This window comes from Monodelphis domestica, chromosome 2, assembly GCF_027887165.1.
Source record: "Monodelphis domestica isolate mMonDom1 chromosome 2, mMonDom1.pri, whole genome shotgun sequence".
NCBI lineage: Eukaryota > Metazoa > Chordata > Mammalia > Didelphimorphia > Didelphidae > Monodelphis > Monodelphis domestica.
The window spans coordinates 533,670,496-533,742,584 of NC_077228.1; the positions used below are offsets into that span (position 1 = coordinate 533,670,496).

Below are 72,089 nucleotides of genomic sequence, written 5' to 3' on the forward strand. Positions count from 1 at the left end.
ATTTTTCAGGCTCACAAATTTTTCCTCCAATTTTTATTGTCCTATCTCCCCAAGATATTTATTTTAACATTTCTGTGAAACCTACATTAAATCAGATTTAAAAATTGAACTTGCACACTCAAAAGCAATCTCAAGCTATCAGTTTTGGTTGAAACGTCCCAAAGTTTACAGGGTTCTGTCGACACTCATCAAAAATACTTCATGAAAGGGGCAGTTGATTCCCCCTCCCACCTTCTTTTTTGCATATCATTTTATAGCCTTTAATTCCCAAATCTTTTTTTTATGATTCTTTTATTTACTATAATAATGAAAACAATTTTGAGTTACGAATATCATTTCCCCCATATATTAATATATAATTTGATCTAATTGTAGCCCTTCAAGGAGAGATTTTGAATAAAAAAACCATTTTTCTCCTTTTTCCTCTCTTTCATATTTACCTTTTCCTGTTTCTCTTGAAGAAGGAAACTATAAGTAAATTAGGTGAACACAGAACACTATACATGTCAGACCTTTGGGATGGGAAAGATTTTAAAACCAAGCAAGACTTACAAAGAGTCACAAAATGTAACATAAATAATTGTGACTACATCAAATTAAAAAGTCTTTGTACAAACAAAACCAATGTAACTAGAATCAGAAGGGAAGCAACAAATTGGGAAACAATCTTCATTACAAAAACCTCTGACATCTCAGCAGCAAGAATTGGAAAGAGAAATCCCATTCAAAATCACTTAAGACAAAGTAAAATACTTAGGAATCTATCTGCCGAGACAAACACAGGAACTATATGAACACAACTACAAAACACTTTCCAGACAGTTAAAACTAGATCTAAACAATTGGAAAAACATTGATTGCTCATGGGTAGGATGAGCTAACATAATAAAAATGACAATCCTGCCCAAATTAATTTACTTATTTACTGCCATACCCATTGAACTACCAAAAAACTTCTTTACTGAATTAGAAAAAACCATAACTAAGTTCATTTGGAAGAACAAAAGATCAAGGATATCCAGGGAAATCATGAAAAAAAATGCAAAGGAAGGAGGATTTGTAGTCACAGATCTCAAACTATACTATAAAAAAGTGGTTTTCAAAACAATTTGGTACTGGCTAAGAGACAGAAAGGAGGATCAGTGGAATAGACTTGGCGTAAATGATCTCAGCAAGTCAGTTTATGACAAAACCAAAGACACCAGCTTTTGGGACAAAAATCCATTATTTGACAAAAACTGCTGGGAACATTAGGAGATAGTGAGGGAGAGATTAGGTTTGGATCAACACCTCACACCCTACACCAAGATAAATTCAGAATGCGTGAATGACTTGAACTTAAAGAAGGAAACTATAAGAAAATTAGGTAAACACAGAATAGTATACATGTCAGACCTTTGGGAAGGGAAAGACTTTAAAACCAAGCAAGAATAAGAAAGAGTCACAAAATGCAAAATAAATAATTTGGAATACATCAAATTAAAAAATTTTGTACAAACAAAACCAATGTAACTAAAACCAGAAGGAAAGCAACAAATTGGGAAACAATCTTCATAAAAAAACTTCTGACAAAGGTTTAATTACTCAAATTTACAAAAAGCTAAATCAATTGTACAAAAAATCAAGCCATTCTCCAATTGACAAATGGGCAAGGGACATGAACAGGCAGTTCTCAGCCAAAGAAATCAAAACTATTAATAAGCACATGAAAAAGTGCTCTACATCTCTTATAATCAGAGAGATGCAAATCAAAGTAACTCTGAGGTATCACCTCACACCTAGCAGATTGGCTAACATGACAGTGTAGGAAAGTAATGCATGCTGGAGGGGATATGGTAAAGTAGGGACACTAATTCATTGCTGGTGGAGTTGTGAATTGATTCAACCATTCTAAAAGGGTGCTAAAAGACTCTCTGCCCTTTAATCCAGCCATAGCACTCCTGGGTTTGTACCCCAAAGACATAATAAGGAAAAAGACTTGTACAAGAATCTTCATAGCTGCGCTCTTTGTGGTGGCCAAAAATTGGAAAATGAGGGGATGCCCTTCAATTGGGAAATGGCTGAACAAATTGTGGTATATGTTGGTGATGGAATACTATTGTGCTAAAAGGAATAATAAAGTGGAGGAATTCCATGGAGACTGGAACAACCTCCAGGAAGTGATGCAGAGAGAAAGGAGCAGAACCAGGAAAACATTGTACACAGAGACGGATACACTGTGGTACAATCAAACGTAATGGACTTCTCCATTAGTGTCAATGCAATATCCCTGAACAATCTGCACTATCCACAAGCAGAGGATAAACTGTGGGAGTAAAAACACAAATGAAAAGCAACTGCTTGACAATAGGGGTTGAGGGCATATGACTGAGGAGAGACTCTCAGTGAACACTCTAATGCAAATACCAACAACATGGAAATGAGTTCGAATCAAGGACACATGTGATACCCAATGGAATCGCGCATTGGCTGTGGGAGAGGTGGGAGGGGTTGGGGGAGAAGAAAAGAAAATCATTTTTGTTTCCAATAAATAATGTTTGGAAATGACGAAATAAAATAATGTTTAAAAAAAAAAACCCTCTGACAAACGTTTAATTACCCAAATTTACAAAGAATTAAATCAATTGTACAAAAAATCAAGCCATTCTCCAATTGATACATGGGCAAGGGCCATGAACAGGCAATTTTCAGTGAAAGAAATCAAACCATTAATAAGTACATGAAAAAGTGTTCCAAATCTCTGATAATCAGAGAGATACAAATCAAAACAACTCTGAGGTATCACCTCACAACTAGCAGGTTGGCTAACATGACAGCAAATGAAAGTAATGAATGCTGGAGGGACCATTAATGCACTGCTGGTGGAGTTGTGAATGGATCCAACCATTCTGGGAGGCAATTTGGAAATATGCTCAAAGGGCAATAAAAGACTGTTTGCCCTTTGATCCAGTCATAGCATTGCTGGGTTTGTACCCTAAAGAGATAATAAGAAAAAAAGACATGTACAAAAATATTCATAGCTGTGCTCATTGTGGTGGCAAAAAACTGGAAAATCAGGGGATGTTCTTCAATTGGGGAATTGTGAATCTTAAAATTTCTCAGACTCTGGAGGCACTTGATCAGGAATGTATTGGGAATTTTACATTGCTCCACCCATTCTTAGGCATATTTTAGGGGAAGATAACATTGTATGAGGCCTTACTAAACAATGAAAAAATATTTAACTCATACTTATAGTGAAGGTAGAACCTTAAGCTAGGTCTATTTTTAGATCTAATACAAAAAGGGTGCTAAGTACCTATGAATGTCAAATTAATCACTAAAAGGTCAAGCAACTTACAAGGGGCAAGCTTAGCAAAGAGATGTGAAGTACTCAGAAGATATAATCTACCCAGAGGAGAGAACTAAAGAGTGGTGAAAAATAAGAATGGGCAGTCCTAGGAAAAGCTTCATCTGTGATTGGTAGACGTCAAAATTTAGGGGAGGTAACACAAGAGAAAATTTTCTTTAAAAGGAAGGAGCTTGAGGACTCTGAAGGCAAGTTCAGCTTTGAAAGCTGAATTGGAGGTCAGGAGTCAGAGCTGGGTCTCTGAACTCAGTTCAGGAGTTGAGGATTTCAGTGAAGAATTGGAATTTTGCTTGGGAAAAAAATCTTGTGGTGAGTGATTAAAGACTGCTTAGTTTATCTCTTAAAAAGAAAGGCCTAGGCCATTGGCCTAGGCCCTAGCCTTTTCCTGCTATTTTCTCTTACTCTGTCTCTTTACTTTCCCTTAATTCCTTCATTCGTATTAATTAAAATCTCCATAAAACCCAGCTGACTTGGGTGTTTCATATTTGGGAATGTTTCCCATGGCGACCACTTATTTTTAATATGAAATCAAGACACTAAAAATTATTTTTAAAGTTTTGGCAACTCACAATTTTGAAACCATATTTTTGCGGTCACAGAATGGCTGAACAAATTGTGGTATATGTTGGTGATGGAATCCTATTGTGCTCAAAGGAATAATAAAGTGGAGGTATTCCATGGGGACTGGAACACTCCAGGAAGTGATGCAGAGTGAGAGGAGCAGAAGCAGGAGAACATTGTACACAGAGACTGATACACTGTGGTACAATTGAATGTAATGGATTTCTCCATTAGTGTCAATGCAATTTCCTTGAACAATCTGCAGGGATCCATTAGAAAAAAAAAACAAAAAACAATCCACAAGGAGAGGACAAACTGTGGGAGTAAAAACACTGAGGAAAGGCAACTGCCTGACTACAGGGACTGAGGGGATATGATTGGGGATGTAGACTCTAAATAAACACTCTAGTGCAAATACCAACAACATGGAAATGGGTTCAGAGCAAGGACACATGTGATACCCAGTGGAATCGCCTGTTGGCTATAGGAGGGGTGGTGGGAGGGGAGTAAAGGAAAACGATTTTTGTATTCAATGAATAATGTTTGAAATTGACCAAATAAAAATGTTTAAAAAAGGTTTGCTTTATTTAATCATTTCTCTCCAGGTAATCAGACCAAAGCGAAAAAGCACAGACTGAAAACAAATGCTTGGAAGCACCTGCTAACTTGGATTACCCCAAAGAATAGAATGCCTCAGGTAAGGCCAAATTTTACTTATGCAGGTGTTTTAGGGAGCTGTAGGCTGTTCTCATTCTTCTGCCTTGCTCATCTTATAGGCCTGGGGATAACAGGGCAAGAAGGTTGGAAGCCAATAAAAGCCAATCATTTTCCAAGGATAGAATAGTAACAAAGTTCAAATTGTAGCCAAAACAATTTCTCTGAATCCTTTAACATATGATCCTAACACCCTCCATCCTGTGGACATCACTACCTAGGAGAGGGCAACTTCAGAAGTTTTTCTGAGACAACTGGATTCCCAAAGGCTATGATTCTGAGTACTAAATGTCTTAGAGGTTCCACTTTTGAAGTTTGTACCCCTATCTTATTACCCGTCTCTAACTAGAAGGATGGTGCACTAATCCTGGAGGTACTGAGTGCATCAGTATGGTTTATAATGAATACTCTTAGGATTCAGGGAACTATTTTAGAAAGTTCTCCAATTTCAAATTCCTGAAATGGGCCACTGGGGGGGCTCAGATGAGCCACACATAGGTCTTCAGTATCTGAAGTAGAAACCCTAATATAACTGAAAATGACTTTATTCATATTATAATCAATAAAATGTATATATTCTTTTTTTTTAATTTTATAGTATTTTATTTGATCATTTCCATGCATTTTTGATTAAAGACAAAGATCATTTTCTTTTCCTCCCTCCCACCCCCCGTGGCCGACGCGTGATTCCACTGGTATCATATGTGTTCTTGACTTGAACCCATTGCCATTTTGTTAGTAAAATGTATATATTCTTTAAAAAAAAAAAAACTTTCATTCCTGACCACTACCAAGTAAAAAATCTGTTTGAAACTTGAAATATTTTTTTGTTTGTTAATTTTCCTGGTTGGAGGCTGAAAAAGTGGCAGTAGCAGTGATTCCGTTATACCTCCTAAGCTCTGATAAGAAAAAAGGAGGGAAAAAAATCAACCTAGGCTTTAACAGCAGAAAATATGGCCAAATAATTCAAGCAATTTACGTAAGTGCTGGTTAATTCAAATAATTTAGTCATAAACCCAAATAGTCACTTTCAGTACAATTTGGACCTCCTTTTACCCCTTTAAATTTGTGGGGTGTTGTAGGGGAGTGATTTCAGGTAAATTCACCAATCCGTAGCCTTGGGGAGACATCTTAAGCTTGGAGAATTTGGGTAGGAACAATACAGAGTCCCACCAACCCAAGTCTTTGTTGGTGGATGAGCCAATGGTGAAAATTTATCAGGGTACTAGCTTCCTATTTTTTAAAGGAGGAGGAGTACCTTGAGTGGGATGGAGCATTTAGAGAAGGTCCACAACTCATCATCCTATCTGGGGTAACCATAATATAATACCAGAAATGATCTAACCTATAAAGTCACTGAGGCAGAGCTCTGAGTCAATTACTATTTATTAAATGGACCTGGCCACTATCTGAGACCACTTCATGTTCAGAGTCAAGGTTTATAATCTTTAAATCCCAGAGAGTTCAGATGGGATAGTACTAAGTACAGAATCTCCCTGGGGGTCCCACTGTCACTTTGAGGTTCACAGAGTAAAGGTCTAGTAGATCTCCACCTCTATTGTTGAGTAATAGACTTACAAATGTATGTACAGAGAAGGCAGAATCCCACCTAAATGTTGGCCAACAGACTGGTAACAAGGGGACATTTTACATTTTGCAGGGACCTTCCAACCCATTAGAACATTTCTATTCTCCAGTACTCAGACCGTCCAGGCTGGAGGTCTGGGGGTCTTCCTTGCCCACTTAGTCATCAGGCCACATCGATGGAGGTCCTCTAGTTAGGACACTCTTGTGCTCAGTGAAGTACATGGTAATGACAAGTTGAAAATCTACTATAAGATAGGATCTATTTAACCTACTCTAATTATTCTTAATTCTGTTACATATTCGGATTAGTTGATTATCCTTAAATGACTCATTGTATAATAATGTCTTTTAATACACAAGAAATAATCAGTCCCCTTATGGAATGTCTTTAAACAGGATAATACTGATTAGCAATGTCTAGGGGTAAAATCATTGATTTAGGAAGGGCAGAGGGCTATTCAAATAGGGTGGAGGTCCAATTTTTGCTCATTGTACCCATCTAGCAAGAAATCGATGGAGCCAGTAGAACCACATACAGTCTATATTACTCAGTGATTCCAGTAGTGTCAATAGGAAGACTGACACAAGTAGATCTCTGAGCAATTGTATCAAACAGTGGTTGTCACAGGCCTCCCTCTTCCCTAGAGAATCAGAAGACTTGACTCCCAGGGTAGGTTACCTCCACTGGCAGATGTGCCCATGAGATTGCATTCACTGTCTCTGATTTGGTTTCCTTGTTTGTCAGTCACCAAAAGGATTCAGTCTGGAAGGAGAAAGTTGTTTATCTCCTTTTGGCATAAAGGAGATGGAAAGGCCTAGAGCACAAGGTTACATGAGATCATTTGTAGTAGTCTTCCCAATAATTGATGGGGAAACGGTAGAGCCAACATTCCCTTTGCTTTTTACCAGAAAACAAGTCTTGCTGGAGAAAAGTCTTGTAAATGCTATCACTGTCAGAAGATTGAAGCTTGCATCTGTTTCTGATACCTTTAGAAAGCCCCTTAGACTTGCCTCATTTCTGAGATATCATATGGAAAACTCAACCTGTGAAATTCAGGAGGGAGCTCTGGAGCCAGCATGACTCTATGATGATGCTGTTGAGGTTTGGCATGCCTTTGTGGACATCTTCTCCTTGAAGCATATTTAGAACCTGTGGGAAAACCAGATTGCTTTGTTGGAAACTCTCTTGTCCTGTGTAGCTTCGAGACTGGAATTGTTTATGACTCTGGGTCCAGATTTGTTGCTTAATCAGCACCTACAACTCATGTTGACCCCAGAAGCCTTTCAGGAGCGCCACAGATTGAAGTAAGGAAATTTCTGAGCTAGACCTTTTAGCAGGCTATGAGCTGTATCTGGGAAGTGCCTCAGCCATTGTTTTCTCATTCCTATGTTTCAAATTTATAGAAGTAAAACTTCTAGAGGCTCCTCGACAGGCCCCCTATTTTGGCCCTCACTTCTGCTGCAGGACTTAATCAGCCTTTCTGAGACCTAAGACCTTAATAGTAGAAATGGAAATGCACATGTGGGCATGCTGGGATTTGAGGGAATTTAGTATTTGCAAGTTGTTTCCGGTTTTTGTTTTTAATCAATGCCTGGTATCTCCAGAGCCTAGTATTTCTTGGGGTCCCAGATGTTTAATAAATGCTTGTTGACTTAAACCATTAGAATGCAAGCTCCTCCAGGGTATAATCATTTCATCTGTTTTTTTTTTTTTAATCCTTAGCACTTAGTCTATTGTCCCTTAGTAGGTGTTTTATAAATGAGAACTGATTGAGAAATGCTTCTTGAAGTAACATGATTTGAATCTCCACTTCAAGAGAATTTGAGCCATTCTTTTGCCCCCTGCATTCCAAGACCTGACAAAAGCAAATCTAATCAAGGTAGACTTTGATCTGCATTCAGACTCCTTCAGTTTTCTTTGGAAGTAGCATTTTTTATCGAGGGTCCTTCAGAATTGTCTTGGATCATTGTATTACTGAGAATAGTTAATTCATCCACACTTCATCACTGAATAAAATTGCAACTACTGTGTACAATGTTCTCCATATTCTGCTCACTTTACTTTGAATTAGATAATGAAAGGCTTTTCAGGTTGTTTTTTTTTCTGAAATTATCCTCATCATTTCTTATAGCAGAATAGTATTGTCATAATCATTATACCAAAACTTCATTTATTCCTCAATTAATGGGAATCCCCTCAATTTCCAATTCTTTACCATCACAAAATGAACTGCTAGAAAGTTTTGTACAAATAGGCCTTTTTTTTCCCCAAAAAAGATATCTTTGGGATACAGACCTGGTCATGATATTGCAGTTTTAGAACCTTTTGAGCAAGCTTCTAAATTGTTCTTCGGAATGTTTCAATCAGTTCACTTCTACCAACAATACATAAGCATCTCAATTTCTCCCCATTTCCCCAATTTGTCATTTTTCTTTTCTCTATTAGCCAATCACATAGGTGTAACGTAAGTACCTGAGGTAGTTTAACTTTCATTTCCTTAAATATACATATATATTCTTCATATTTAGAGAAACTTGCTGTGATTTTTTTTTAAACCCTTACCTTCCATCTTGGAGTCAATACTGTGTATTGGCTCCAAGGCAGAAGAGTGGTAAGGGCTAGGCAATGGTGGTCAAGTGACTTGCCCAGGGTCACACAGCTGGGAAGTGTCTGAGGCCAGATTTGAAACAAGGACCTCCCGTCTCTAGGGCTAGCTTTCAATCCACTGAGCTACCCAGCTGCCCTCTGTGATTTTTTTGACATTAGGATTAACTGGGTATTTTCCTCCATCCTATATTCCCCAGTTCATCTTACTTGCTTTTCTTTCATTCTCAAGTGTTTTGCTTCTGACTACTGCCTCTTCCAATTAACCAATTCTCTTTTCTTATCCCTTCCCTATTCTCTTAGAAGGCAAAGTGTATTTCTATACTCAATTGTGTATATTGTTTGCCCTTTGAGCAAATTTCAATAAAATTTAAGTGCTTCTCCCCAACTCCATCTAACCCTCCACTTCAAAAGCTCTTTCTTTTTTTGTGAGATAAAGGACCCCATTCTACTTCTCCCTTCCTCCTTCCAATGCATCCTTCTCACCCCTTCACTTTTTATGCATTCATCTCATTATAAATTCATATCCATGCCCTTCTAATGATAAGGTTCCTAGGAATTATAAATATCATCTTTTCATGTAGGAACATAAGCAGCTTAAATTTACTGATTGATCTAGGATTTCTTTTCCTTTATGCATCTCTTGAGATTTATATTTGAAAATCAGATTTTCTTTTCAGCTCTGTCCCTTTGACAAAGAGTGCTTGAGGAGACCTCTATTTCACTGAACATTCATTTTTTTCCTCATGAATGTTTGTACTCAGTTTTACTGGGTGGATGATACTTGCTTGTAATCCTAGTTCTTTTACACTCTGGAATATCATATTCCAAATTCACCAATCATTTAATATCAAAGCTGCTAAAACTTGTGGTATAATGACTGTGGCTACACAATATCTGTATTTTGTTTCAATTCAGGGGATTGTTTGCTGTATTTCCTGCTTAATATGAGAGCCCTGGAATTTAGCTTTTTTTTTTTTTCTTAATCTTAGCTTTTAGCTTGTACAGTCATTCAATTATCTCTCTTGCATCGATTCTAGGTCAGTTATTTTTCCAATGAGATATTTCACTTTTTTTTTTATTTATTCTTTTGATTTAAAATTTTTTTTCCCTTAACATCTCATGGAGGCATTAGCTTCCACTTGCCCAATTCTAATTTCTAAGGATTTATTTTCTTCATTTAACTTTTGTAGCTCCACTTTCCATTTGACTAGCTCTACTTTTTTTTTTAACTTTTAAACATTATTTTATTTGTTCTTTTTCAAGCATTATTCCTTGGAAACAAATATCATTATCTTTTCCTCCCCACCTCCTCCCACAGCCAACGCATGATTCCACTGGGGATCACATGTGTCCTTGATTCAAACCCATTTCTATGTTGTTGATATTCTCATTACAGTGTTCATTTAGAGTCTCTTCCATTTGGCTAGTTCTACTTTTTAAGAAGTTCTCTTCAATATATTTTTGTATATATCATATCTTTTGGCCAATTTTGATTTTAAAGAAGTTCCTTTTTTCAATGGATTTTGGTGCCCTTTTCATCACTTGGTTTATTGTTTTTTAACATCTTTTTATTCAGTATTTTAGTGCCTACTTTACCAAACTACAGACCATTTTAAAAAATTGATTTTATTTAAAACTCAATTATTTTCTCAATTTCCCTCTAATTTCTCTTATTTGAGTTGTAAAATACTTTTTTGAGCTCTTCTAGGATTTTTTTTGTTCCTGAAATCAATTCACATTTTTCATTGAAACTTTGTCATTTTCAGTTTGTTTTGATCTTCTTGTCACCACAGTAACTTTTTATGGTGAAGTGCTTTTTCAAAGTTGTTTGCTCATTTCCGTAGCTTATTTCTTGACTTTTATGCTAAATTTGAAGTCTGCTCCTGGGGTAGATGAGGCATTGTTTGAAGCTTGGTGTTTTGTTTTTAAATGTAAGTGCTTTCAGAGGTGGTGCTGGAATGGGGTGGAGTGTTTCTATACATTTTCACTTCTTCCAAGGTGATGTGATATACAAAGAAATATGTTCACTACTCTCTTGCCCTATACTCTGGACTGTGAATAACCAGCCTTTTATTTTACATTTTGGAACTGTGATCAACATCCCAAATCCCTCATGGGTGCAAATTCTACTACTTCTAGAGCTTGTCACTAATGGAGGTTCTTACATTGGGACTGCCACCAGGCCTGAAACTAGAATCCACATATGAGCTACAAAACAGACTCCTGCACACAATGCTACAAAAAGGACCTCTGATCTTCTGTTAAGTTGTCTGACTGCCCCCTGCCCTTTCTGTCTGTGGACTAAGAGCTCCACAAGTTGTTGCTGCCAGTTCAGTTCCCTTAAGGGCCTGCTGCTGATGGGTCAGGGCACATGGCTTTGCTGCTAACAGAGTAAGGCATGGCCTTGCTATTATTCTGTTAGCCTGTGCTAGACTTTGCTCCACTTTCACCATGGTGGGAGTGACCTTTCCTGCTGACCTTCTAAAGTCTCTAGGCAGAAAAATTCTTTAACCTCATCCTTTTTGGAGTTCTTCTGTTACAGAATGTTTTGAGACATTATATTAAAGTCATATCGAGGAGAATTTGAGAAACCTGAGGTAAATCCCTGATTTCTGTCTGCTATCTTGGCCATGGTGATCCAGCATTTTTTTAAATTTGGAGTTTCAAATTCTGTACCTTCCTACTTTCTCACCCGACTCCTTGAGATGGCAAGCATTCTGATATAGATTATATATGTGCAGTCATCTAAAACTGATTTCCATATTGCTCATGTTGCAAAAGACAAGATGACTTGCAATACCCCCAGATACGGTGAATTATCTTGGAGTCGTTGATGTCTGATCAAACTCTAAATGCTTCCATAGTGTTTGCTTCAGCTACATTCATGGTACTGAAACAATGGCTACTGCTTGTATCAACCGATTCCAATTGCGCAGTTAAGTGGCACAAGGGAGAAAGTAAGAAGAATTTTAAATGTTAAATTGCCATTCAGCTTGCTGACTGGCTAAGGAGCTAAAAACAAACAAAAAAAAGGCATGTTCATCCCTCAGCAAGAAAGTTTGTGAACTTCTCTCATTTTCAACCTCACTCATATATGAGCATTTTTACTTTTTTGGTACACTGGATAGAAGCATACCAATCCCAGACATTCGCTAGTACTATGACCCTAGGCGAGTCATAAGTCCTCTGCTCATTCCATTTGCTTCACTTGTAAAATGAGAATAATTATTACACTAAACCCTTATGGTTCTTATGAGAACCAAAAGAGCTAATATTGATGAAATGCACTGCACACAGTAGGTGCTATTTAACTGCTAGATATTACTTTTTTCCTTATGATTTTGATTTTTACGATCTGTTCCCCAATTCTGCCCTTCTTAAACTGTAATTGTTCTCATATTTCTATTCACTTATTTCCCTGTTTAACTAAATGGATTTCCATTCATAAAACACCTTCTTTTCCCTGGATCATTTAAAATTCAGGTTCATGATCTTTTACTTCTTCTTGAACTATCACTATGTTTGTATACTAGATTCTGAGCTCTGACAACAGGGACTGTCTTTTGTTACACTTTGTGTCCTCAGAGGCTAGAACATAGTAGGTGCTTCATTAACGTTTACTGACTAACAGACTAGGCCAGGGCTGACACCTGGCCCAATCTCAATCGCCATTCTGCATTCGGATGTCTTTCCTAGTAGTCAATGCACGCTCTGGCTTCAGTATGTTACACTTTTTCTTGTACCTAATCACCTTTAAATGACTAGATCTAACACTGAAGATCATGGAGGCTCCTTTCTAGGCCCCTGAAGTCTCATGCTATGAGACACCAAGCAGTCTCTATTTCTCATCTTCCTAAATTGAAGTAGTAATCATATTCATGATTCCATCGGGAAAAGGAAAGGGATTCAGCTTGAATTATGCAAATCTTAGCCTTGGATTACTTCCAAGAGAGACAAAACCATTGCTCTTACTTGTGCGCTCCTCCATCATTAGGCACAGCCTGGGACCATGTCTGATCAATGTGCTGACGCCCCACGTCCAGGGCCAGTGGAGGGTCCTGCAATCTTCCTTTAGTTAGCAGGCGACCCCAGGGTCATCAGTAGAGCAAAAGTTCCCAAAGGTATGGCTGGGGTGCACACAGCTGCCGCCAAGGACTATTGTTTACTGACTTGGCAGTGGTTGAGAGAAAATACGGGTTGACTTTTGACTGAGGACTTTACTAAGCCAGTATAAGATTTCTCTCTAGTGTGGATTTTCTGATGTACAGTAAGACCAGCCTTCTGGGTAAAAGCTTTTCCACACTGATTACATTCAAAAGGTTTCTCTCCAGTGTGGATTCTCTGATGTACAGTAAGACCAGATTTGTGTGTAAAAGACTTTCCACACTGATTACATTCATAAGGTTTCTCTCCAGTGTGGATTCTCTGATGTACAGTAAGACCATACTTCTGTGAAAAAGCCTTTCCACACTGATTACAATCAAAAGGTTTCTGTCCAGTATGGATTCTCTGATGTAGTTTGAGACCATCCCTACCTCTGAAAGCCTTTCCACATTGATTACATTCAAAAGGTTTCTCTCCAGTGTGGATTCTCTGATGTACAGTAAGAGCAGCTCTCTTTGCAAATGTTTTACCACATTGATTACATTCATAAGATTTCTCTCCAGTGTGGATTCTCTGATGTACAGTAAGTTTGGTCCTTTGTATAAAAGCCTTTCCACATTGATTACATTCATAAGATTTCTCTCCAGTGTGGATTCTCTGATGTACAGTGAGACTGGACCTCTGTGTGAATGTTTTACCACATTGATTACATTCGTAAGGCTTCCCTCCAGTGTGGATTCTCTGATGTTCAGTAAAACTGTTCCTCCATATAAAAGCCTTTCCACACAGATTACATTCAAAAGGTTTCTGTCCAGTGTGGATTCTCTCATGTAGAGTAAGATAAGCTCTCTTTTCAAATGTTCTACCACATTGATTACATTCGTAAGGTTTCTCTCCAGAGTGGATTCTCTGATGTACAGTAAGAGAAGCTCTCTTTTCAAATGTTTTACCACATTGATTACATTCGTAAGGCTTCCCTCCAGTGTGGATTCTCTGATGTGCAACCAGCCTCTTTCTACATCTGAATGCTTTTCCACACTGATTACACTCATAAGGTTTCTCTCCAGTGTGGATTCTCTGATGTCCAGTAAGAGTGGACCTATGTGTGAAAGCCTTTCCACATTGATTACATTCGTAAGGTTTCCCTCCAGTGTGGATTCTCTGATGTGCAACCAGCCTCTTTCTACATCTGAATGCTTTTCCACACTGATTACATTCATGAGGTTTCTCTCCAGTGTGGATTCTCTGATGTACAGTAAGACTGGCTCTCCGTATAAAAGCCTTTCCACACAGATTACATTCAAAAGGTTTCTCTCCAGTGTGGATTCTCTGATGTAGTATGAGACCGTCCCTACCTCTGAAAGTCTTTCCACATTGATTACATTCAAAAGGTTTCTCTCCAGTGTGGATTCTCTGATGTACAGTAAGCCTGGCTCTCCGTATAAAAGCCTTTCCACACTGATTACATTCAAAAGGTTTCTCTCCAGTGTGGATTCTCTGATGTAGTATGAGACCGTCCCTACCTCTGAAAGTCTTTCCACATTGATTACATTCAAAAGGTTTCTCTCTAGTGTGGATTCTCTGATGTACAGTAAGACTGGCTCTCCGTATAAAAGCCTTTCCACACAGATTACATTCAAAAGGTTTCTGTCCAGTGTGGATTCTCTGATGTACAGTAAGATAAGCTCTCTTTTCAAATGTTTTACCACATTGATTACATTCATAAGGTTTCCCTCCAGTGTGGATTCTCTGATGTGCAACCAGCCTCTTTCTACATCTGAATGCTTTTCCACACTGATTACATTCATGAGGTTTCTCTCCAGTGTGGATTCTCTGATGTACAGTAAGCCTGGCTCTCCGTATAAAAGCCTTTCCACACAGATTACATTCAAAAGGTTTCTCTCCAGTGTGGATTCTCTGATGTAGTATGAGACCGTCCCTACCTCTGAAAGTCTTTCCACATTGATTACATTCAAAAGGTTTCTCTCCAGTGTGGATTCTCTGATGTACACTAAGCCTGGCTCTCCGTATAAAAGCCTTTCCACACTGATTACATTCAAAAGGTTTCTCTCCAGTGTGGATTCTCTGATGTAGTATGAGACCGTCCCTACCTCTGAAAGTCTTTCCACATTGATTACATTCAAAAGGTTTCTCTCCAGTGTGGATTCTCTGATGTTTGATAAGACTAGCCTTCTGGGTAAAAGCCTTTCCACACTGATTACATTCGTAAGGTTTCCCTCCAGTGTCGATTTTCTGATGTACATCCAAGTTTTCTCTCCAAGTGGAATCACAGGCACCATCACCAATGCATCTTTGCCTCTGAGTTTCGTCCCCAGAAAGGCTTAACTCTGCAGTCATCTCTTTCATTTCAAGTCTGATCTTTCCTTCTGAAAGAAACAAACAACACACACCCATAGTCACCTCAACACATATACATCCCTTTTCCTCCACTGGCAGAATAAAAACTGACTTTCATTCTATTTTCCCAGGCAAAGAGAAAAGTCTAAAAACACAAATGGTCAGAATCAATCATTTCAATGTGCCATTAGCTCACAACTAAAGGAATACTTCACTGATGAAGACTTTTACTCATATTCATGTTAGATCCTCACAAGAAACTTGGAGCACAGGCAGGGGAAGCACTCTCATTGCATTCACAGCTCAGGCCATGAGCTCAGAGTGACTGAATGACTTGAACAAAATCCTAAAAGCTGAGACTAGAACTCAAACTCCATAACGTTGTCTCTACATTCAGTCTTTCTTTTTCACTTTGACTGTCTGTACTCTCAGTCCTCTCTTCACAGATAATTATACTACTTGGTGCATACATACAGAAGATTTATATTATTTCATGATGTATCATCTGTAGGCATAATTTTCTTTTTTTTTCTTTAAACCCTTACCTTCCATATTGGAATCAATATGTGGAACCAATGTGTATTGGTTCCAAGGCAGAAGAGAGCAGTAAAGGCTAGACAATGGGGGTCAAATGACTTGCCTAGGGCCACACAGCTAGGAAGTGTCTGAGGTCAGATTTGAACCTAGGACCGCCTGCCTCTAGACCTGGCTCTCAATCCACTGAGCCACCCAGCTGTTCCCCATACTGTAATTTTCTAAGGGATCATTTTCAATCTCATCTTTTCTATTACAGTAACTGAGATCACAGGATGAATGCCAACACTACTTTTTTCTATTGACCTGAGCCATAAGGAATTTACTTTTTTGGAATAGTCATTACTTATTTCTTTTTAAATAATTTATCCTTAAATACCACTTATCACTAAAATAAAAATAGAATCCTTATAATAAACACCATATTAAAAAAAGAAAGACATTAGGGGGTATTTAATAAATTTCTTTCTGCAGTGATTCCAGGTATTATGGTGGAGTATATAATTCTTTTGGGGTTCATGCCGTAATTAGATTAAACCATGATTGTTTCTGACTATGGGCACCATGTCCTTTCTGTTACTCAACTGCACATCAAATTCTTTCCAAACTTCTGAGAAGGTTGAACATTTATGTGTGTGAAGATCATTTACAGCTCTGTTCTAGGGTCCTGCCCAAGACCTTGCATTCCTGGAGCTACCTCTAGTAAGAGAATCTTTAAATGTATAGGCTCCATATGTAGAATGATTCATTGGGGGGGAGGTGGATGTTCTAGGAGATTTAACACGACAAGTGAGGAGATTTAACATGCTGGTCTCCCAAAGAATCAAAAGGGAGATTGTGAAAGGAAATATGCCCTTCCCCCTTTCCCTACATGTACCTCACATGGGACCTGGAAGCAAGGACTATGTAATGGAAATCATGGAGTAGATTAGCTGATGAGGATAGAATGGCAGCTGGAAAAAGCCAGCAATGGAGTCAAGAATATCAACAGAGAAGGGGGATGGGCAATCTTCCCCTGCACAGCACCATTGGGAGCCAAGATCAAATTAGAAAGCATGGCTGGCTCGAGAGATGTCATGTGTGAGAGTTAGTGAAGAATAAATAGGAGAATAAATTTGATAAAGTGAGGTATGAGTGAATTTTGGCCTTTTCTCTTTTATGTTTGTCACTAACCAGACCTGCCTGTGAGGGTGGCTAGGGGCCCTCTAGGAGGCCATAGAATAGCCACCTAAGTGAAGCAATAAGGAAAGTACTTTCATATTTCTCACTCTTATTTTTCCATCTTTCTTTTCCCCCTACTCTCTTTGATTAATAAAAATATTTATTTATGGCTAGTCTCATAATTTTAATTATTACATTTATGGCAACCATGGAGGAATCAGATGTTATAGAATTACTTCATACTCTGTTAACGGATGACGAAAGGAACATGATCCTTTCTATTGTGAACGGATCTCAAAATGATGATACAGTATGTTGGCACCTAGAAAACCTGAAATGGAATTGTAATTCAACCAAAGATTACATCCATCTATGTGAGACTAGAAATGCATTATTAAAGGGAACAAAAGCTTACTCTGACAGGCCAAGTGATTGGACTAAATTCGATGACCTCAGACAGGGAGAGAATAAGAGACCAACTCAGTTCTATGACAGTTGAACTAGGTTTTAGGTATCATGGCATGGATGTCTCCAGAGGGATAGATGCCAGACTCATAAGGATTCATTTTGTAAAGAATCATTCCTGAGAGATTAAGGACTATTTTAAGAACAATTGCCCAGACTGGCCCATCATGGACATAGAAAACCTAAAGACGACAGCAGCATAGGTGTTTGAGGGCTATGAAAGATGAAATAGAGAGAAAGCTGAAAAAGAGGAACTAGAGAGATTTTGAAAGGATAAAACTGAATAAGAGGTGAAATTAAAGAAGGAAAAATATGAATTAGAAAAACAAATAAAAGAAAGAGATGAAGGACAGACAGAGGTCATAAAAGAATCCATGAAGCAACCAATGCCATATTCTTTTTGTGGGAAACAAGCTCATGTAGCTATGAGTTGTAGAATGAGAAACAGAAGGTGGAGAAATAATAATAATAATATATCCTCCAATAGGTCCAGTGATTATAATGGATAAATTATAACTCAGTTCATAATACATCTCAAGGAATCTGTAATTATTGTGGAGCACCACAGAGAAATAGTCAGAATGACCAAAGTGATGGCCAGAGGTATGGCCAAAGGAACCAAGATGTATGATGATACTTGGGAGGGGAAGGGACCTCAATAAGCCTGGAGGTGAATTTGAAGCCTGTTCAGACCTCACTGTTCTCCTCTCCACAGTGAAGAAATCTGTAATGCAATCTTAAATACAGCTCTACACCCAGAAGACAAGGTATAAATAAAGTACTATTAACCACTGCAACAGCTACCTAAATCATAGAAAAGGTCTCTTGGATACATTCCTTGCATGTAAAACGGGTACTCTCTACTGACACTGAGTGACATCCTATCACATATAGTGCATTTGCTGCTTTTTCTTTAGCTTTAATTTTGCTCTTAAGTTTAAATATTAATCTAATGTTACTTTCACTTAATATGTTTTAATTAATAGCTATGTGTTCTTACATTTTCCTTATTTGTATCTTCTTCCTATGACTAGACTAGGGTCAATGCCATTATAAAAGTCCATAGACAAGTTGGACAAACTCTTTTCCATGGCAAAGCCATGGGTCCCGATGGACTCTGGGTCTGCCACTGGATCCATCAAAACTCTGTTTTGTCATGGGAAACAATTCCAGTTCAAGAAACGAGACGTGACTACAGCCTGCACCATAGGAAGGTCACATATTACTAAAATAGCATTTTGCTCCTTTTTGCTCTGTTAACTGTTACATAGATGATGATGGATAGACTCCATCAAAAAGGTTACAACCTATATCAGTAACCTCGAATGAATTTAAAGAACTGAAAATAACAGTTGATTTAAATAGGTCTTCAGAAGTGTTTTTTTAGATATCTAGAACCACCATTACCTCTGACTGATCATTTCCCTACCTTTGACTAATGTGTGACAAGAGACATTCAACACAGATTGTGGAGGGGGAGGTTTTTTTGCTTTAGGGCTCATTCAGTACAAAGAAGCTGAACCTAATCCAATCAGGTGCCCTCAGAGCCCAGAGAGGCCATGACCCCTCCCCCTTAGAAAGCAGAGTTCTCTGAAAGAACCAGCTGAATCTAATCCCATTAAAAGTCTCCAGAATGCAGGGAAGCCCAGGCTACCTACCCATCCTCATTGACTGCTGGACTTTAAGCCAATCAAAAGCCTTCAGAGGACAGGAAGCACAAACCCCCAACAACCCTCCCCTAGAGACTACACCAAGATATCTTCTGTTAAAGATCCAAGAGGGGAGACTGATAGAAGTCCCCAAAAAACAAAGAAAATGAGAGGAACAAGAGCACAGACAAATACGGGGAGTAAAGAAGGGGTGAATTTGAGCAAACAACAACAAAGAAGAAAAACTACAATAGATAGCTACTACTCAGCAAATGGAAGAGAGGGGGAGAGATCAGCAAACGATAAACCATAAATCCCAGCGAATTGGATACAGGCTGTGGAAGAACTCAAAACACAACTAAGAGAGTCTGAAGACAATTGGGAAAAGAACCAGAGTAAAACAACTAGTATCAAGTGATCTCACAAGGCAGCAGGACACTATAAAACAAAACAAAAAGAATGAAAAAATTGGGAAACATGTGAAGCATCTCATTCACAAAACAGACAATTTAGAAAATCGTTGAAGAAGAGACAATTTAAGAATAATTGGTCTACCAGAAAACCACAACAAAAGAAAAAGCCTGGACATAATACTAGAGGAAATTATCCAGGAAAACTGTCCCGAAATCCTAGAACAAGGGGGGAATGTAGAGATTGAAAGAATCCACAGATCACCGCCTGTATTTAATCCCCAACTGACAACACCAAGAAATGTTATAGCCAAATTCAAAAACAATCAGATGAAAGAACAGATATTACAAGCTGCCAAGAAGAAGCCATTTAGATAACATGGAAACATGGTGAGGATAACACAGGATCTGTCTGCAGCCACACTGAAGGACCAAAAGGCATGGAATACGTTATTCGGGAAAGCAAGAGAACTAGGTCTACAGCCAAGAATAAAATACCCATCAAAACTGACTATATTCTTACAGGGGAAAGTATGGTCATTTAACACAACAGAAGAGTTCCAAGCATTCATAAATAAAATACCAGACCTGAACAGAAAATTTGAAGTCCAACCACAGAACTCAAGAGAATCATCAAAAGGTAATTAAAAAAAAGGGGAAAAAACAACAACAACAACAACAAAAATTTTTAAGAGACTCAATAAGTTTAAATGATATGTATTCCTATAAGAAAAGAGGTCATTGGCAACTCTTAAAAACTGTTGCTATCACCTGAGCAACTAGAAGAACTACACTTAGAGGGAACAGTGACAAACTGTATAGGATGAAAGGACAAGACATAAATAGGTATATCAATATATGCATGCAAAAATACATATACATGTGTATGTATATATATATATATATACACATACACATGACTAAAGCTAAAAAAGAAAAGAGGTTATGACTAAAAGAAATGGGAAAAGAAACAAATGGGGGTAAATTTATATGTCACAAAGAAGCTCATGGCGGGAGGGGGGAGAACATCGATACACTGGAAGGGTAAAGAGGTTGGAGATAGGAAATACTCAACTCTTACATACTTTGAAACTGACCCAAAGAGGGAAGAACAATCCAATCCATGGGGGAAGAGATTAGATTTGCGCCCTATAGGGGAATAGAAGGGAGGGGGGGGGGGATTATAAAAAGACTACAGGGGAAAATAAGGGAGGGAATAAGAAGGGAGTGGGGTAGAAAGGGAAGTACAAGGGGGACTGATTTAAAGTAAATCACTGGACTAAAAGGGAAGTACAAGGGGGACTGATTTAAAGTAAATCACTGGACGAAAAGGTAGAGCTGAAGAAGAAAGGTTAGAATTAGGAAAGGATATCAAAATGCCAGGGAGTCCACAAGTGACAGTCATATCTTTGAACGTGAATGGGATGAACTCACCCATAAAATGTAGACGAATAGCAGAATGGATTAGAATCCAAAACCCTACTATATGTTGTCTTCAAGAAACACACATGAGGCGGGTAGACATCCACAAGGTCAGAATTAAAGGATGGTGTAAGACCTTCTGGGCCTCCACTGACAGAAAGAAGGCAGGAGTGGCAATCATGATATCTGATAAAGCCAAAGTAAAAATAGACCTGATCAAAAGGGATAGGGAAGGTAATTATATTTTGTGAAAAGGGACTTTAGATAATGAGGAAATATCACTAATCAACATGTATGCACCAAATAATCTAGCACCCAAATTTCTAATGTAGAAACTAGGAGAATTGAAGGAAGAAATAGACAGTAAAACCATATTAGTGGGAGACTTGAACCAACCATTATCAAATTTAGGTAAATCAAATAAAAAAATTTAAGAAAGAGGTAAAAGAAGTGAATGAAATCTTAGAAAAATTAGAATTAATAGACATATGGAGAAAAATAAATAGGGGTAAAAAGGAATACACCTTCTTCTCAGCACCACATGGCACATTCACAAAAATTGACCATACATTAGGTCACAGAAACATAGCACACAAATGCAGAAAAGCAGAAATAATAAATGCAGCCTTTTCAGACCACAAGGCAATAAAAATAATGATCAGTAATGGTACATAGAAAAGCAAATCGGAAATTAAACAATATGATACTCCAAAATCGTTTAGAGAAAATATCATAGAAAAAATTAATAATTTCATCGAGGAAAATGACAATGGCGAGACATCCTTTCGAACCTTTTGGGATACAGCCAAAGCGGTAATCAGAGGTAAATTCATATCCCTGAGTGCATATATAAACAAACTAGGGAAAGCAGAGATCAATCATTTGGAAATGCAAATAAAAAAACTCAAAAGCGACCAAATTAAAACCCCCCAGCAGAAAACCAAACTAGAAATCCTAAAAATTAAGGGAGAAATTAATAAAATCGAAAGTGATAGAACTATTGATTTAATAAATAAGACAAGAAGCTGGTACTTTGAAAAAACAAACAAAATAGAAAAAGTACTGGTCAATCTAATTTAAAAAAGGAAGGGAGAAAAGCAAATTAACAGCATTAAAGATGAAAAGGGGGACATCACCTCCGATGAAGAGGAAATTAAGGCAATCATTAAAAACTACTTTGCCCAATTATATGGCAATAAATATACCAACCTAGGTGATATGGATGAATATATACAAAAATACAAACTGCCTAGACTAACATAAGAAGAAATAGAATTCTTAAATAATCCCATATCAGAAAATGACATCCAACAAGCCATCAAAGAACTTCCTAAGAAAAAATCCCCAGGGCCTGAGGGATTCACCAGTGAATTCTATCAAACATTCAGAGAACAGTTAATCCCAATACTATACAAACTATTTGACATAATAAGCAAAGTGGGAGTTCTACCAAACTCCTTTTATGACACAAACATGGTACTGATTCTAAAACCAGGCAGGTCAAAAACAGAGAAAGAAAATTATAGACCAATCTCCCTAATGAATATAGATGCAAAAATCTTAAATAGGATACTAGCAAAAAGACTCCAGCAAGTGATCAGAAGGGTCATCCACCATGATCAAGTAGGATTTATACCAGGGATGCAGGGCTGGTTCCATATTAGGAAAACCATCCACATAATTGACCACATCAACAAGCAAACCAACAAGAACCACATGATTATCTCAATAGACGCAGAAAAAGCCTCTGATACAATACAACACCCATTCTTATGAAAAACACTGGAAAGCATAGGAATAGAAGGGTCGTTCCTAAAAATAATAAACAGTATATATCTACAACCATCAGCTAATATCATCTGCAATGGGGATAAACTAGATGCATTCCCAATAAGATCAGGAGTGAAACAAGGATGCCCATTATCACCTCTACTATTTGACATTGTACTAGAAACACTAGCAGTAGCAATTAGAGAAGAAAAAGAAATTGAAGGCATCAAAATAGGCAAGGAGGAGACCAAGTTATCACTCTTTGCAGATGACATGATGGTCTACTTAAGGAATCCTAGAGATTCAACCAAAAAGCTAATTGAAATAATCAACAACTTTAGCAAAGTTGCAGGATACAAAATAAACCCACATAAGTCATCAGCATTCCTATATATCTCCAACACAACTCAGCAGCAAAAACTAGAAAGAGAAATCCCATTCAAAATCACCTTAGACAAAATAAAATACTGTGAGATTTAAAATGGTTGAGGTCTTAAACTGTAGTGATTAAAATAGTGGAAGATATAAATTGTGATAGATATAAGAGAGCGTGAGTAAATTTGACTGCAGAAATATGTTTCACTACAGTGTCTTGGGTTTAAAATCAAATATAAGGTGGTCACCGGGGAAATATTCCCAAATATTCAAATACCCAAGTCAATTGGGTTTTATAGAGATTTTAATTAACAATACAATGAGTAATCAAAGAAAGAGAAGGAGAGTAAGAAAGGAATAAGTATGAAGGGCCTCAAGCCAATATGGCCTAGACCTGAGTCTTAAAAGAGAAATCAGTCAGATTTTTAACACTCACCACAAGGTCTGACTAAACAAGGATTCTAGTAACACCAGGCCAGCTTCCTTCCTCAAAGAGTCTTCCAGCCAGAGATTGTTTCAAAGGGCCTCTCCAAAGAGCCTCCAGAGCTCCTACCCCAGAGATACAGAGCCCCTCAGAGGAGCTCCTCAAAGAACTCTCCTTCAGGATGAGAGTCAGAAATCAAGATCCCTGAATGAGTCTTTTCAAAATGAGCTCCCTCAGAAACAGATCCAACTCTTCTCTGAGCTCTTATTTTTAAGGGCAAAATCTCCTACGTCACCTCCCCTAAGTCCTTACATCTACCAATCATTGTAGATGTTTCTAAAGGACTGCCCATTTTGAATACACAGCTGAGTAGTTTTAATCTCTTTAGTAAGTTATGAAAAAATGCTGCTGTGTCAACAAATTTCATTAAGAGAAAACCCCTGAGTAGGTTTTCACCTTTTAGGTCTAAGTACTCTACAAGTTGCCCACCTTTATAGGTTCTTAGTATCCCATTGTATCAATTCTAAAACAGTCATGACTCAAAGAACTACCTGTCCCTTCCATAAGCATGGATCAAAGTACTTTTCATTGTTCTCAAGGAGCTCTCTGTCCTAAAGCAGTCCTAAGTAGGGTGGAGTAGGGATATTCCCAAGGCAAGGAACCCCCACACTCAAATAGAGTTCTCACCATCTGCTAGGGAACTTTTTTAAGTAGAAGATTCCCAAATGGGGGAAACCCCTAACATTCATAACTCTGAGACATTTTGAGGTTTACAATACCTAGGAATCTATCTCCCGAGACAAACACAGGAACTATATGAACACAACTACAAAACACTTGCCACACAACTAAAACTAGACTTGAGCAAATGGAAAAACATTAACTGCTCATAGATAGGACGAGCCAATATAATAAAAATGAACATCCTACCCAAACTTATTTATCTATTTAATGCCATACCCATTGAACTCCAAAAAAATTTCTTTACTGATTTAGAAAAAACCATAACAAAGTTCATTTGGAATAACAAAAGATCAAGGATATCCAGGGAAATCATGAAAAAAAAAAAACCCACAAATGGGGGGTCTTGCAGTCCCAGACCTCAAACTATATTACAAAACAGCAGTAATCAAAACAATTTGGTACTGGCTAAGAGACAGAAAGGAGGATCAGTGGAATAGACTGGGGGCAAGCAACCTCAACAAGACTGTATACAATAAACCCAAAGATCCCAGCTTTTGGGACAAAAATCCACTATTTGAAAAAAACTGCTGGGAAAATTAGAAGACAGTGTTGGAGAGATTAGGAATTGATCAACACCTCACACCCTACACCAAGATAAATCCAAAATGGGTGAATGACTTGAACATAAAGAAGGAAACTATAAGAAAATTAGGCGAATACAGAACAGTACACATGTCAGACCTTTGGGAGGGGAAAGACTTTAACACCAAACAAGACATAGAAGGAATCACAAAATGTAAAATAAATAATTTTGACTACATCAAATTAAAAGGCTTTTGTACAAAAAAACCCAATGTAACTAAAATCAGAAGGGAAACAACAAATTGGGAAAAAATCTTCATAAAAACCTCTGACAAAGGTTTAATTACTCAAATTTATAAAGGGCTAAATCAATTGTACAAAAAACCAAGCCATTCTCCAATTGATAAATGGGCAAGGGACATAGATAGGCAGTTTTCAGATAAAGAAATCAAAACTATTAATAAGCACATGAAGAAGTGTTCTACATCTCATTTTATAATAAGAGAGATGCAAATCAAAACAACTCTGAGGTATCACCTCACACCTAGCAGATTGGCTAACATGATAGCAAAGGAAAGTAATGAATGCTGGAGTGATGTGGCAAAGTAGGGACATTAATTCATTGCTGGTGGAGTTGTGAACTGATCCATCCATGGAGGGCAATTTGGAACTATGACCAAAGGGCGATAAAAGAATATCTACCCTTTGATCCAGCCATAACACTGCTAGGTCTTTACCCCAAAGAGATAATGGAGAAAAAGACATGTACAAAAATATTTATAGCTGCTCTCCTTGTGGTGGCCAAAAATTGGAAAACGAGGGGATGCCCATCAACTGGGGAATGGCTGAGCAAATTGTGGTATATGTTGGTGATGGAATACTATTGTGCAAAAAGGAATAACAAAGTGGAGGTATTCCATGGAGACTGGAACGACCTCCAGGAAGTGATGCAGAGCGAGAGGAGCAGAACCAGGAGAACATTGAACACAGAGACTAATACACTGTGGTATAATCGAACATAATGGACTTCTCCATTAGTGGCGGTGTAATGTCCCTGAACAATCTGCAGGGATCTAGGAGAAAAAACACTATCCATAAGCAGAGGACAAACTGCGGGAGTAGAAACACCGAGGAAAAGCAACTGCCTGACTACAGCGGTTGAGGGGCCATGACAGAGGAGAGACTATAAATGAACACTCTAATGAAAATATTAACAACATGGCAATGGGTTCGAATCAAGAACACATGTGATACCCAGTGGAATCACGCGTCAGCTATGGGGGGTGAGGGGAGAGGAAAAGAAAATGATCTTTGTCTTTAATGAATAATGCATGGAAATGATCAAATAAAATATTATAAAATAAAAGATGAGTTTCTGGTTGTTTTTCAATTTACTTTTCTCTAGATTTCCAATGGGAAATTTGATTTAAAAAAATTTTTTTTTACTTGAGTATATGGAATCAGTATTTATGTTTTTGATTTTGAAAGATAAGTTTACAATACCTATTAACCCTGATACTAATGTATACCCAAAAAACTTAGACTATGAAAACCTGCCATTGAGTGTGAAGTATTATGTGACTTTAATATTTGTATCTAATTCCAGAAGAAGGGATCACTAAGGAGCTACTGTACAGTGCAAAGAAGCACAAGTCAAGGAGACCAACAATCCCTGTGGGATGGATAAGGATCTAGGACAAGACAGAGGACTTGTTTTGGGGATTGAGGAAGCAGCTGTATGGCAAATTCAGACACTGGACTTCCTTGGGCCAGGTTTCTACAAATATCTTGCGAATCTTAAATTTACTCAGATTCTACTTTAGAAGATTTGGTTAAGCTATTCCCCTATTATAACAATGGAGATCCTTAATGGGCGATGTATTGGGAACTTTTAAAATTACTCCACCCTACTCAGACAGTGCCTGAGGGGAAGATAAAGTTGTAAACTCCTGATTGAACAATGAAAGTCCCCAACTCATACCTTATAGTAAAGCTAGAACATTAAGCTAGGCCTATTTTAGATCTAATACAAAACAGTGTTAAGTACTTGTAAAGGTTAAATTAGTACCTGAAAGGTCAAGCAACTTACAAAAGTCAAGGGTAACAAATAGGTGTGAAGTACTCAGAAGATTTAGTCTAACCAGAGAAAAGAAAACCAAAGAGGGGTTAGACCCAAAGAAGGGTCTAACATCAGATATTAACACAGAACCACCTATCTCTAGGTCGGCCTCTTGATCCACTGAGCCACCAACTGCTTATTTTTTAACACTTTTAAAAAAGGAAAAATATTATGCACAAGTAACCTTCATATAAATTTATCATTCAATACATTACTTGTAATGAGCCAATAGAAAAATGTACCTTTAAATATATTAACAATCAATTCATTTTGTTGATTGGTTGGGGAGCTAAAAACAAAAAATGAATTTCCATCCCTCAGTAAAAGAAGTTCAACAATTCACCTCCTGTTTTCTCTATCATATATGTATGAGCACGCTCAGTTTTCTACTTAAAAATGAGAATACAGCTAGTGGTTCAGTGGACAGAACACAGAGCAAGGTCAGGAACACCTGAATTCTAATCCCACCTCAGAACCTGCCTAGTACTGTGACCCTGGACAAGTCAGCTTCTGCTTCTTCATCTGTAAAATGAATATCATAATATCCCCAACTTCCTCAGGTTTATATAAGGATCACATGAGATTTAGAAAATGCCTGACATAGAGTAGGCTGAGTAAAAGACAGCTATTAGTTTTTTCATTGTTAATTTTATTTTGATTATTCTCTCCCTAATTCTACTCTTATTTAATCTATTAATGTCGTCATGCTTCCATTCCCTTATTTCCTAATGAACTAAAAGGATTTCCATTCCAAAACACTGTCTTTTCCCAAGATTACCTAAGAGTGTGGTTCATGATCTACTGCTACTTCTCAAACCATTTCTATTTTTTTCCCTAGATATTGAGGTTCCTGACAGCATGGCCTGCCTCTTCCATTCTCTTTGGGGGAAGTAAATTATTGAGGGGACTTGGATCCACACCTCCCTTTTATCCTCAGGATCAGACCATAGGAAATGCTTAATCAATGCTACTGACTCATTGCCTAGACCCAGGACTGATCCCATCAAGATCATTAAACTACAAGGAGGGGTAGAAAATTCAATGCTGAAAGAGCAGCTGCTTTTCAACGACTCACCTATACAAGTACCTGTCCCAGCTTCTCCCTCTTCATTCTGTACATCTTCTCTCTTCAACAGGAAGAACAAATCTAGTTTGGAAACTGGAATCCCTGCAACATGGAGAGAATAAAGAGCTGAGTTCAAAGAGCTATCTGAGAATTCAAAAGTTTTAAACTAAAATTTTTGTGCATTTCTTCTGTTCTCAGAACACCTCAGTTTCTCTTAATATTCCAACCCTTTCTCCCTATCAGATAGTAATTCTTTATCAAAAAAAAAAAAGAAATTTTAATGAAAAAGGGGAAGATAAAAACATTTGGTAAAATCAATCAGAATGTCAAAAATCTGCCATCATATGCAAAGTTCCAGAACTCTCAGTCTGCAGGCTACAAATGATCAGTCAAGAAGAAATGGAAAATCAGACAAGTAAGAAAACGTAGAGGGACTATGTTGTAATCCAAGACAAGATTGGTCAAAACTCCATGAACACAAAGGCTAGTCATCCAAAGGTCTGTCATAATCAGGACAATACACATTTCCCGACAATTAAAAAATTCCAAACAAAATAAATACAAACTAAAACAATAAATCCACATGTAGCATTAAAGGCTATCCTGCTGGTCAGCAATGCCTTCTGGTTCTGGATTTCTGTGCATTTCAAAAGCCAGTTTAAAAAGATCTTTTCTTTTCTTTTCTTTTCTTTCCTTTTACTTTCTCCTTAGCACTCTGAGCCCCAGGCTCCACACGCATTCCTCCTGCTTCAACCAAATTGAGTGGGAAAACCTCTCAGACCAAATGTGCCCAGTCAAGCCCTGGCTGCCCATTCTTCTTCTTCTTCTTTTTTAAATATTTAAACCTTATTTTATTTGGTCATTTCAAACATTATTCATTAGAAATAAAGATCATTTTTCTTTTCCTCTCCCCCCTCCCACCACCCTTCCCATTGGCAATCCTTGATTCCTCTGGGTGTCACATGTGTCCTCGATCCACACTCATTTCCATGTTATTGCCTTTTGCATTAGGGTGTTCGGTTAGAGTCTTTCCCCCATCATATCCACTCCACCCCTGTAGTCAAGCTGTTGCCTTTACTTGGTGTTTTTACACCCACCATTTGTCCTCTGCTTGAGGGTAGTGTTTTTTTTCCTTGATCCCTGCGGGTTGTTCAGGGACATTGCATTGAGACTAATGGAGAAGTCCTTTACTTTCAATTGTACCACAGTGTATCAGTCTCTGTGTACAATGTTCTCCTGGCTCTGCTCCTCTCACTCTGCATCAATTCCTGGAGATAGTATGGGCATTAGACAAAATAGAAGATTTCCCAGTATTTGTAAAGAAAAGACCAGAATTCAGTGGAAAGATTGACATCCAAACACAAAGAGCAAGAGAAACATGAAAAGGTAATGTGAAAGAATGGGAAAAGGAGAAAAGTGCTTCCCCCCCCCTTTTATTCAAACTCTTCTATAAGATCCATAATTAGATCAAATTATATGTACTAATATTTTGGGGAAATGTATGTGTAACTTTCAAAAATTGTAAGCATAAATAGAGTAATCAGAAGAGGCACTCATAGGGAAAGATTGGGGCACTAACACGATTTGGAGGGGGGAAAAACAAAAAGAAAGAAAAAGGGAGTGGGAATCAATGATGGTATTAAGATACACTTGAAGATATAGAAATAAATTAAACAGAACAATCTTTGTCACAGAAAGATACATATGGTAAGGGGAGGGGAAGAATTCTCTTAGAAGGAGAGGAAAAGAGAGCTAAATGGTATTACATAAACCTTATGCTCAGTGAAATCAACTCTGAGAGGGAAGAGCATCTAGATCCATTTGTATCTTGAATTCTATCTTATTCAACAGGGTAAGGGAGAAGGGAAAACTAAGGGGGGTAGGGGGGAGGGAACACAAAAAGGGAGGGAAGGAGAGGGGGGAGGGGAAGGGAACAAAAAGGGAGGGGCTAGAAAGGGAAGCACAACAAGGGAGGGGACTAGTGGGACTGATTTAAAGTAAAGCACTGGTTTAAAAGGTAACAGCAAAAGAAGAAAGGTCAGAATTAAGGGAGGATACCAAAATGTTGGGGAATTCACAAATGACAATCATAACATTGAACGTGAATGGGATGAACTCACCCATAAAACATAGACAAATAGCAGAATGGATTAGAATACAAAACCCTACCATATGTTGTCTTTAGGAAACACACATGAGGCAGGTAGATACTCACAAGGTCAAAATTAAAGATTAGAGTAAGACCTATTGGGCCTTAATACAGACAAAAGAGTCGTTTTCTTAAACTGTGACTGTGAAAACATGTTTTCAAGGCTGTGAATTGGCAAAACTGTAAAGATAAATTTTAATCTCTTGGTTTTATATTAAAAAATAAAGTGGTCGCCATGGGAAAAATTCCGAAAATATGAAATACCCAAGTCAGCTGGGTTTTATGGAGATTTTAATTAATACAAATAAAGGAATTAAGAAAAAGTAGAGAGAATAAGAGAAGATATAGTATGAACAGCCTAAGCTAACATGGCCTAGGCCTAAGCCTTAAGAGAGACTAGTCAGTCGTTTATCACTCACCACAAGATCCTTCCAAGCAAAAATCTAGTGTTCAGCGAGACCCAGCTACTCCAACTAGTTCCAGCTCCAACTCAGCTACCCTAACTGAACTCAACTCCAGAGCCCTCTAACTCCTTCCTTTTAAAAAAATTTTCTCCTATGTCACCTCCCCTAAATCTCTATGTCTACCAATCACAGTAGACGTTTTCCAAAGGAATGACCATTCTTAATTCATACCTGAGTAGACTAATCTTGTCCTTTGCAAATTGCCTTGATTAATTTGATCTGCAAGGTACTTAGCACCCTTTTGTATTATATCTAAAAATAAACCTAGCTTAAGGGTTCTTCACTTTAAGTATGGGTTGGGGACTTTTCATTGTTCAATCAGGAGTTTTACAACTTTATCTTCCCCTAAATTATGCCTAAGTATGGGTGGAGTAATGTTAGAGTTCGCACCTACATTCCTGACCAAAGTCCCATCATTGTTTTAAAATGGGGAATACTCCTAACCAAATATTCTAAGGTAGAGTCTGGGAATTTTTAAGATTCACAAGTCTGAGAAATTTTAAGATGCACAGCCTCAACTGACAGAAAGAAGGCAGGAGTTGAAATCATGATATCTGACAAAGCCAAAGCAAAAATAGACCTGATTAAAAGGAATAGGGAAGGTAAATACATCCTGATAAAACGGAGTACAGACAACAAGGAAATATCACTAATCAACATGTATGCACCAAATGGTATAGCACCCAAATTTCTAATGGAGAAACTAGGAGAATTGAAGGAGGAAATAGATAATAAAACTATACTAGTGGGAAATCTGAACCAACCACTGACAAGTTTAGAGAAATCAAATCAAAAAATAAATTTAAAAAAAGGTAAAAGAGGTGAATGAAATCCTGGCTGCACTTTCACTCAGGCCCTAACTGGTCAAGGTGGAGATGATTTCCTCCCCATTTCCAAGTGCCCCTCAAACCTCTCCCTCTGCCTCCATCACTCGCTAATCTCTCCTCCTCTGAAGTTCATTCAATACAAAACTACCATCCAGGCTAAGCTTTGGCAGCTCTTTCTCTATTGACCTCTGGGCCCTTCCTCTCCTTCCTCAATGAGTTCAGTGCCTACCTGGATCAGTCTTTCTCTCCTGCCCATCCAAGAACACACAAACAAGGTCAGATGCCTTGTAACCACACCTGGGCTGAGAGCTAGATGGGATATTTAACCTGGTTGTAAAGGCTACTGGCGCTTTTTTCTACTTCCGCTTCGGAGCAGACCCGTCTCTCATGATGTGAGTGAAATTGAATTGGGCCTCTCGGCCCACCTAGTACATGCCTATCTTACTTGTATTTTCTTTATATTTTAATCTTCAATAAACCTGTAAAAATATAATATTCCTTGCAGAGAGAAAATGATTTCTACCTGCTTCAGTTCCCCCTAAATTTTATTCTTTACAGTTTGGCAACCACTTCAGGAAACGAAATATCTCAATCTTCTGATTCTTTTCTCTACTAAGTTCAGCTTTTTATAGCTACTGCCTCAAAAAAATTTTTTTTTAACCCACGTTTCTTCAAGATGATTTTTTGGAAAATCATCTTGACCAGCTCATGCCAGCAGCCCTCCGCTTTGGACATTCTGGATTCAATATCAATCACCTGGTCACAACCCTTCCACCCAGCTACGGTTGCCTGTAATCTGGACCTCTTTGATATCACTTTCCTGGTCCCAGCACTGCCCACCACCTCTGACTGTTCCGGCTCCTGGCCCTGCTTTCCTGCATTCCTGTCTCCGCACCAGACCGCTTTGCTGTTTGACCCAGATCGCGACCACCTGGTGACCTGCCTGCCCAACAAACCCTAGCCTTAGAGCAGATCCCTCATCACCCAGGACTAGCTGGTAAAAAAACGGGAGTATTGGCCATGTGGCAGATCATAGGAGGAGAGAAAAAAAGGGAAAGAAGAAAGTTTTTTTTCCAAGTGAGAACTTAAAAGCATGTCTATTTTACAAGGATATATTTTAATTACATTGATCCCTTAATTGACTTCAGCGGCATGTCAGAAAAAAGAATCAGCTCTGTAAAACCTTTTAGCTAACTTTAGGGAGGCAGCTAAGTGCCTCAGTGGACTGAGAGCCAGGCCTAGAGACGGGAGGTCCTTGGTTGAAATCGGGTCTGAAACACTTCATGGCCCTGTGGCCCTGTGGCCCTGAGCTGATCGCTTGGAACCCATTGCTTACCCCTTTTCAATTTGCCTTCCGACAATAGGCATCTAAATGGATAACAAACTCAAGGAACTTTAAAGACTGGAGGTTATATATTTTAAGGCATTTCAATGGACTCCGATGGTTTATAGAAATCTCTGTATTCTATTGCATTTTACTGATTGCTTTGTTTAAAGTTTAACTTTGTAATTTTACATTCATATATTACTGCACTCAATATTATTCTGGTGCACTGAATCATTTTAATGTACTGAGTTTTGACTACTGTTAATTTCTGTTGCTTTTTCCCTATAACGATATTGAACAAATATCAATGTGTAATTAAGTCCATATATGAAAAAACAACTTTAGTATTTTTGACTTTGTAAATTGTCACATAGAGGATAGATGGACTTCGTCAGAACTGGTTACACTTGCTATAACAACCTTTGGAAAATTTAATGTGCTAAATATTGCAACTGATTTTAAGGGTTTTTTAAACAGGATTTTTGGAATTTTTTTAAACAATCTCTGGTCATTTTTGCCTGCCCCCAACACGAAGTGTATGGCCCATTCTAGTAGCTTTAGTGAAATACAATTATAACCCCCAATCTTCCCGCATTTCTACATATGTGAATGGAAGTTGGGGCAGTTAATCTCAAGGCATTTCTATCCCTAAAAAGCCTCCAAAAAGGAGCACCCTTTTAGCTCACTACTTAACTTCCACCAGAATATCTAGATTTCTTGATGACGTTCTAAATCCACAATGAGTTTTTACTTTGTTTAAAAATATGTTTAAATACCAACGTTGAAAGATTTGCTACGTTTGTAAAAACTTGTAACAAATATCCATCGGTTCATAGGTTTTAAAACAAAATGCCATACAGCAACTTATGTGAAATATGATAGTGTGTTTGTTTGCTATTGTAATTAATTGCTCTATTGAGAATTTCCGGGATATTGATAACTACATATTTGGACTACTGTTCTTTAACAATGAAAAATGTTACCTTGCTCAATTCATTTGCTTGTACTCACAGTGGATCATGGCCAGATATGAAGAGGAGATGGATCTCATTCTTGGTGGTATAGATTTATTTTTCTTTTACTTGGAGTTTTTACATATAAGACTTTGATTGTCTATATTTTCATCCAGAAAATTTTCTTTCTTATTTGGATTTTTCTGATATCTTTTTAATTTCTCTTGCCAATTGATTCAAAAACCTCATACCTCAGCCATGCATCCCTAAGTGTTCCTGTATTTTTCAATCACCCACAACACGGGGAAATGTAAAAAATATTATTATTTTAAACTGCAAACTTTAAATTCCTTTTAAGAAGAATTTTAGGTAAAGAAAGATACGACCTCTCCGAATCCAGAAACTGAACTGTTGGAGAAGACACCATGAAGATGCCTCCAGATCACAAGCTACACAAAAAAAAAAAAAATCCAAATTGAACTTTGGGTGTAGTTGATTGAACATTTATTTGTATTTATACTTTCGTGCCAAAGGGGACTTCCCCATAACTGGCCTTTTGTCAATGCGTCCAGAAATTATTGGTTTTGTTCTTTTTTTTCTCTTATCCTTAAATTATTGTAATCCTTAAAATGATTATGTTTTCATGATCCTTTGGGAAAAAAAAATTTTCTTTTTCAAATGATCACACGAGGAATTGTAAAAATGGAGATTTGAACCCTGGACTCCATTCCCCAAAAGTCCTTGCTCACTTCCCAAAATACCTTGTAACCTCACCTGGGCCGAGAGCTAGATGGGGTATTTAACTTGGTTGTAAAAGACTACTGGCCCTCTTTTCTACTTCCTCTTTGGAGCAGACACGTCTCTCATGATGTGAGTGAAATTGAATTGGGCCTCTCAGCCCACCTAGCACATGCCTTTCTTACTTGCATTGTCTTTATATTTTAATCTTCAATAAACCACGAAAAATATAATACTCCTTGCAGAGAGAAACTAATTTCTACCTGCATCATTTCCCCCTAAATTTTAATCTTTACAATCTCTCCCTTCACCTCTGTCTTATATAATGAGGGGGCCTTTCTCCTGAACAAGGCTGACTGCTCCATGTGCACAAGATATTCCATTACGTCCTCAGTTCTGCTGCAGACTGTCCACTTATCTTCAGTCATTCCCTCTCTGCTTCTCCACTGTCTACATTGCCACCTCTCCCCTATTTGTGAAGACCCACCAGTCTCTGCTGCTGCTGTCCCCTCCCTCTCCTCTTCTGTGGCTAACCTACCTGAGGAGCCCACCCACACAGAACACATGCCTCCAACTCCTTTCCTCTCACTCTCTCCTTAACCCACTACAGGCTGGATTCCAAACTCATCATTCAATAGGAAGTGCTCTCTCTAAACTCACTGATGATGTCTCAACGGCCAATTCCAATGGCTTTTTTCTAACATCGTCTAGAACCTCAACACCTTTAACACTGTCAATCATCCTCTCTTCCTGCCCTTTCTCTTCTCTAAGTGCCTCTACTCAGGGACACTCCTCTATCCTGATTCTCCTCTTACCAAGATGATGACACCTTCTCAGTAAGGAGAGGTTCCAGAGAAGAGAAGGCACATGAGGAAAGGAGCCAGAGGAGCTCAAATCATACAAAGCAACGACCTCTTTCCCAGAAACACAGAACAGAAACATTTTCCCTACTGGCCATAAAAGATTTGGGATTGTTGGAAAAGAATTTCTCTCTCCATTATTGTCTTTTCTTTAAATGTCAGAACTCGGGGACCTGGAGGTCGAAGACCACAGAGTAATTCAGGTATAGAGAAGACCTCAGAGAATGGAAGTTAAGAAAATAACAAGACAGGAAATTTATTGCATAGGCATTGGCACCCTAGGCAGCCCAGGCAAATTAAGAAATTATAGATGGTTCCTGAGATGTGATGTGTGAGAGCTAGTGGGTGGAGAAAACACCTTATAAATGGAAGACCAAGAGGTCTTTGGAGTCTTCGGTTGGAGCATGGAACGTGGAGGAACTCTTGTCATTGCTCAGCTTCAATACATCATGGTCACCAATAGATTAGAAAGCTAAGTAACTTTCTACCTCTTTCCGACCTTTCCCTCCCATCATTAGTGGTAGTAGTAGTAGTAGTAGTAGTAGTAGTAGTAGTAGTAGTAGTAGTACTACTACTACTACTACTACTACTACGATTTAATAAAATTATAAAGATACTAGCAGTCTCATAATTTAATTTTAATTATTACAGGGTTCTCCCTATATGGTATGTGGCCCTTCATGTTCTTATCTAATGAGACCACATTTATTTAGCCTTTTCTTAGCCTACAGCAAATGAGTTTGCAAAAATTCCAACATACTGACACTGATTCACAGGGCCTGGTTCTGCTTACCTATGGAGACCAGGTTCTCATAGTTCTCCAACATCACATTCGTGTGCAGGGCCCTCTGTGCAGGATCCAGGTGTCTCCACTCTTCCCAGGTGAACTCCACAGCTACATCCTTGAATGTCAAAGATTCCTGAATGGAACACATTCCTGCTTAATTAGGACAAGTCCTCTAAAAATATTTTGTCATTATCCACATGCTCTCTGCCTCATTTAATATTGAACTGAGGAGCCAGTGTATAAGTTCCTGAGTTTTTCCCAACAATGAACCCCAAAAATATTATGTCATTTCAGTCTGTATAGAAAAGCCAAAGATCAGTTTTGTAAGACAGGTTTTTAGCAGTATAGCCTCAAGAAGACTGCATTCCATCCTTATCTATCCTTCCATCATAAGAGGTTTAAAGGAAAAGTGGGTTTAAGTCTTTAAACTTAAGACCAAGATATGATCTAGCCATGTTCTGTATTTACTATAGAGCTAATGAATTTGACATTCCTGTTCACGTTTTGTGACTAAATTGTAATAAATTAATTATTGCCAAAATATGTAAAAATAACTGCTATAATGTTGATTCATAGGACTTAAGGAATCCTTACAGAGGGCAAATGAGCACAAAAGTTTGTTTGAAGGAATGGAAATTTGTTTCTGGATTACTGGTGAGTAGAATTTCTCTGAGCTGAAATGGGTGAGACTTGTCTTTTAAGGAAAAAGAAGGCTTCTGGGATTTAATGGTGACAAAGTACACAAAGGACAGAGAATATTCTGGGATGGTCACAGAGGCATATTCTGGGCTCATCTAGGAATGCACCTTTTCTGACCATTATACTGTCCAGCTATGATCCTTCACCAGTAATATCAAACTGACTCCCACTGAATCCCCTGATGAGGATACAGTTGCATGAAGAAGATTCCTCATGTACAGTAGAAGAAGTGGGGAATGAAGGAGGTTAGAATAACCTCCCTCTGTGGGCCAGGGGTAAACTCTTGCCCAAGTCAGCATAACCATTCCAGCAGCTAAGCAGAGAGTCCCTGTATTGTCAACCCCTCCGCTAGCTAAAACTGCCAAATCACGACATCCTATTGTTCAACATTTCATGCTAGCCCCCAATACTATAAGCATGAACTAAACATGAAATTTCATCATGGCAACTCCACACAGCATCAAGGGATAATTTCTGTTTCTCCACCATTTTCTTTCTCCTTCCTTCTCATTTCCATTTCATTTTTTTTTAAACCCTTACCTTCTGTCTTGGAGCCAATACTGTGTATTGGCTCCAAGGCCGAAGAGAGAAAACGGCTAGGCAATGGGGCTTAAGTAACTTGCCCAGGGTCACACAGCTGGGAAGTGTCTGAGGACAAATTTCAACCTAGGACCTCCTGTCTCTAGGTCTGACTCTCAGTCCACTGAGCCACCCAGCGGCCCCTCATCTCCATTTCATTTCAAAAGATTGTTTGATAATTCTTCATTTAACATTTATCAAATGGAATGATAACTTCTCTCTATATGAAAAGGCCAATTTCAATTATGTTGCCTTTTTTAAAACTATATATGTTCAACAAGTCACCTTTACAGCTGTCTGACACATCCTGCTATTGTGACTTCTTGACTTTTTTCTGTTAATTTTTAAAAATTTGCCACAACTCCGATCTTGTTTGATTTTTTTTTTTAATTTAAACCCTTACCTTCCATGTTGGAATTAATACTATGTATTGGTTCCAAGGCAGAAGAGTGGGAAGGGTGAGACAATGGGGGTTGAGTGAATTACCCAGGGTCACATGGCTGAGAAGTGTCTGAGGCAACATTTGAACCTAGGACCTCCCATCTCTAGGCCTGCCTCACATCCACTGAGCTACTCAATCTACTGAGGCGTGAGTCCCAACATGAATTTGAGTGAAGACAGGAAAGAAATGTTAGGAAAGAGAGACTAAGGGAGGAGACAGGACAAAGGAGAAAGAGAGTAACAAGATCTTACCTGAAACCTGGCATCCAGGACTCCAGAAGTCCCTCCTTCTTTCTCCTCTATGTTGCTGACTTGGGGAAGAGCTATATCTGGAGAAACACAGCAGGATAAGGAGATGTCCTAGGCTAGGCCAACCTTGCTTTGTGGCTCCTAGACAAAGCTCTCACAAGCATCCTCACTCCCTAAGCCCATATGCATCCACCTTGACAGATCACCCCTCTACCAAATTCTCTAACCCTGGCTGATCTCACAATTCCTGCTGGAGAAAGTCATGACCATGTGTTTTGTCTAGGGTTCAATAGCCCTCACCACTGCCCCTAGTAACCCTTTGTTTCACGTTTCCTGGCACCTGCTCCAGCTAAGGACCTTGGAATGCCCCCATTTTCAATTAGAGCTATTAGTGGGTGAGAGAAAAAAGGCTGGCTCTATTCCTTGGCTTTCCTCAAAGGAGGTACTAGCCTCTGGAGGAGCCCCTCACCTGGGAGGAGGCCTCTGGGCTAAAACGTCTGTTAATTGACCCTCAGGCCCTCCAGTTGGGGCTTCTGGAGCCTTGCCAAAGTAAAGCCAGGGCTTAAGCAATAGTAAAGCTCATTAATTTAATTTCTTACTCTACCTTCTTTCTCTTTTCTCTACCTTCACTTTCCCTACATTTTATGAATGAATTGCTAAAATTCATTGTGAATTGATTTTTGTTTATTTTTAACCCTTTTATTTTTAGCTCTTGCATTCTGGCCATTACACTCTCCAGAGGGAAGGGATAAAAGTTCTCTCACACTGGGAAGATTCCATTCCCCCACTGATGACCCTGGAATTCTCACCCTTCTCCTGACGTGTCAGGACCACATCTCCCATGGTTGCCCATCCTTTTTGTTTTCTCATTACTCTGACTTCATTCATGTCCTTTCTGCCCAGCTGGGAGAAGGACTGGCTTCACTACAGCCCTGGAGCTGGATGAAAGGTTGCAGAGCAGCGATACTCTCCTGGGTTGTACTCACTTCCTTGGAGGGGAAATCCCGCACCACCTTCTCCTTGCACTAAAGCTGAGGCCTGTAAAAAGATAATCATGTTACTTAGAGATCTGGGGACCAGATTCTTATTCCCAGCTGGGAACTGACCCTCTCTCTGAGGGCTGGGCTCCTGAGGACTCTGCTAGGAGCCACTGAGACCAGAGAAAGGATGGAGATCACAGGAGGGCCCTGAAATCACAATCACAATATTGGAAATCAGAAGCTGGACATTGTGAACCTTAAAAATTATCAGACCCTACATCATAAGGTTTGGTTAAGACTATTCCCCATTTGGGCAGTGAAGGAACTTGACCAGGAATATGGGAACTCTACTCCACCCCTACTTGGGCAAGCCCTAAGGGAAGATAAAGTTGTAAACTCCTTGCTAAACAATTAAAAGCACTTCAGCCCATACTTATAGTAAGACATAAGTTCTTAAGCTCTGCCTATTTTTAGATCTAATACAAAAGAATGCTAAGTACCTATATAAAGGTCAGGCAACTTGTGAATTTGCAAGGAGCAAAGAGGTGAAAAACTTACTCAGAGGTTTTCAGGTGTGAACTTAATCAAAAAGTTTAGCTTTCTTAGGTGTGAATTAAGATGGTCTGTCCTTTGGAAAATGTCTACTGTGATTGGTAGATGTGAGAACTATGGGAAGGAGACATAGGAGAAAATTCCCTTTAAAAGGAGAAGAGAAACTGAAAGCAGGGACAGTCTTGCTGGAACTCCCTCTGAGGAGGACTCTGTCTGGAACTCCCTCTGAGGAGACTCTGTCTCTCTCTCGGGACAGTCAGCTGAGAAGTCTGAATTGCAACTGGTGCCTCTCTGAAGACTAGAATCTTTGCTTGCACAAATCTTATGGTGAGTGGATAAAGACTAACTGATCTCTTTCTTAGTGCTTGGGCCTGGGCTGGCCAGGATTGGCCTGGGCCGGCCTATCCTTTTCCGCATTATTTCCTTTTCTCTCTCTCTCTCTCTCCCATTCTTTAATTCCTCATTTTGTATTAATTAAAATCTCTGTAAAACCCAGCTGACTTGGGTATATTTAATAATTGGAACTTTACCCTGGCGAACACCTTATATTTGATTTAAAAACAAGACACTATCTTGAAAACATATTTTCTGCGGTCACAATTTAAGGCTCCAAATCTTTTATCCGCAACAATTTAAGTCTTCCACTATTTTAATCATCACAACATACAACTGGGCAGGTCAAGAATTTTATTCATTTAAGAAAAAAACTCACATCTCACATTGGGAAGGAAACAATGATTCGTGAATTTAAGGCAAGAATTAGCAATGTCAAAACAATTTTGATACCCCTACTCAATTTAATCAGTACTCATTTCAGTGCAATTTCATGGGAATCAGTGATTATAATTAGTGAGTTAAGCTGAATAGGAGGAAATTTGAGGTCCTTTTCTTAGTTAATACTGTAGGAATAAGAGTTATGGAAGTTAGTAGTATGAACTCACAAAGGACTGGTGAGACTTTTCAGATATCAAAAGATTTTATTAATTGTATTTCATCTATTAAAGAGATTCATATTGTAGTAGTTAATTCTGTATTTGGGATTTATCTCAGCTTGTGAAGCTCTATTAACACAAAATCAATTCACAATTGTAAGGATAATTTTAGGGTTGTAAATTAATTTGAAAAAGTAAATTAATTTGGTCACCAAAGAATATCCCAAATAAAATACCCAATTCAGTTTGGAAATTTATGGTGATTTTATCAATATAGAGGGAGGAAATTGAGGAGAAGAGAGAGTGAAAGGTATAGGATTTCCCCCACCTGGCCTGTGCCAGGGGGAGTTCAAATTCCTTCAACACAAGGACTTTGAAGATTAAAGGCTTTCTCGAAGAGGGTAGCATTTGGAAGGTAAAGGAGAAAGCAGTCAGCCTAAACTCCAAGAGAGCTCAAAGAAGAGCCTCACCTGAACTAGGTTACTAGGTTTCCTGCAGTATGGTATCAAGGGAAACTCACCACTAAACCGGACAATAGCTGCTGCCACTCCAAGATGCCAAACTGCTCAGCAAGGTGCCTCTCAGCAGGCTGCTGCCAGCCACTCCTCTGCCGCAAAAGAGTCTGGAGAGAGAAACTGATACCAAATATACAAACAGTTTTATATCACTTCCCTTCATCTCACTTGTACCAATGGTAGCTTAAGCTTGACTTGGGACAGCCCAGGGTCTGTCAGCTGCTTCTGAATTGTCATTTGCTAGCACATGTCTATCAAAGGCCATCCTCCTAGATACTTAATCCTTAAGTATGGGTGTAGACATTCCTCATTTTGTTAGACTAAGTAGGGTGGAGTAATCTAAAGTTGACACAAGTCTTATGATGTTCAAAATTAGCTCCTGTGAGAATGTTGTGCACAGAAAGTAAAACATCCTGGAACTATCCAATATAATGGACTTTCCTACTAGTAGCCGTACAATAAGCCAGGCCACTTCTGGGAAGGACTTCTGGGAAAGAATGCTATCCACATTGTCAGAAAGAACTATGGGAGTAGAAATTCAAAAGAAAAAAGGAGAACATCACTCATCACATGGAAATATGGATGCATGGTTTGGGGATTCGGCTTTAAAAAATCACTCCATAGCAAAAATGAATAATATAGAAATGGGTATCAAGTGATAACATTTGTACAATCCACTTTGCTTGTTGGTTCTGGGAGGGGGGAGGGAAGAGGGGACATGGAGATAATGATTCATATAAACATAAAAAAATATTTAAAATAAAAAAAAAAGAAATTATTTCCTGTGCCTTAGCAACAGTCCTCACACCCCTGAAGCATTAGCTCCATTCCCAAGTGACCCTTGAATTTAAAACTACACCATCCTAAGAGCCTCCATCACTGAGTTCTTGGATCCTAACATATTGTTGACCAAAGCCATGCTAAGATGACCAGATGGATGGCAAACAGCTCAAGACCTTGCTGAAAGGGTCTCCTAACCGGGGGAAGGTCTCAGGACAGGATATGATTGCTGACCTGTGAAAAGAACAGTGGACAAAATGGCTCTTGATGCTGTCGGGGTCCATTAGTCAATCAGAGGAGCTCCCCCAATTCTGCAGAGACCAGTTATGGAACTGTAGCACCCCGTTCTACTTTTGGAAGCCTTCCAAGTGCTATAAACTCCCTGAGACCCTGAGGAGATGGTCCTGGACTGTGAGCCAGGTCTTGGACCCAGTTGATTAGTGACCATCAGATTCCCTAATGAATTGATTGATCATGCCTGGGGCTCTGACTTGATGACTTTGTTATAGATAGGACATTTTGGGACCAAAAGCAATTCCCAGAAGGTGGGGAATGTGGGGGTTCTTTTTAATGGCACCTGCCTTGGCACACAAAGTAGAAAGGACAAAGGAGACAACAGTGTATCTGAAGTTTCCTTACAATGTTATGGGCAGGAAGAACCTTTTGGGGTTCTGGAAGGATGCCTTCTGAAAGCATGCAATGACTCCAAAACTTAGCTTAAAACAAAAAGAGATTTATTAATTTAGAAAGTAATGTCGAAAGTGGCCAGGAGGATAGCAAGGTGGAACAGCAAGATGGGGAGCAGTTCTCTGGGAGGACAGCATGAAAGGACAGGCTATTCCCCCAGACGACATCAGTTCTGGGGATTTTATACATTTTTCACAACAGTTAGTCACTCAGGCATGAGGTGGGGTGATCATACTGGGGTCTGCCTGGGGACATAAAGATTCCTTAGTTTTAGGGGACAAACAGATGTCTGATACGATCAAGGTGTGGTCTGAAGGTGCATCTTTCTGTCCATCTAGAGGACGATCAAAGGAAGATAGTCATCTCAGGACCCTAGAGGGGTCATTGGGTGTTTTTAGGCTCAGTCAGGAAAAAACTGAAAAAAAACAGGAAAAAAAAAAGGGAGTTCCCCTGATAATACTTCGCCTGGGTTTCTGGGGTACAGTGCCCATGTCAACAACAGTAGCCCAACAGGAGAGGCAGGGGCAGCTCTCATCTGACCCCAACAGGGCCTGGGCTCTCCAAGGAGAATCATCCCCAGAACACATAAAATATTACTGCTGGGCAGATGGGGGCAGCAGGACGTGCAAAGTCAGGGGGTGCCCACATTCTTCTTGGGGCATGAGGGCCTCCCAGGTAAGGTGGTGGGAAAATAGGTGAGAAGCAGAGGCCAAGAAAACACCTACCCAAGAGGCCTTCTAGATCATCCTGTCACATACCTGAGACTTCACCCTTACACACCTGTGCACAAACGGCACCCCAAGGTACTCTCCAGCATGCAATATGTGAATTTCAAAACTGCTCAACCCTGTTCAAACCATTCTTTAGAGGATGGGATTTAGCTATTTCCTGATCAATAACAATAGAGATACTTGTAATGACAGAATTGGGTCTTGGAAACTAAAATCTCCACCCTACTCAAGGTAACAGGATTGAGAAAGGGCTACAGCAAAGCTCAAGATTTAATTCTTTGAGAATATCACCACAACAGACATGTGCAAAGGGGACAGACCTCTGGGCGGTCCTGGTTTAAGCTAGAGCCACCATTGGCACAGGGGGACACAGGAAGTGAGGTAGAGGACAGCCCAGGGGTTCTGGTTCTTTTCTTCCTGTGTGAAGAAGAGAGGTGGTGGTTGGAACCTGGTGCTTGGAGGAAGGAACCTTGAGACTGTTTCTCCATTTTGGTCATGTGAGTGATAGGGACTGATCTCTTTTCTTTGCCTTGGACATTCCAAGGCCTTGGGCTTTTGGCCCAGCCTAAAGCAGAGTGGGCATTTAAGCCCTATTACCTTCTCTCCCTTTTCCCTCTCTCTCTCTCCAATACCTTTTTCCCTCCTGTTTGTAATTAAAAACTCCATAAAAGATTGACTGCTGACTTGAGTTTTCATTTAGGAATTACATAGCTGAATTCCTTGGCGACCTTAATTTAATATATATGACTTTTAATATGATTTCCATATCACAAATATGGACTAACTCATATGAAACCCACCAACCAATTAATCCATTGTAAAAAATAGACTCGAATACAGGACTACAATCCCCATGAGCCTTTGCTCCACTTCCCCAGAATGCCTTGTAATCTCACCTGGGCCGAGATCGAGAAGATATTTAAGCAAAGGCTTTTGAAGGTCTGGGCCTTTTGGACTTCCGTTTTTGGAGCAGAGGCATCTCTTCCATGATGTGAGGTTATTTTTGTCTAGGCCTCTGGCCTAGGCACATGTTTCTTACTTGTATATTCTTAATCTTTAAACTTTAATAAACCTCTAAAAATATATATATTCCTTGCAGAGAGAAACTAATTTCTACCTGCTTCAGTCTCCCCATCTCCCCTAAATTTTAATCTTTACAGTTATGGCGACCTAACGGGAAAAAGAACTTTCAGTCTTCTGATTTCTTTTCTGATCTTAAATTCAGTTTTAATAGCTAGTACCTAGAAAGCGGCCCCGCCGCTTCCTGCCTGCAACCTACAGCCCTGATTGTCCTCACCTGGTACCTGGTCCCGGCCTTGCCCACCCCCGCAGCCGCTCCAGCTCCTGGCCTCTCACCAGCCGCTGCCTGCCTATTTCTGCGCCCCAGACCCAAGAGTGTGACCCCAGCCGGCTCATCCCCCAGATCCTTGGAGCAGATCGCTCAGGACTCATTGCGACCAGCTGGTAACAGTATTGGCCACGTGGGCGGAGGGGAGAGACCAGAGGGAAAGGAGAAGGGTAATTTCCCTTAGGCTAAGCCTCCACGTGGCTGGGGGTATTGGCCACAGGGGGATCAGAGAGGGGAAAGACAGAAAAGACTAAGAGATCAGAAACAGACTTTTCAAACAGAAACCTAAAAAGCAATGGGCTGTTTAAAAGGATTTTTGACTCTTCTGGCAATTTCATTGATTTTGCCTGACTATCTGGGAGCAGACTCAGCCCAAAGATTCAACTTTAACTTTGGGGAGGAAAATGGGTGGCCCAGCGAACTGGAAGCCAGGCCCAGAGACGGGAGGTCTCTAGCTAAAATCTGGCCTCCAATGCTTCCCAGCTGTGGGGCCCTGGACGGATCCCTTGAACCCCATAGCCTAGCCTTTACTACTCTACCTTCAGACAATAGACATTTAAATGGATAAATAAAAACAAACAAACAAAAAAAACCCCAAGGAACTTTGAAGAGACTAAAGGCTATATTCTAAGGCATTTCAGACTCCAATGGTTTATAAAAAAAAATCTCTGTATTCTATTGCATTTTTTGTTTAAGATGTAACTTTGTGATTTTAAGTTCATATATTACTGGATTGAATATTATTCTGTGAACTGAAGGTTGATTGAATTTGTTTTGAATGTACTGGGTTTTGAAATTCTGTTTTCCCCCTATAATTGTGTTGAACAAATATTGTGAATAAGCCCATATATGAAAAAACAGCTTTTTTCTATTTTGCTGAGGATAGATGGACTTCAGAACTGGTTATAATTGTATTAACAACCTTTGGAATTTTAATGTGCTAAATACCTCAAATGATTTGATTTTAAGGGTTTTTAAATATGATTTTTGGAATTTTTTTTTTAACAATCTGGTTATTTTTGCCTGCCCCTACCACGAGGTAAGGCCCATTAGCTGAAGTGAAATGTATTTTATAACCCCCAACCTTCCCACATGTGAATGGAAGTTGGGCAGTTAATTTCAGGGCATTTGTACCCTTAAAAAGCCTCCAAAAGGAGCACCCCTTTATTTATGCTCTTTAGCTCACTATTTTACTTCTACCAGAATGATATATAGATTTCTTGATTATCTTCTAAACCCAAGATGAGTTTTACTTTGTTTTAAAAATATGTTTATTACCAAGGTTGAAAGATTGCTATGTTTGTAAAAATTGTGACAAATGTCCATCAATTCATAGGTTTTAAAAATGTCATACAGCAACTTATGTGAAATATGAAAGTGTGTTTGTTTGCTATTGTAATTAATTGGGCTATTGAGAATTTTGGGGATTTTGATATCTACATATTTGTACTACTGTATTTTTAAAGATGAAAAAATTGTTAACCTTGTTCAATTCATTTGCCTTCTACTCACAGTGATCATGGCCAGATACAAAGAGGAAATGGATCTCATTTTTTGGTGAGAAAGCCTTGCATTTTATGTTTTCTTAACTGACACAGAGTGTCAATGGTTATAAGCTATATTTTTGAATTTTTAAAGCTCTTTTATTATTATATTTTTCTTGCATGTGCAATATACTTTTTCAGGTTTTTTTATTTTTTCTCTCCTTGCAGAGAGAAACTAATTTCTACCTGCTTCAGTCTCCCCATTTCCCCTAAATTTTAATCTTTACACCATGAACCAAAAAGCATTTCTTGGTCACCTACTCCACGCCAGACCCCGTGCTGGGCACAGGGAGAGCAAAGACAGAAGACAAGGAAGGAGCTCAGGGGCCAGGAGGGAGACAAGATGTGCCAAAGGTCTGTGCCAAACAGATTTAAGGCAACAGTAGGGAGGGAACACTTTTGCTGAGTGGTGAAAGACTCTAAGGATCCTGGAGGCAGCAGGACAGAGAGGGCATGCCATGCACAGGGCACAGCCAGGGCAAATGCACAGAGACTGCAGGAGCTAAAGTGCAAAGGCTGGTCATCCTGTATCTGGAGAGGAAGAAGGGAAAAGGTGGAATAAGGGAGGTTTGAGTCCAGCTGGGATGGGCTTTAGCTGCTAACACTTGAGCTGATTTTTGCTTCCTGGAGGGAGCAGGGAATCAGTGGACTCTCTGGAGTGGGAGAGTGCCATAAAGCCCTTGGCTGGTTGTGTGCCCCAGAGGTGGTAAAGTCTTGGGAAAAGGAGGCCCACGAGGGTCCTGAAGCACAGGAGGGGTCGGGTGTGTGGGGAAAGGAGGGGACAGAAAGGAGATCGATGGTGGACACAGAAGGTAAGACCTGCCCAGTGCATGGAGGTTAAGAGAAAAGAGACGGAGGCACTGCCCAGCATTCCAAAGCTGCCCACATGACTGTCTGAAGTTAGGAGTGGATTTTATGAAGAAATTCTGAGATTGAGAGGGAAAGGGGTCCTCTGAGGTGTCTAGTGGACGCCCCTGATTTTACACATCAGGAAACTGAGTCCCAGGATGTGAACCCAGAACTTCCACCTCCAGAATCAGTGCTCCATGGAGTGGCACAGGATGGAGCTGAGCAGAGCAAAAGGTGGAACCATCAGCCTTGACGGTATGAAGACAGACTGAGATTTACCCCTAGGGACTGAAAAGATGGAGGAAGGAGATGCCAGGTCCCAGCCACTGAAGGGGCAGGAGGGGAAGATGGTCCAGCAGAGGAGGCTGAAAAGGGGCAGGTGGACACAAAGCCACTCAAGGAGAGAAAGTGGTCAAGGGTGTCCATGTGAGCGACAGTACCAATATGGCAGACCAGTAATTGGGAAGGGCTGGGAAAAGTGCCACAACAGGTGGTAACAAGAGAGGGGAGAGAGGGGGAGGGGAGAGAGAGAGAGAGACAGAGACAGAGAGACAGTGACATATTTATTTAGACTTTTAGAAAAGTCTAAATAAATATGGTCTCATTAGATAAGAACACTCAAGGCCACATATCCTATAGGGAGAACCCTGTAATAATTAAAATTAAATTATGAGACTGCTAGTATCTTTATAATTTTATTAAATCATAGTAGTAGAAGTAGTAGTAGAAGTAGTAGTAGAAGTAGTAGTAGTAGTAGTAGTAGTAGTAGTAGTAGTAGTAGTAGTAGTAGTAGTAGTGGTAACGAGAGGGAAAGGTAGGAAAGAGGTAGAAAGTTACTTAGCTTTCTAATCTATTGGTGACCCTGATGTATTGAAGCTGAGCTATGATAAGAGTTCCTCCAGGTTCTTTGCTCACTGAGGCTTTGTCCTCGCTCTACGGAACCCCCTCCAGGCTCCCCTGAAGACCTAACGTAGGACCAGGCTGTCCCATGACCTCTCCCACCCCCGGTAATGTGGTGGCTTGACCTCTCCCCACCCAAGTCCCTCTCACTTCCTTCCAGCCGCCTCTTTCCCTTCTATGTGCCAGGCACAGTAGTAGGTGCTTCCTCCATAGCCCTAGGAAGTGGAGCTTTCTCTTGTTCAGTGGTTTTTCTGTCTCTTCTCACTCTTCATGACCCTGTTTAGGGTTTTCTTGCAAACATAATGAAGCATCCGGCCATTTCTTTCTCCAGCTAAAGGGGAAACTGAGGCAAATAGAGTTAAGTAATTTGCCCAGGGTCACAGAAGCAAGGCTGCATTTGAACTCGGATCTCCCTAACTCCTGACCCTGCACTCAGTACCTTGTACAGAAGGAGTGTGTGTTCTCCTTCCCTCTGTCTCCCCTGCCACCCTGCCCACATTTCTGCCCCATCTCAGAGCTTCCACCTTCCCCAACTCCTGGTGCCCTCACACATGCCCAGAGCTGCTGGTCAGTCCAAGCATCCACCAGCCCTGTGGGCCTCCCTCTGTCCACTGATCTTCACAGTGATAGAATACCAGACTGTCCTCTCCTTTCCCTGCCTTCTGCATCCCACATGCCCTTTCTTCCTCTCCTTCGCTCCCTCCCTCCTTCTCTCCCTTCATGTCTCTCTCTCTCCCTCTGTCTCTCTCTCCCTCTGTCTCTCTCTCTGTCTCTGTCTCTCTCCCTCCCTCTCCCCCCCTCCCTCTCTCTCCCTCCCCTCTCTTGTTACCACCTGTTGTGGCACTTTTCCCAGCCCTTTCCAATGACTGGTCTGCCATATTGGTACTGTCCCGCACATGGACACCCTTGACCACTGTCTCTCCTTGGGTGGCTTTGTGTCCAGCTGCTCCTTCTCAGCCTCCTCTGCTGGACCATCATCCCCTCCTGCCCCCTCAGTGGCTTGGACCTGGCATCTCCTACCTCCATCTTTTCAGTCCCTCTGGGTAAATCTCAGTCTGTCTTCAGGCCCTCCAGGCTGATGGTTCCACCGTTTGCACTGCTCAGCTCCATCCTGTGCCACTCCTTCTGCACAGGGTACTGAGTGCAGGGTCAGGAGTTAGGGAGATCTGAGTTCAAATGAAGCCATAGATATTTACTGGCTTCTGTGACCCTGGGCAAATTACTTAACTCTATTTGCCTCAGTTTCCCCTTTAGCTGGAGAAAGAAATGGCCGGATGCTTCATTATGTTTGCAAGAAAACCCTAAACAGGGTCATGAAGAGTGAGAAGAGACAGAAAAACCACTGAACAAGAGAAAGCTCCACTTCCCTGGGCTATGGAGGAAGCACCTACTACTGTGTCCGGCACATAGAAGGGAAAGAGGCGGCTGGAAGGAAGTGAGAGGGACTTGGGTGCGGAGAGGTCACGCCGCCACACTACCAGGGGACGGAGAGGTCAGGGGACAGGCAGGTCCCTCGTCGGGTCTTCAGGGGAGCCCGGAGGGGCTTCCGTAGAGCGAGGACAGACAAAGGCTCAGGGAGCAAAGATGAGGGTGGGGGAGGGGCAGGAGGAAACAGTTCTTCCTGGGAAAGAGAGGGGAGGTCACCTCGTGGAAGGATGAGCACAACACCCTTCGCCCGCGTGTGCACCCTCCCGAGCCCCCCTCCCCCAAGCACACAGACCCAGCCCACAGCCACACACGTGTTTCCCTTCGCTCTCACCTCCCCAACCCGCCTTCCCAGAATCACCCCGGAATCTATAGTGAAGAGGGGGAGGGGGAAAGTCAACTGTGTTGCGTGTGCGCACTGCGATTCTCACCCCACGAATGACAGGCCGGCGGGCATTCCTGCCCTCCCTCTTCCACGGACCACGCAAGCTTCCCTAGCATGGAGCAGTCAGAGCCCAGAGCTGGAATACGCATGTGCACTCCTCCCGGAATCTCGCTCACGTGACTCTGCTAGCTTCCGTAACAGGGCAGGGCCACAGCAGGCTAGATGGATAGCCAGATGAAGCAATCCCGTAAAGCACCGCCCCTGTGACCAGACTTCAGCGGGCATTCTGGGATACATAGTCTGAGTCGCGCCTCCATTTCCCCGCCCACCTTCAGCCCCCTCAGGCACCGCGGTGCCTTTCCACTCCGCTCCTCCCCTTCCTTCTTGGCAGGGGAACGAAGGCTTTGTCCTGTCCCAGTTATCTCTAGCTTAGATTCTCTGGCTTTGATTAAGAAGGTTAAAGAGAGATGTAACTGAATGGCCCAATCAAGATCCTGTCCGGCCTCAGTTTCCTCCTCTGGAAAAAGGGCAGATTCGGCTTGGTGACCACAAGCATCCCTGAGCCTTCAGGCTGTCGCCCCACGTTCTGGCCTGAGAGTCTGAACGGGAAGGATGGAGTGACAGCCACCGAGACCATTGGATTGTTGCACCGGATCCGTGTCCCGGCCCCTCTTCAGCCCTGCGGGTCTTCACCAGCTCTAACCCCTGTAGACCCGGCTCCTGTCCGATCTCTCTGGCAGAGCGGCAGAAGCCCCCAATATCATGATCACAAGGGAGTTCCACGGACTCCCTCGGACAACGACCCTTCCCTGCCGGCCCCCTTGGGCCCAGGCATCCGGCCTCACGCATGTTCTCTCCTTTGACTAAAGATGGACACCACGGACTCTGGTCCTGAAGCCCCAAGGACCTACTGTGCTGCAACAGAGGAAGGGTCTGAGGGCAGATTCGAGCCCAAGAACCCCCTCCCCCGCTCCAGGCCTGGCACTCCCCACTCAGCCACCCAGCAGCCCCCCGAAATATAAATGTTAAAAAAAGAAATAAGAAATGGCCCTTCCAAAAAGCAAATATTTTATAGTTCAGGTCAGTACAAAAAGGGTGCAGTCATTGGTCACGTGCCCTCAGATAACTCCACAGAAAAGATCCCCTGGAAAGTGATCCCAAGGAAATGACATCCTGCTTCCAGGAGAACAGTCAGCACCAAAGGGCTTAATATCCCGGTAGAGAGGATGGAGAGTGCAGACGGGGTGAAAGGAAAGCCAGGGAGCCCACATGCCTGGTTACCTGGACAGAGCAAGTCCCCGCTCAGGCTTGGAGCTCAAGGCTCGGCTGCCCTGAGCTGGCATTGGAGAAAGCTCGCCTTGCCTGGGCTCCAGGTTGGCAAGGATCCATGGGATTGGGGTGAAACTCTGCCCATGAGGGCATCCTGCAGTGGGGAGCTAATGGCGCTGTGAAATGACTGATTCAGCCCATTCGTGTCTGTAGATTTTCTCACTGCAGAGCTCAGCCTTTCTGGGGAAGAAACTCAGAAGCAAAGATCCACTGGTGATGGTGCCTGTGATGTACAGCAGAGAATCCACACTGGAGGGAAACCCTAGGAATGTAATCAGTGTGGTAAAACATTCACCCGGAGGCCCAGGCTTACTGTGCACCAGAGTATCTCCATGGGGAGAAAACTTGGGAATGATATCGCTGAGGAAAAACTGTCTAAATCAGGTCTCCCTCTCTCTGTCTCTCTGTCTCTCTGTCTCTGTCTCTCTCTTTATCGCCCCTCTATCTGTCTCCCTCTCTGTCTGCCTGTCTCCGCCTCCCTCTCTGTGTCTCTCTGTCTCTACCTCCCTCTCTGTGTCTCTCTGTCTCTGCCTCCCTCTCTCTGTCTGTCTCTCTTTTTAAACCCTTACTTTCTATCTGAGAATCACTACAAAGGGGTCAGCTAGGTGGCTCAGGAGATAGAGAGCCAGGCCTGGACAGGAGAGGTCCTCAGATCCAATCTGACCTCAGACACTCCCTAACTGGGTGACCCTGGGCATATCACTAAACCCTCATTGCCTAGTCCTTACTGCTCTTCTACCATGGAACCATTAATTAGTACTTTAGTACTGATTCTTTTTTTTTTTTTAACATAAATACTTACCATAGAAGCAATTCTAAGTATGAGATCTAAGGCAGAAGAGTAGTAAGTGTTGACAATTAGGGCTAAGGGATTTGCCCAGAGTCACACTTACATCCCTCCTTAATCTTCTTTTTTTTGAAACCCTTACCGTCTGTCTTGGAGTCAATACTGTGTATTGGCTCCAAGGAAGAAAAGTGGTATGGGCCAGGCAATGGGGGTTAAGAGACTTGCCCAGGGTCACACAGCTGGAAAGTGTCTGAGACCAGAGTTGAACCCAAGACCTCCTGTCTTTAGCCCTGGCTCTCAATCCACTGAGGTAGCCCCAACCTCCTTAACCTTCTGTGACAAGGAAATCACTTTTTAAAGACTGATATATATTAATTTAAGGTCGCCAAGGAATTTTAATCAATGTCAGAGAATCCAAGCTGGAGCTAAACTTTGTGAATGTTATTAGTATGGAAAATCTGTCAGCTATCAGAAGAATACTGATATCCATCAGAGAATCCATGGGAGAGAGAATCCTTTTGAATGTAATCACTGTGAAAAGGCTTTTAGACAGAGATCCAGTCTTTCTGTACTTCATCAGAGAATCTACACTATAGAAAAATCTTATGACTGAAATCAATGTTAGAAGTCCTTTACAAAGAAGGTTGGTTTTACTGTATATTACCATGATGGCAAACCTATGACACATGTGTCACCACTGACACATGTAGCTGCCCACAGACTCAGTGCTCATCAGGGCCCAGGAGCCCCATGTCTTCAGGTGGGGTGGTGAGCATTGGACAGTGTGCTCCAAGTGACTGGGGCCTGTGGTGCTCCAGCTGGGTCAGGGAGGAGCTGGGCAGGCAGGCTGGCTGGTGGGCAGTAGCCACTCTTCATGTGGCAGAACCCCCATTCCCCCACAGCACTCAGGGTGGGGCCAGAGGAAGACTAGGCAGGGTCCTGACCCACTTGCAATGGAGGAGTGCCTGGAACCACCAAATTTGTTTCTTGTGACTACATATAACAGGATTCTCCATTTTAATCCACTCTGCTCTCTTCTGTTTTATGGGTGAGTTCATCTCTTTCACATTTAGCATTCTGATTACTAACTGTGTATTACCATCCATCTTATTATACCCTTTAGATCCTGCTACATTGTCTTTCACTCTGTTCTTCCTCACCAATATTTTGCTTTTTGTCACCCACACCTACCCCTCTCTTCCATTATGTCCTCTTTCTTTTGTCTTATTCTCCTTCTACTTCTCTATATGGTGATAGAATGCTATACCCCACTGAGTATACTTTTTCCCCTCTGTAGCCAGTTATGATGAGAGTAAAATTTAAGCATTATCCCTCATTACCCTTATCCTCCCCTCTCTGAAGTGATTTTTCACACCTCTTTATGTTATAGAATTTACTGCAGTCTATCTCTCCCTTCCCTTTTCTTTCAGTGCAATCCTCTCACCTCTTGATTTTTTTATATATCATTCCTATGCATACATATCTTACATACATATCATTTTGTATGATCACATTTACATACATATATCATCCTTTATTATCATGTACATCATATCATCATAGTCAGCTTACTTACCCACCCTCTTTCTGTATAAATTCCTTCTATTTTCTCTACTGAGACTAATTTTTGAGAATTATGGGTATCCACCTTCCATGTGAACATAAAGATTTTGACCTTGATGAATACCTTAAATTTTCTCAATCCTTATTTACCTTTTTAGGCTTCTCTTGTGTCTCCTGTTTAGACTTCAAATTTTTTGTTTAGGTCTGGCTTGTTCCTGTGAATCTTAAAAATTCTGAGACCCTACTTCAGAAGATTTGGTTAAGACCATTTGCCATTTTAAACAATGAAGGAATGTGAGAACTCTACTCCACCCATACTTAAGCATATTTTAGGGGAAGATAAAGTTGTAAACTCTTTACTGAACAATGAAAAGTACTTAACCCATACTTAAAGTAAAGCTAAAAAACCTTAAGCTGGGTCTATTTTTAGATCTAATACAAAAAGGTGCTAAGTACCTATGAAGGTCAGGCAACTTGCAAACTTGCAAGGGACAAGCTTAACAAAAGAGGTTTGAGGTTTTAGTCTACTCAGGTGTGAATTACTCAAAGGTTTAGTCTACTCAGATGCAAATTAAGAATGGTCAGTCCTGTGAAAACATCTACTGTGATTGGTAGATGTGAGAACATAGGGTAGGTGACATAGGAGAAAATTTTCTTTAAAAGGAAGACGTTTTGGCCTCTGGAGAGAGAGCTTGCCAAAGCTGAATTGGAGGGCTTGATGGCTGAACTGAGTTGAGCTGAGGAGCTGAACTGGTGGGTCTCTCTGAACATTAGAATCTTGCTTGGGACAAATCTTGTGGTGAGTGGATTAAAGACTGACTGATCTCTCTCTTAAGGCTTAAGACTAGGCTGGCCTACCCCTTTTCTCATTATTTCCTCTTCTCTCTCTCTCTCTCTCTCTCTCTCTCTCTCTCTCTCTCTCTCTCTCTCTCTCTCTCTCTCTCTCTCTCTCTCTCATTAATTCTTTATTTGTATTAATAAAAATCTCCATAAAACTCAGTTGACTTGGGTATATTTAATATTTGGGAATTTTCCCATGGTGACCACTATATTTTTTATTTGAAAACATATTTCTGGGGTCACAGTTTAACCAACCACTCTTTTAACTGTAACCTTCCTAAGAAATACATGGAAATCTTCTGACTTATTGTATGTCCATTTTTTCCCCTGAAAGAATATACTCAGGTGACTCTGGGTTGTAAACCCAAATATTTTGCCTTTTGCCTTCCTGAATATCATATTCCAGGCTCTTTGATCCTTTAATGTAGAAGACCCTAGGGCCTGTGTGATTATGATTGTAGGTCCATGGTATTTGAATGTTTTCTTTCTGGTTGCTTGAAGAAGTTTCTCCTAATGGTTCTGCAATTTAACTATTATATTCCTGGAAGTTGTCATTTGAGGATTTATATCTGGAGGTGATCTGTGAATTCTTACAATTTCAATTTTATTTTCTTGTTCAGGGAACTCTTGGAAGTTTTCTTTGATAATTTCTTGAAGTGTGATATCCTAGGTTTTTTCTTGATCATGGCTTTCAGGTAGTCCAATAATTCTCAAATTGTCTCTCTTAGATCTATTTTCTCTATATCAGTTGTTTTTTCAATAAGATATTTCATTTTTCCCTCTTTTTTTCATTATGTTGATTCTGCTTTTATGAAATCATTAGTTTCAAGATGTTTAATTCTGATTTTTAAGGCCTGATTTTCCTCTGTCAGTTTTTGGTTCTCCATTTTCTGTTGGCCTGTTTCTTTTTGTATCACTTTTCCTCTGCCTCTCTTAATTGGTTTTTGAAGTCTTTTCTGAGTCTGTGTCCAATTCATTTTTTTCTTTTGGATTTGCATCTGTTTCCTTTGCTTTCATTGTCCCCTTCTGTGTCTGTATCTTGCTCATTGTTTTCATAAAAATTCTTTAGAGTTAAATGCTCTTTTGGATGTTTGTTCTTTTTTCTTATCTAATTAGAGGTAGGCTTGAGGGGATGATGTGATGGTCTGAGCACTGAGATCTCTTAGAGCCTCCCCCTGCTTATTCAATTGACCCTTGAGGTGCTGGTAGCTTAAAGAATTGCCTCAGATTTAGGTGCTAGCCTTTGATTTCACTCTGATCTTGATCAGGTCAAGGGCTGATCAAATTCTAGCCCTAGGCTTAGTCTCAAGTTTTTGGTCTCACTGTGTACTTGATCCAGTCAGGCACACCCTTGATTGTCCTGTCTTGGAGCTCTGGCCTGAGCTTTAAGCAAAAAGATCAGTACTTAATACTTAGTACTTAGATACTTATTCACACCCCAAAGTGGGAACTATGGGCCTATCCCAAGCCCAGACTAGAATTCCCTGGGCTAGGACTCTGGATTTCTCCACATATTTTCATCTTGATTGAGGAGGATTCTCATGGTTGTACAGAAGTGCTCTGGATTACTCATCTATCTTGACTCCACCCCCAGAAATAGATCTCTGAAATTTTTTCTTTTTAATTTTTGTGATTATTGTCTTATTTGAATACTTTTTCTTGTGGATATCACTAATTGCTGTCCTTTTTCAAGAGAAGATGATATCTTTTGCTTTTATCTTCTTTGAAATTTTTTTTGGCTTTCTGAACTTGAGTACCATCAATAAACATAAATATTTCTGAATATAAAGTACAAGAGTACAAGAAGATTGTTGACTTAATTACAAATTTCCAGGACAACCTCTTAGTTCCTTTGTAAAAATACAGAATTATTTCAGCATTTTAACCCCGAGTTGTTATTTCATTTAATCTCAGAGTTCCGTCTGAACGTCCCTATATGTATCCTTGTGAGGCCTCTATTGATACTCTCTCATGACCTTTTAGAGAGGGTGTTTCCAGCTTTACTTCCTACTTCCCCATTTTCCCTTGCCCCAAACCCTAACTTGCATTATAATGAATTGTGTTATCAAATAAAGTGAGATGAACACATTTGCCACATCACAAAATGATGCCTCATTCTACAGTTTTTTTATCATTTTCATGTGAAAATGTGCTCTTACCCCTTAACCTGCATGATGGAGCCATCTCTGGTAACATAGAAGAGAAACTATAGAGTTTTAAAAGATGATAAAAAGACTTCTACAAGGTGCTCATAGAGTCCCTGGCAGTATCTGCAGAGAGTTCTACACTGACAGTTTTCCAAGAAAGGAGACAGCTTACTAGCTACAATTGCCACAGCTGGCTGATTATCATTCTATACTTGTCAAGATTTTGAGTTTTTGTAGCACTGTTGCCTTCCCTTTCTGTTACTTCATAGAATTCTTTCCATGCTTTTTGAGAATTGTCATTATCAAAATCATATTTTGCCATTGATTTAATAGCTATTTTCCAACTGATGGTGATCTATCTAGTTGGTTTGCTAGTGCTAGCGCTGGAGTCAGAATTACTTTGTGATCCATTCTTGCCTGAGACTCAGACACTAGCTACCTTTTATCTAGTCTATATTAATTTTGTTTATATATATGTGTGTGTTCTCCTTCATTAGAATTTTATCTCCTTGAGAGAGAGGTTCTGTTTTGATTTTTCTTCCTTTCTGTAAGTTACTATAGTATCATAAGTCTCATTATAAAGTCTCATACAGGAATAAGTATGTCTTCTTGAGGAAAGAGAAGGAATTTAAAACAGGCTCTAACTGAGATTCTTTCCTTTCAGAATAACAAATAAGGACTTAAATTATTTTATGTGTTTTATATTCTGTTATTGAAGGGAAAAGGAGTGAAAAGGATTCAAGTCCGAAACAAACCATCTGTTTGGACCCATTATCTCATCAAAAATTGAGAAAAAATATGGTTTGGCATTCTAAGATGAGAGAAGTTGGGATCTGTGATAATAAGTTAGAGGAACAGAAGGACAACCAGAAGGGGAAATCTAGAAAAGTAACAACAGGGTCCTGGAGTAAGTTTGAATAAAGTGTGTGTACCTCAGTGTAATACATTCGAGAGACATTTCAGGCTGAAGTCAGCTTTGACTGCTCCATGGAGAAGAGCTTTGGAGAAAAGTTTCCCTAAATAAAAGAGGCTTGGAAAGAGTTTCAGAGATCTTACTTACATATGTGATATGTTCTCAAGGAGGAACTTGTACATGGAAGAAACCTTTCAGATACCCCTCAGATATAATTAACTTGAAAGGGATGCATGCTGGAATAAAACTACAGAATACAGAAAAGTCATTGGCAACAAATTAATTTTTAATGCAGATTGGAAAATTCAGAAAGAAGATAAGCACTATATATATAATTGTTGTGAGAAAGTCTTCATCTACCAGAAAAGCTCACCCAAACACAAGAGAGTTGATATTCAAACGAAAGACCATGCCTATAATAAATGAAGGAAAGGTTTTAGTGAAAGGAGACACTTTCTTACACATAAAAGAATTAATATTAGAGGAAAACTTTTTGTATGTACTAATGATGGAACAGTTCTTATTCATCAGAGAATTCATGCTGGAGAAAAACACTTTCTGTGTAGTCAGCGGGGGAAATCTTTCTTTTCAAAGGAACTCCTCATTACCCATCAGAGAACTCATACTGAGAAGAAACAATGTGAATGAAATGAATGTGGGAAAGCCTTTAAAAGGAAAGATCATCTTATTTACCATCAGGAAATTCACACTGGAGAGAAACCATTTCAGTGTAATAAGTGTGGAAAAGCCTTTAGTAGAAAGGGACATCTTCTTATTCACCAGAGTACTCATACTGGAGAAAAACCATTTGAATGTAATAAATGTGGGAAAGACTAATTATAACCAAGTCTTCTTACCCATGAGACAACTCATACTGAAGAGAAATATTTTAAATATAAAAAATGTGGGGAAAATTTCAGTGTAAAGGAATACTTTTTCAATCATCAAAGAATTAACACTAGAGTGAAACCTTTTGAATGTAATGAATGTGGAAAAGCCTTTAGTCAAAAGTGGCACCTTATCAGACATCAAAATATTCACACTGGAGAGAAACCATTTGAATGTAAAGAATGTGGGAAAATTTTCAGGGTAAGGGAAGTACTTGTCAGGCATCAAATGACTCATACTGGAGAGAAACCATTGGAATGTAATGAATGTGGGAAAGCTTTTAATCAAAAGGGACATCTTACTATTCATCAGAGTCATCATACTGGAGAGAAACCATTTGAAGGTAATGAATGTGGAAAAACTTTCAGTGAAAGACAACACCTTTTAAAACATCAGAGAACTCACACTGAAGAGAAATCAGAGTCACGAATTCAGGAAAGCCTTTAGTTGGAAGGCAATTCTTGATACCCTTTTAAGTATTCATACTACAGACTAACCATTTGGATGTAATGAATGTGGGAAAGCTTTTAATCAAAAGGGACATCATATTATTCACCATAGTACTCATAGTGGGGTGTATGGGGTGTTCAGGGACGGGTAGTATCTCTGGTATGGAGGGCTTGTCATGCCCTCCTAGGGCAGCTCTCCAGCCTCTGACCCCCCACCTGACACCCAGCCCTCACTTGTGGCTCCCAGTAGCTGTTAGCATGCGGCAGTGGCCACACCCCAGGCAAAGGCTTCGACAGGCCGGCTAAACCTTGTGAGGGTAGCCATCAGGTTGTCAACCCCTGGTGAACGAGGGCTTTGCTCACCCAGCATGTGAAGAGTGTTTCGGCGGAAGAGGAAGAAACCAATAAGAAGGTTCAAAGGCTGAGATGGCGACGCAGCAAAGCACTGTGGAGTGCTTAGGGCGTGTAGGAGCACAAAAGACAACATGGCCATCCAATGCAGCTGAGGAAGTCTCCAGGTGTAACGATTTTTCGTGCCACTGGACCTAGGCTTCCAACACCAAGAGAGTGGATCTGTCTCTGTGCATCGACTCTTCCACTTAAATCTCCTTCACACACAAGTATCTTTATGCACACTCATCTATCCTAACCCCGTCCACCCTCTTCAAGACCTGCGGCGATGGGGGAGTGGCAATGCAACAGGAGGAGGTGACCACTGGCAGTTGTAGTCACGCTCCTGCACATAGGCGGCCCACGGACCAGTGGTCGCTCGGTGCTGTAGGGCAGCAGAGAAGTTCAGCAGCATCCTGGGCAACTGAGCAGCCCTCTCTATGACAGCACTGCTCATCCTAATAAAGGGAGGGGACTAGAAAAGGTGTCCCAAACATTGCCTGCCCTACAAACACCCGGTCAGCATGCCATGGCTGGCGGGTCATCCCTTTAAGCGGTCGAAATCAAAGAAAACAAAATACAAAGAAACTCCTACTAGGAGCATGGAACATCAGGACATTACTTTATAGAGAGAATACCCCAAGACCTGAGAGAAGAACAGCTCTAATCGGTAAAGAACTGGAGCGATATAACATCAACATCGCAGCCTTAAGGGAAACACACTTACCAGAAGAGGGATCACTCAGCAAACCCACCACTGGATACACCTTCTTCTGGAAAGGTAGAGCCTCAAATGAAGAAAGAATCCACAGTGTTGGCCTGGTTATCAAGACCAGTTTGCTGAAACAGCTGCCAAACTTACCTGTGGGCATCAGCGAGAGGCCCATGAAGATCCATTTGCCTCTCAGCAAAGACCGGTATGCCACAGTCATCAGCACATATGCCCCATACACTGACCAGCACAGAGGAGACCATCGAGCAGTTCTACTCTGACCTGAGTGCTGTCCTGCACTCAGTGCCCACCAATGACAAGCTGATACTACTGGGAGACTTCAATGCCCGCGTTGGCCAGGACCATGAAAGATGGAAAGGAGTGCTCGGCAAACATGGCATGGGCAAAATGAACAACAACGGCCTACTGCTACTCCGCAAATGCTCAGAGTTCGAACTCACCATCATGAACACTGTGTTCAGAATGGCAAACAAATATAAAACAACGTGGATGCACCCATGATCAATAAAGTAGCATCTCAGTGACTACATCATTGTACGCCGGCGAGATATCCAGGATGTACAGATCACCATGAGAGGAGCTTAATGCTAGACAGACCACCAATTGATTAGAGCTACTCTTCAAATGCGCATTGCGCCTCCCCATCCAAAATGCGCCCAGACAGTTCGCTCATTTTACAAGGTGAGTCCCAAGACTTTACCACCTCTGAGGCACACAACCAGCTAAGGGCTTTGTGGCACTCTACAACTCCATAACGTCCACTGATTCCCTGCTCCCTCCAGTAAGTTACTTCTCCCTCCAACATTTGTCATCTGCAAATTTGATAATTATATTATTTATGTCTGGATCCATCAATAAAAGTACAGATTCCTAAAGCATACTCCCATATGCTTTACATACATATACATGTATGGGACAAGGAGGCCCATCAAGGTCCTGAAGCACAGGAGTGAGGGGTCGGGTGTGTGGGGAAAGGAGGGGACAGAAAGGAGACCCACTGTGGATATAGAAGGCAAGACCTGCCCAGTTCATGGAGGTGAAGGGGAAAGAGACGAGGCACTGCCCAGCATTCCGAAGCTGCCCACCTGACTGTCTGAGGTTCAGAAGGGGATTTTATAAAGAGGTTCTGAGATTGAGAGGGAAAGGTGTCCTCTGAGGTGTCTAGTGGCAGCCCCTGATTTTACAGATCAGGAAACTGAGTCCCAGGTTGTATACCCACAACCCCTACCTCCAGAGTCAGGGCTCCATTCTCTGAACTATAGAGTGGCACAGGATGGAGCTGAGCAGAGGAAAGGGTGGAACTATCAGCCTGGAGGGTATGAAGACAGACTGAGATTTACCATGATGAACTGAAAAGATGGAGGAAGGATATGCCAGGTTTCAGCCCTGAGGGGGCAGGAGGGGATGATGGTTCCCCTTTTTATCTAGTTTTATCTTTTCATCTTTCCTATTTTTGAAAACCCTAAATAGTTTTGATGACTGCTGCTTTCTAAGATTGTTGATGCCTGGGATTCCTATTTCCTTTCCTTCCTACTTTTTTCATTCTATCCCGTGATCATCTCAGTCTTTGCTTTTCAACAGGGAAGGGCCTTCTGAGAATTCTTCTAGGGACTCAACTTTATCTTTCTTTTTTTACTTGATTCAAACCCATTGCCATGTTGTTAGTATTTGCATTAGAGTGTTCGTTTAGAGTCTTTCCTCTGACATGTCCCCTCAACCGCTGTAGTCAGGCAGTTGCTTTTCCTCGGTGTTTCTACTCCCACAGTTTGTCCTCTGCTTATGGATAGTGTTTTTCTCCTGGATCCCGGCAGATTGTTCAGGGACATTACACCGCCACTAATGGAGAAGTCCATTACGTTCGATTATACCATCTTTCTTAATGTTGCCATATTCTATGTCAGTTGTTTTCTGTTGTTTCTTTCTATTGACATTGTTGATGTCTTTGTGCTTGCTATTTTTGTAGCCCTGTTGAATTCTTTCCATGCTTTTTGAGAATTGTCATTTCTCAAAATCATATTCTGCCACTGGTTTAATAGCTATTTTCCAACTGATGGTCATCTATCTAGTTTGTTTGCTAGTGCTGGTCCTGGAGTCAGGATGACTTTCTGATCCATTCTCACCTCAGACTCAGACACTAGCTACCTTCTATCTAGTCTATATGAATTTTGTTTATATATGTGTGTGTGTTTTCTCCTTCATTAGAATTTTGTCTCCTTGAGGGAGGGGGTCTGTTTTGATTTTTCTTCCTTTCTATATGTTATCTTAGTATTATAAGTCTCATTAAAAAGTCTCATACAGGAATAAGAATGTCTTCTTGGAGAGAAGCAAGCATAGGGTTGGGAGTGGAGGGAGGAGGAAAGGAAGCGGAGGGCGGGGGAGAGGGGAAGGGGGCTCTCCCGCGATTGGGCGAGGTTTCTGATGTTGTGACTGAAGCCTGTCAATATGGCGGGGAGTGTCCACGCTGCTCACTGAAGCACCTCAGGATAGGAGGGTGGAATGACAGCGGGGAGGAGAATGTCCCACTGGATCTCACCGAGGTGAATGAATATTCGTGTTGCAATTAGTGCTCAGCCAGCTGGAGATAGAAAGCACTCAACCATTTTGGACAAATCAGTGTACTGGTGTGCTTTGAAGAAGTGAATGAAGGAAAATAATGGTTAACATTGGAGTACACTGTTAAAAACAAGAAGAAGAAAACTTATCAAAAGAGAAGGAAAAAGTAGTCAAGAATAGGAAGAACAGAACAATATAGTGTCACAGAAGATGGAGAACATTTAAAGGAGGAAGTAAGAGACAGGTGTGTAAGGGAAAGGATGCTGGACTTAGTAGGCAAGTGAGATTTAGCTCCATTCCCAATTTTTTGAAAAGTAGTGATTTGACCCTCAACAAATTAATTTACTTCAATGGACTTTATCTTGTTTATTTGTCAAATGAATATGCTATACTATGATCACCAAACTCTCAGCTTTATCACTTTTGTGATTATACTACTTTTTAAGGAACCATAGGCAAGTTAAGAAAAAGTTTTCATAATTCTGTTAAATTCTTTTAAACCAGTCTTTATAATTAATTTTTTGTGTGGTTGCATAAAAGACAGTACTTTTAAGTTATAGTTAATTCATACCCAGCAAATTGATGAAGATGAAAAAAAATGACAATGCTCGTTGTTTGGTGGGGTTGTAGAATCATAGGCACACTGGTTGAGCTGTAAAATGGTATGACTATTTTGGAAAGTATGCTGTAATTATATAAATAAAGTGACGAAAATGTCTATTAAAAAAAAAGAATGTCTTCTTAAGGAAAGAGAAGGAATTTTTTTTAAAGCGTTTATTTTATTTGGTCATTTTCCAAAGTTATTCATTAGAAACAAAGATAACCTTTTTTTTTCCGCCCTCCCCCACCCCTCCCATTGGCGATGCACAATTCTTCTGGGTGTCACATGCTTCCTCAACCCAAGCCCATTTCCACGCTATTGGTTTCCATAGTAGGGTGATCATTCAGAGTCTCTCCTCGATCATATCCCCTCCACCCCTGTAGTCATGCTGTTGTCTTTCCTCCATGTTTTTACTCCCACCATTTATCCTCTGCTTGTGGGTAGTGTTTTTTTTCTCCTTGGTCCCTGCAGGTTGTTCAGGGACATTGCATTGACACTAATGGAGAAGCCCATTATGTTCGATTGTACCACAGTGTATCCGTCTCTATGTATAATATTCTCCTGGTTCTGCTCCTCTCACTCTGCATCACTTCCTGGAGGTCGTTCCAGTCTCCATGGAATTCCTCCACTTTATTATTCCTTTGAGCACAATAGTATTCCATCACCATCAGATACCACAATGTGTTCAGCTATTCCCCAATTGAAGGGCATCCCCTCATTTTCCAATTTTGTGCCACTACAAAGAGCACAGCTATGAATATTCTTCTACAGGTCTTTTTACTTATTGTCTCTTTGGAGTACAAACCCAGCACTGCTATGGCTGCATCAAAGGGCAGACACTCTTTTATCACCCTTTGGGCATAGTTCCAAATTACCCTCCAGAATGGTTGGAGCATTTCAAAACTCCACCAGCAATGAATTAATGTCCCCACTTTGCCACATCCCCTCCAGCATGCATTACTTTCCCACACTGTCATGTTAGCTAATCTGCTGGGTGTGAACTGATACCTCAGAGTTATTTTGATTTGCATCTCTCTGATTATAAGAGATTTAGAGCACTTTTTCATGTACTTATTAATGGTATTGATTTCTTTGGCTGAAAACTGGCTATTCATGTCCCTTGCCCATTTATCAATTGGAGAATGGCTTGATTTTTTGTACAATTGATTTAGCTCTTTATAAATTTGAGTAATTAGACCTTTGTCAGAGGTTTTGGTTATGAAGATTGTTTCCCAATTTATTGCTTCCCTTCTAATTTTGGTTGCATTGGTTTTGTTCGTACAAAATCTTTTTAATTTGATGTAATCAAAACTATTTATTTTATATTTTGTGACTCTTCCTATGTCTTCCTTGGTTTTAAAGTCTTTCCCTTCCCAAAGGTCTGACATGTATACCATTCTGTGTTCACCTAATTTACTTATAGTTTCCTTCTTTATGTTCAGGTCATTCACCCATTCTGAGTTTATCTTGGTGTGGGGTGTGAGGTGTTAATCCAGACCTAGTCTCTCCCACACTGTCTTCCAGTTTTCCCAGCAGTTTTTGTCAAATAGTGGATTTTTGTCCCAAAAGCTGAGGTCTTTGGGTTTCTCATAGACTGTATGGCTGAGGTCATTTACCCAAGTCTATTCCACTGATCCTCCTTTCCATCTCTTAGCCAGTACCAAATTGTTTTGATGACCACTGCTGTATAGTATCATTCCCCTTCCTTTGTATTTTTTTTCATTATTTCCCTGGTTATCCTTGATCTTTTGTCCTTCCAAATGAACTTTGTTATGTTTTTTTCTAATTCAGTAAAAATTTTTTTTGGAAGTTCAATGTGTAGGGCACTAAATAGATCAGTTTGGGTAGGATGTTCATTTTTATTATATTGGCTCTTCCTATCCATAATGTTTTCCCAATTGCTCAAGTCTAGTTTTAATTGTGTGGAGAGTGTTTTGTAGTTGTGTTCATATAGTTCCTGTGTTTGTCTCAGCAGATAGATTCCTGAGTATTTTATTTTGTCTAAGGTGATTTTGAATGGGATTTCTCTTTCTAATTCTTGCTGCTGAGATGTGTTGGAAATAAATAGGAATGTTGATGACTTATGTGGGTTTATTGTATATCCTGCAACATTCCTAAAGTTATTGATTATTTCGATTAGCTTTTTTGTTCATTCTCTAGGATTCTTTAAGTAGACCATCATATAATCCGGAAAGAGTGATAACTTGGTCTCCTCCTTGCCTCTTTTAATGCCATCAATTTCTTTTTCTTCTCTAATTGCTACTTCTAGTGTTTCTAGTACAGTATTAAATAATAGAGGTGATAATGGGCATCTTTGTTTCACTCCTTATCGTATTGGGAATGCATCTAGTTTATCCCCATTGCAGATGATGTTTGCTGATGGTTTTAGATATATACTGTTTATTATTTTTAGGAACAACCCTTGTATTCCTATACTTTCTAGTGTTTTCAAAAAGAATGGGTGTTGTATTTTATCAAAGGCTTTTTCTGCGTCTATTGAAATAATCATGTGATTTTTGTTGGTTTGCTTGTTGAATATAATGAATATAAGAATATAAGAAAACCTTTAGCCACATGAGAACATTTATTCTCCATCAGAAAATTCAGTCCATTTGAATGTAATGAACGTGGTAAAACATTTAGTCCTAAGGAAAATCTTATTACCCACCAGCAAACTCACACTAGAGGGAAACCATTTGAAAGTGATAGATTTGAAAAAGACGTTAGAGCTGTGATGGCAAGCCTATGGCACACATGGCAAAGATGGCAAACAGAGACTTCTCTGTGGGACATGGGTGTGTTGCCATCCAGAATTAGTTACTAGAAAACCAGAGGGACTCTGGCAGAGGTACTCCTTTACCCTTCTCCACTGTACCTCCCCACTCTTCTCCCTAGCAGCCTAATGGAAGTGCTGCTTACTCCCTCTCCTGAGATGAGAGCTTGGGCCACTCCCTTCTCTCTCTTCCTTAAGCATTAAGGTAAAATTTTAGTAAATCTTCCCTGTTGTATATCATAGGCCTCACATTTACCAGCAGATACTGGGGCTGCTTTGAACTTTGGCCAGAGTCCTCAGCAGCTTCCAAAGGTTTCTGACTGTTTGGAAGATAAACATACTTCTGGGAGATCAACTCTTGTCACACAGAATGTGTTGTCTTCATGACTGTTGATTAAATTTTGAGACATATTTTGCCTGGCCGATTCTGGGGGCTCGGGATCTTGACCAGGTTACTGGGACCCTGGACATAGTGATGCAAAGTATAGTTGGAAAAATGCCATCTTTGTTTTGAGGTCAATAAAACATTCTTCTGGAATGTGGACTTTGGAGCCTCACCCATGGAAAAGGTTGCTTTTGCCTGGGGCTTTTCCAAATGAGACCTTGAATGTTGAGCCCTGGGACCCCCCACCCTCAGCTAAAATATTCAGGTGTTGGTGTTTCCCTCATTTGATGATGTATCTTTATTTTCTATCTCTTATTATTGCTGGTGGTGTTATATTCATTCATGCTTTCTATTGATTCATTTATGCTTTCTCTTGATTCAGTTATGCTTTCTATTGTAAGGTAAATTGATGAATCTTTGCATAGTAATAATAAACATTTCCTTTTACTTAAAAATACTGTGGAGGAATGCGTCTTATTGTAGGTGAAATCTCAAACCACAAATAAAGTTAAGCAGCTGCATATGTAACACCTTAACTCCCTCTCCTCTGTGGATTAGATGGGGGTTGGGGAGATGGAGACACAGAATGCAGTCTGAGGGCAGGGCAGAGTATTGCATATGGTCTCTAAAAGGTTCACCATCACTGCTTTCGAGGACTTGACAGCTTTTGACCATTAGGGAATTCATACTGAAGAGAAACTTCTTGAATGTAATAGACATGGGAAAATTTTGAGTTGCCAAGCACTACTCAATAGCAGAGAATTCATTCATGAGCCCTTTTATGATCATAAATGTGGGAAAGCTTTATTTTCTTTTTTAATTGAAAATTTTTAATTATTTAATTAATTTAGAATATTTTTCCATGGTTACATGATTCATGTTCTTCCCCTCCTCTTCCCCCAGAATAGCCGATGTGCAGTTCCACTGGGTTTTACATGTATCATTGATCAAAACCTATTTCCATATTATTGATATTAGCACTAGGGTGATTGTTTAGTCTATATCCCCAATCATATCCCCATCAAACCATGTGATCAGGCAGTTGTTTTTCTTCTATGTTTCTGCTCCCACAGTTTTTCCTCTGACTGTGGATAGCATTCTCTCTCACAATCCCCTCAGAATTGTCCTGGGTCTCTGCATTTCTGCCAGTAGAGAAGTCCATTAAATTCGATTGTACCACAGTGTATCAGTCTCTGTGTAAAATGTTCTCCTCGTTCTGCTCCTTTAGTTCTGTATCCTTTCCTGGAGGTATTTCCAGTTCACATGGATTTCCTCCAATTAATTATTTCTTTCAGCACAATAGTATTCCACCACCATCATATACCACAATGTGTTCAGCCATTCCCCAATTAAGGGATACTCTCTCATTTTCCAATTTTTTGCCACCAAAAAGAGTAAGGCTCTAAATATTTTTGTACAAGCCTTTTTCCTTATGATGTCTTTGGGGTATCAACCCAGCAGTGCTGTGGCTGGATCAAAGAGCAGATAGTCTTTTAATGCCCTTTGGGCATAGTTCCAAATTGCCATCCACAATGCTTGGATTATTTCAGAACTCTACCAACAATGCATTCATGTCCCAATTTTGCCACATTCCCTCCAACATTTATTATAGGAAAGCTTTATTTCCAAAAGAACACATCATTTTTTATCAGAGAACTTAAAATTTAAAAAAATTGAATATGATGAATATGGGGAAACTTTCAGGGTAAGGCAAAGCCTTTAAAGGTAAAACATAAGAGAACGTCAGTAGGAACTGGAGAGAAACCATTTCAATGTAATGAATGTAGGGCAAGCTTCCATCACCAAACAGCACTACATATCAGAGAATCTATACTGGGTAGAAAAGTCCTTTGAATTGGATTAATGTGAGAAAGTTTTCATTTTAATGGCTCACATTATTGTCCAAAAGAGAACTTGCACTGGAGAGAAACTACTTGACTGGAATGACTATAGGAAAACCTTTAGTTATAGCTTTATTACCAATGTGGGAAAACTTAATTGCAGTATTTGAGTCCAGTCCTGCACAGTGAGACACCAGAGTTGTTTGTCACTTAGAGACAAGAATTATTTAATTCTGGATATGCAGGCCAGGTTGATCCCTAAAAATATTATAGGGGATCTGGAGATTCCTGCAAGGAATTTTCTTAGTAGTACATTTTAGGTAATTTATGTGCCTAATTTGGGATCTGCCTACCTGCTGGCCAATCAGATATTTTATCCTCCATCCTTTGAACTCTAGATAATGTAGTATGATTAATAGTAAAATTCTTCTTTCATACAAAGCATGGGTCTGGTGGGAGCTGGAGGGTCCACAAGACCTCTACACCCAGATTGTCTTGCCATCATGAATAACTTTGTGTTCTTGTTAGGCAGAGAAGAACTGGGGCCAGATGGTCAATTCCATGCTTCCTCTGAAGTATTCAGGTATGATCCAAGACAAAATACTGGGATGAGAATGGCAGCTATGTCTGTTCCACATTCAGAATTTGCAGTTGGTGTTATTGGTCGGTACATCTATGCTATGGCTAGAAGAACTAGGCATGAGACATTTTATTCAACAGAAAGTTATGACATCACTGAAGACAAATGGGAATTTGTGGATCCTTATCAGGTCAATAAATATGGACATGAGGAGGCGGAGTCAAGATGGCAGTCTAGAAGGAGCAGAAATTCAGACCTCTGAATACCCTTCCTTACCGATCACAAATTGAATGCTCCCAGGGGACTGATAATCAAACTCAACAACAAGACAAAGCCAAGGAACCGTCCTGCTGGACTTAATTCAAAAGGTACACCCACCAAAAAGCTGGAATCTGAGAACACTCAAGTTTAAGGGGAAGACAGAAGGAAGGTCCCAGGACCCATCCCCACTCCCACCTAGAGTGCTGAGACTCCAGTGGCAGTGGGAACTTCTGGGCAGGCAAAAGTACTGGTCTGGATGGCATACCTTGCGGGCAGGGCTGTGCCAAGTTCAGAGTGTCCAACACAGGTAGCGGGGAAGGAGCTAGGGAAGGAGCATAGACCTGGTAACCTGGCCAGAGCTGTGGAGATCCTCCATATTTGCCCCAGACTTCCAGGAGGTTTTGGACTGAGAGCACACCTAGCCCAACTAAGCTGAACTTAATCCCATCAAAAGTCTCCAGAACCCAGGGAAGCCCACACTCCACACCCATCCTCATTGACTGCTGGACTTTAATCGAATCAAAAGCCTCCAGAGGACAGGGGAGCTCAAACCCCCAACAACACTCCCTACTACACTACACCAAGACTACACCGGGAGATCTACTGTTAAAGCTCCAAGAGGGGAGATTGACAGAAGCCCACAAAACAAAAACAAAAAAAATGAGAGGAGCAAGAGCACAGACAAATACGGGGAGTAAAGAAGGGGTGAATATGAGTAAACAGCAGAAAAAGAAGAAAGAAACTACAATAGACACCTTCTATTCAGCAAATGGAACAGAAGGGGAGAGATCAGCAAACAATAAATCAGAAATCCCAGCAAATTGGATACAGGCTGTGGAAGAACTCAAAACACAATTAAGAGAGGCTGAAGACAATTGGAAAAAGAACTTTAAAATTATGATAAGTCATCTGGAAACAGAGGCACTTGAACTAAAACAAGAAAATAGAGTCTTGAAAGCCAAAATCAAACAGCTGGAAAATGAGGCAAAGAAGATGAAAGATGAGACAAAGGAGATGAAAGACGCGGTAAAGAGGAAGAAAGATGACCTTCAAAGAAAATCAGACCAGAAGGAAAAGGATGACCAAAAATCCAGCGATGAAATCCAGTCTTTAAAAACTAGAATACAACAACTGGAATTAAGTGACCTCACAAGGCAGCAGGACACTATAAAACAAAATGAAAGGAATGAAAACATTGAGGAAAATATGAAGCATCTCATTCACAAAACAGATGATTTAGAAAATCATTTGAGAAGAGACAATTTAAGAATCATAGGTCTACCAGAAGACCATGACAAAAGAAAAAGCCTAGACATAATACTACAGGAAATTATTCAGGAAAACTGCCCCAATATCCTAGCACAAGAGGGAAAAGTGGCAATTGAACGAATCCACAGATCACCTCCTATATTTAATCCCCAAATGACTACACCCAGGACTGTTATAGCCAAATTCAAAAACTATGAGACCAGAGAAAAGATATTACAAGCTGCCAAGAAGAAGTCATTCAGATACCATGGAACCACAGCGAGGATATCACAGGATCTGGTTGCATCCACACTGAAGGACCAAAAGGCAAGGAATATGATATTCCGGAAAGCAAGGAAACTAGGTCTACAACCAAGAATCAACTACCCATCAAAACTGACTATATTCTTACATGGGAAAGTATGATCATTCAACACAATAGAAGAATTCCAAGCATTCGTGAAGAAAAAACATACCTGAACAGAAAATTTGATGTCCAAGCACAGGACTCAAGAGAATCATCAAAAGGTAAGTAAAAAAGAGGGGGAAAAGAAAAACAAAACAAAACAAAACAAAAGAACAACAAAAACTTTTTTAAGAGACTCAATAAATTAAATAATATGTATACCTATAAGAAAAGAGGTCATTGGTAACTCTTAAAAACTGTTTCTATCACCTGGGCAGCTAGAAGAATTACACTTAGAGGGAACAGTGACAAACTATATAGAATGAAAGGAGAAGACATAAATAGGTATATAGATATATGCATGCATAAATACCTATACATGTGTATATATATATATATATATATATATATATATACATATATATATATATATATATAACTAGAGCTTAAAAAAGAGATTAATACTAAAAGAAATGGTAAAAGAAACAAATGGGGGTAAATTTATGTGTCACAAGAAGCTCATGGTTGGAGGGGGGAGAACATCAATACACTAGAAGGGTAGTTTGTAGATAGGAAATACTCAACTCTTACATGCTTTGAAACTGACCCAAAGAGGCAAGAACAATACAATCCATTGGGGTAGAGAATAGATTTGTGCCCTATAGGGGAGTAGAAGGGTAACAAACAGACTGGTGGGGAAGGAAGCAGTATAAGGGAGGGAGAGGATGGGGGGGGCAATTTTAAAAAGACTACAGGGGAAAATAAGGGGGGGTATAAGAAGGGAGGGTGGTAGAAAGGGAAGTAAAATGAGGGTGGGAACTAGGGGGACTGATTATAAACAAGAATTGGTGTAGAAGGAAATAGTGGAAGAAGAAATGGCAGGTCAAGGAGTAGAAATCAAAATGCTGGAAAATACACAGCTAGTAATCATAACTGAATGTGAATGGAATGAACTCACCCATAAAACGCAAGTGAATAGCAGAGTGGATTAGAATCCAAAATCCTACCATATGTTGTCTGCAAGAAACACACATGAGGAAGATAGATACACATAGGGTGAAAGGAAGAGGATGGAGCCAAATCTATTGGGCATCAATTAATAAAAAGAAGGCTGGAGTCGCAATCATGATATCTGACAAAGCCAAAGTAAAAATAAATCTAGTAAAAAGAGATAGGGAAAGTAATTACATCCTGATAACAGGCAGTATAGACAATGAGGAAATATCTGTACTCAATATATATGCACCAAATGGCATAGCATCCAAATTTCTAAAGGAGAATCTAGAGGAGCCCAAGGATGAAATAGATAGAAAAACTATACTAGTGGGAGATCTAAACCTTCCTCTATCTGAACTAGATAAATCAAACCAAAAAATAAATAAGAAAGAGGTGCAAGAAGCGAATGAAATCTTAGAAAACTTAGAGCTAGTAGACATGTGGAGAAAAATAAATAGGGACAAAAAGGAATACACCTTCTTTTCTGCAGCACATGGTACATTCACAAAAATTGACCATGTATTAGGGCACCAAAACATTGCAATCAAGTGAAAAAGGCAGAAATAATAAATGCAACCTTCTCAGACCACTATGCAATGAAAATAATAATTAGTAAGGGTACATGGATAGATAAATCAAAAATTAATTGGAAATTAAACAATATGATTCTCCAAAACCGGGTAGTTAAAGAACAAAACAATTACTAACTTCAGTGAAGAAAATGACAATGGTGAGACATCCTTTCAAAACCTATGGGATGCAG

At 40.1% G+C, this 72,089-nt stretch overlaps 1 protein-coding gene across 1 annotated transcript; it reads right to left on the bottom strand.

The window, feature by feature from the left end:
* Window positions 1–2,576: 2,576 nt before the first annotated feature.
* On the bottom strand, window positions 2,577–50,492 carry LOC130456970 (zinc finger protein 585A-like). Its single transcript, XM_056814784.1, has 9 exons — window positions 50,198–50,492; window positions 49,973–50,085; window positions 49,690–49,752; window positions 41,000–41,101; window positions 39,002–39,053; window positions 38,019–38,095; window positions 36,054–36,180; window positions 27,952–28,044; window positions 2,577–15,310 (listed from the first exon to the last, which is right to left on the bottom strand). The coding sequence occupies exons 1-9, from the start codon at window positions 50,490–50,492 to the stop codon at window positions 12,975–12,977; spliced, it is 3,258 nt and encodes a 1,085-aa protein (XP_056670762.1). The 3' UTR covers window positions 2,577–12,974.
* Between the last annotated feature and the right edge of the window lie 21,597 nt (window positions 50,493–72,089).

Bases quoted from the DNA above. Each gene is read 5' to 3' on its own strand.
- LOC130456970 (XM_056814784.1), bottom strand. From the start codon at position 50,492: ATGCGTGAGGCCGGATGCCTGGGCCCAAGGGGGCCGGCAGGGAAGGGT. The intron at 28,045-36,053 runs GTAAGCAGAACC...TCCATGTTGCAG, and splicing joins TGAGAACCTGGTCTCCATAG to GGATTCCAGTTTCCAAACTA. The intron at 15,311-27,951 runs GTGAGTCGTTGA...TGTTTCTTTCAG, and splicing joins TGGGACAGGTACTTGTATAG to AAGGAAAGATCAGACTTGAA.